The sequence below is a fragment of the Dermochelys coriacea genome, chromosome 1, assembly GCF_009764565.3.
Source record: "Dermochelys coriacea isolate rDerCor1 chromosome 1, rDerCor1.pri.v4, whole genome shotgun sequence".
Lineage (NCBI taxonomy): Eukaryota > Metazoa > Chordata > Testudines > Dermochelyidae > Dermochelys > Dermochelys coriacea.
Window position 1 is genome coordinate 118377367 of NC_050068.2, and position 72089 is coordinate 118449455.

General features: G+C 42.3%; 1 protein-coding gene across 2 annotated transcripts; it reads left to right on the forward strand.

The window, feature by feature from the left end:
- The first annotated feature begins 1097 nt into the window (after positions 1–1097).
- On the forward strand, positions 1098–46889 carry LONRF2 (LON peptidase N-terminal domain and ring finger 2). 2 transcript variants are annotated; one of them, XM_038378693.2, is made up of 13 exons: positions 1098–1903; positions 24916–25034; positions 26077–26199; positions 30250–30393; positions 31165–31387; positions 35065–35164; positions 35547–35661; positions 36432–36593; positions 37333–37454; positions 38382–38540; positions 41266–41428; positions 42930–43079; positions 43445–46889. In XM_038378693.2, exons 1-13 carry the CDS (start codon positions 1234–1236, stop codon positions 43601–43603), a joined length of 2409 nt encoding a protein of 802 aa, XP_038234621.1. In that variant the 5' UTR covers positions 1098–1233; the 3' UTR covers positions 43604–46889. The 2 variants fall into 2 exon arrangements, with proteins under 2 accessions (XP_038234621.1, XP_038234640.1); XM_038378712.2 differs by lacking the exon at positions 36432–36593 and having other exon boundaries at positions 1100–1903.
- The last annotated feature ends 25200 nt before the right edge of the window (positions 46890–72089 follow it).

Consider the following 72089-nt stretch of genomic DNA (forward strand, 5'->3'; position numbering starts at 1 on the left):
GAGTGTGCCCAGCCTGCTCTCTTCAACAAAATGGGAGCAATGGTGTTCAATCCTGTATTAACATCCTATCACAGTAGGGCAAGTAAAGATCCCAGGAAAGGGACTGATGAAACTTTCAAAGGATACCAAGCTTTTGGACACTAGTAGCCTAGAGCCAGTGAAGGTGTGGATAATGAGCCGTGCTAGTAGGTCAGGATGACTTTGCTGATAATGTTAATGGTGCAAGAGTTGCAGGAAATAGACAGAGCTGAAGACAGATCAGACCTATAACTGCTGGCCAGTAAAGAGGTGGGACCACAAGCAAAAAGGCTGTTGGTTGGGAATTTGTCTTAGGGAAATTGGCAAATACACCTTCTATTGTGCAGTTGTACTTGGAAAAGTCACTATGAAAAATGGCACTTTCTTATCTGATCTTGTTCCTCAGAATAATTTCTGCATGCACAATAGACTAAAATAAATCTTGTCTCCTTTTTACTCCTGTTAGCCCTGCAGAAATAGCTGGTTTCCCCAGTCAGACTCACGCAGCAACTGGTTTTCACTAAGCTCCCAGTGCATTATCTTTCACTGCTGCTGCGGCACCACCCATGGAGAACCCAGCAGCATGACTTTCAGATCCCAAACTGAGTTGGCAGGGGCCGGCAGGTAAAGAAAAAGCATCGTTTTACATATAAGCTGAGCGAACGGGAAGAGGCATGAGTGAAAAGCAACAGCCCAGGAACTTCAAGCTGCTCCTTTCACAAATTGTGTGTGTGTGTGTAAGAGCGTACTAGCGCCTGCTTCCTTAGGAACCAGAGCAAGTCGGGGGCTGATGTCCCTCCAGTTACTCAGGCCCGGAGGAGCCAGGACGGAGCCCTTTCCATCCAGGCAGAGGGGCTGGCAGCGGCAGGGCAGCGTCCCCCACCCCCTGCCGAGCACGGTCCTTTGCCCGGCACCGAGCAGGCTCCCAGCCCGCAGGGGGCTCCCCTCGCTCAGCCGGCCGGGGGAGGGGGCGTGCGCGGCGCGGCGCGATCTCCGGGCCGCCGCTCCCCACCGCGGCGGCTGGGCGGGAGGCGGCGGCGTTACATAATAAATTAGCCGGTGGAGGGGTGGGGGCAGGCGCCCGCGACAGGGGGAGGAAGCGAGCGAGGCAGGCAGCGAGCGAGCGAGCGCCACACCCCCCCCGGGCCGGAGCCTGCCGGGAAGGAGGCGCGGGCAGGCGGCATGGAGTAGGGGCCGGCGAGCGGAGCGGGCGGCATGGAGCCGGGGCCGAGCCCGGGGCCCTGCGCCGAGATGCTGCAGGTGGCCGAGGAGGCCTTTCGCGGCGGCAACTTCGAGCTGGCGGCCGAGATCTACGGCTCGCAGCTGGCCGAGCTGCCGCAGCCCGAGCGGGGCCTCTGCCTGCGCCGGGGGGACGCGCTGGCCCGCGCCGGCCGCATGGCCGAGGCCCTGGAGGCCTACAGCGCCGCCGCCCGGCTGGGCCGCCTGCGGCCCGAGGAGCTGCCGGAGCTGGCGGAGAGCCTGGCCCTCAGCCTCCGCGAGAAGGCGCTGCGCCTGCCGCCCTGGCCCGGCGGCGGCGGCGGCCCCGAGGGGGCGGGCGAGCCGCTGGGCGACCCCGCCTGCTGCCGCCCGCCCGAGCTGCTCGGCTGCCCCCGGTGCCGGCGGCTGCTCTGCGAGCCGGTGACCCTGCACTGCGGCCACACCCGCTGCCGGCGCTGCGCCGAGCCCGGCGACTGCTGCCACCGGCCCCGCCGCGCCGCCGCCGGCCCCGCCAGCGCCCGGGTCAACGTGGTGCTGGGCAACCTGCTGGAGAAGTGGCTGGAGGGGGAGAGCCGGGCGCGGCGGCTCCGCGCCGAGGGGGACGAGCTGCGGGACAGGCAGGAGCTGCCGGCCGCGCTGGAGAAATACAACCAGGCCCTGGAGACCGGTGAGTGTCCGCCCGGCCCCGGGCTCCCTGCGCCGGGCCCTCCGGCCGAGCCCTGCCCTCGGCCGGGCTGCAGCCGCCGCCGCCGCCGCCGCCGCCGTTCCCCCCGCCCCGCCCCAGCGCCCTTTGTCTCTGGGCGCTGCCTCCCGGGGCCGGCCGCGCTGCTCTGGGCTCAGTCCACGTGGGTCCGTGTGTTCAAGCGCCGCGTGCTGCTGACCGCTTCTAAGTTTAGCCTCTAGTTCGTGCCACCGCTGTCCTAAGCCACTTCCCTTGCAGTGCCCTCTGGCTCCCTTCCCGCAGGCCGGGCACAAAGCGGTGGATTCTGGGAGATCAGTGAAGCCCACCCGTGTACGCCGAGGAGAGGCTTTGGCTGGGCTAGGTGCACCCTGTCAATAAAAGGGGTTGCAATGACTCCTGGGAGACCCGCATGCACGGAAACCTGTTGCAACAGGTCCTTGATGCGGACACAAGGTGTCCGGGTTAAGGGGCTAGAATGGGTCTTTGGCTGTGTTAAATTATTTCGCACCCTTGTAGCACCACATGCTGCTGTTGTCACAGTTTATTTTGGGGGGGGGGGGGGTACCTGGGCAGCAGCCAAAGAAGGGGGTGGGTGCTTTCTGCTTTGCCAAATTCTGCCACACTGTAGACATATAGAGGAAACCAATCTGAAATCCTAGTCCTAGTAAATGAGTTGCACAATTTTTGATGAAAGAAAAGGAGTACCCGTGGCACCTTAGAGACTAACAAATTTATTAGAGCATAAGCTTTCGTGAGCTACAGCTCACTTCATCGGATGCCAATTTTTGATGCTACATCTGGCCTTGAGTTGTCCTGCCAGTTTCTATGGCTTTACCATCACATTTTCCTTTTAAAAATAAAACCACAACGAAACCTTTCTCCTGTTGGTGTGTAAAAGATCCATGCAAACGGTATATATGCAGAAACTCAAGGTGCTTTCAAATGAAGTGTAATAAGAGACTAACTTCTTTTTAGTTAGTCTAGATACAGTCTAGTCTATTTTAATACCGTAATTATTCACCTCTTAAAATTGACTGACTGTGTTCCTTAATAGTGTGTGTGGAGGGAGGGGATTCTCACCCCTTTGTAGTAACTAATAGTGAAAGTGAAGCAATATAATTCATTTGATATTTGTACTATTTGTTACTTTTTTTTTTTTTTTTTAACGTGGGACAGAGTAGTCAGTTTTGCAATTTGTGTCCAGTTAACTCTGGTTCTCATTGCTTACTCAACACTGCAGTTGATGGACTTGTAAACATAGATGGGGACTGTTTGTTCTTTGGGGTAAATAGTGGAATAGCAAAACAGAGATGGAAATATATCCAGTTCTGTGCTGTTGTTGAAATGTAGTAGTCATGGAATATTTCTGCTGGTCTTGACCTGTGAAAACTTTATTTTGAAAAGCTGTGTTGAAAAATGCCCTATTTTATATAGCTTAAGTAGTTTAACTTGCATAAGCAAAATTGAAACCGGGCACTCTTGAATCAAAATAAGTGTCCACACACAAATTATTTCACACTGAAATATCAAAAAGTGTGAATTACCAGTTTAATTATTTTGGCACAAGTTTGTGTAGACAAGCCCCTAGAGTATTTCTTCATTCTCTCTCTGAAATGGTTTTCTGAAACTTTATGCCTCAAAAGCTATAGTAAAACATATCCAATAAAGGTTTTTTTGGTCAAAAAAGGGGCTGGTATTTGGAATTTGCAGAGATATAAACACAAACCTGGCACTATATTTGGAAATGCACTGCCAAGTAACACTGTCACTAGTATGACAAATTTCAAATGAAGGATTAATCTGGCCTTGTAAAATTGTGCAAATAGCTTACTTACTGTGGTCTGCAGACCACTCCTTGATGATTTGTGGAGAGTTGGCAGGTCACAGTGTCCTAAGAGCAATTTTTTTTTTTTTTTATAAATCCATGTGCTTTTAAAAAACAAACCAAAAACTGCCTTTGAAAGAGCCAGTGTTTCGCAGGAACAGGAAAGGAAACGGGAGCCATCTTGATCTTTCTTGAGTGGTAACAGCTAATTTACACCCCATCATTTTATTTGTATAGTTGGAATTGTGCTTTCCAATGTGCATTACTTTGCATCTATCAACATTAAATTTCATCTGCCATTTTGTTGCCCAATCACCCAGTTTTGAGAGAGCTTTTTGTAGCTCTTTACAGTCTGCCTGGGTCTTAACTATCTTTAGTAATTTTGTAGTATCTGCAGATTTTGCCACCTCACTGTTTACTCCTATTTCCAAATCATTTATTTAGTATGTTGAATAAAACCGGTTCCAGAACAGACCCCTGGGGGACTCCACTATTTACCTCTCTCCGTTCTGAAAACTGACCATTTATACCTATCCTTTGTTTCCTATCTTTTAACCAGTTACCAATCCATGAGCGCACCTCCCCTCTTATCCCGTGGCAGCTTACTTTGCGTAAGAGCCTTTGGTGAGGGAGCTTGTCAAAGGCTTTCTGAAAATCTAAGCACACTATATCCACTGGATCCCCTTGGTCCACATGCTTATTGACCCCCCTCAAAGAATTCTAGTAGATTGGTGAGGCATGATTTCCCTTTACTAAAACCATGTTGACTCTTCCTCAACAAATTATGTTCATCTATATGCCTGACAATATTGTTCTTTACTATAGTTTCAATCAGTTTGCCCAGTACTGAAGTCGGGCTAATAGGCCTGTAATTGCTGGGATCATCTCTGGAGCCCTTTTTAAAAATTGGCATCACGTTAGCTATCCTCTAGTCATCTGGTACAAAAGCTGATTTAAATGATAGGTTACAGACTACAGTTAGTAGTTCTGCAGTTTCATATTTGAGTTTCTTCAGAACTCTTGGGTGAATACCATCTGGTCCTGGTGATATATTGCTGTTTAACTTATCAATTTGTTCCAAAACCTCCTCTAATGATACCTCAATTTGGGATAGTTCCTCAGATCTCTTTCCTAAAAAGAATGGTCCATCAATGGCTATTAACCAGGATGGGCAGGAATGGTGTCCCTAGCCTCTGTTTGCCAGAAGCTGGGAATGAGCCACCGGGGATGGATCACTTGATGATTAACTGTTCCGTTCATACCCTCTGGGGCACCTGGCACTGGCCACTGTGGGAAGACAGGGTACTGGGCTAGATGGATCCTTGGTCTGACCCAGTAGGGCCATTCTTAGGTTCTTATCTTCTGTGGCTGGAGCTGCCAGTGGTAGAGAAATGTCTAGGGGAGAAGGGAATCAATTGGTAGGGTAGCATGTAGAGGTAGGAGAAAAAGACCAGGGGAATGGAAGACCAAGCAATACAGTAGTAATGTGCAATGGAGAGAAGAGGAAAAATGAAAAACAAATTCCCCCCCCCCCCTTTTTTTAAAAAAAAAAGACAATACTGCTTCTTGTATCCTTGTCACAGACTAGGTGTTCTTCCAGAACTGTGCACAAGCGATGGCTGTTTCCATCACTACAGCGAGGTCCTCCTTTGTACAGGTCTCCCCAAGGAGTCTGCAAACGAGCAGATGATCCCTGGTCTGCACTTCACCATACTTGCATGTATTAGTGTTTAGAGTAGCCCTATTTGATCATGTTAGTTTTTTGATCTACCAGTTGGTGTACGTGGGTGGTTCAGACATCACCACATTAAACAGATTTTAACCCTTCCAGGAAGGTCCTCCTGGGGTTCCAAATCTATTTCAGTGCATCCGACTGCATGCAGTCTTTCATTCCATAACCTCAGTAGTACCTTGCCAGCTGTCGTATTCAAAGGCAAAACACTGGTCATAAAACTTTTGTGATTTAAGGCATTTGGTTAGTCCTGTGTGACCATATAATATATGCCATCTGCTGTGATCTTTCTCTTTGGCTTGCTACCTTCCTCTTGATATCACGTGGTGCAACGCCAGCCAGTAAGTACAGGCTATTCTTTGGTCTTGGCTTTAGACATCCTGTTTTTACATGACAGCTGTCATTTAGGACAGGATTTAGTTTTTTAGCGTGGATGGATTGTTCCCACACTGGACATACATACTCTGCTATGAAGTAGCACATAGCAACAGCAGTGGTTTGCAAAGTAGCTGGATTATCTCCCCGCTCTGAGGTGACCAACTTTCGAAGAATGTTGTTGCAGATGCTAACTTTCACCTTCTCTACATGTGCTTTGAAGGAAAGCATTTGGTCCAAGATCTTCCCCAGGTACACCGCGTTCAGGTGATTAGTCAGTGGTATTCCATTCTAGCTAGTGGTTAGTTTCCACTTTGATTCTCGATGGCATAAATGAAAAGCCATCACTTGTATCTTGGTTTGGGTTGGTGTGAAGCTGATTTTTGTTGTAGTAAATTGAGATGTTGCTCATAGTCTGTTCTAAACGGTTGCAAAGTTCTTCTCCTATGATGTGATGCGATGAATAGATCATCTACCTATTGGTACAGGAGTCTGGTAAAAGGCAGATATACTGGCCACTGGATGAACAGTTTTCTCTTCCCTGAGTGACCAGAGCAGGGGCTGCCCTAGAGCAATCAAGAACCTGCTAGAACCAATTAAGACAGGCAAGCTAAGACACCTGGAGCCAATTAAGAACATTCTAGAATCAATTATGGCAGGCGGACTAATCAGGACACCTGGTTTAAAAAGGACCTCCCATCAGTTAGGGGAGGGTGTGCAAGGAGCAGGGAGTGAGAGGATGTGCTCCTGGAGGACTTAGGAGTACAAGTGTGATCAGGCTTCAGGAGGAAGATCCTGTGGTGAGGGTAAAGAAGGTATTGGGAGGAGGCCCTGGGGAGGTAGCCTAGGGAGTTGTAACTGTCATGGAGCTGTTACAAGAGACACTGCAGACACAGGACCCTGGGCTGGAACGCAGAGTAGAGGGTGGGTCTGGGTTCCCCCCATATCCTTCAACTCCCTACTTGATATCGGAAGAGTTGACCTGGACTATGGGTTCCACCAGAGGGGAAGGTCCCTGGCCTATCTAGGTTGATCACCCACTAGGTTGGTCAGCAGAGACAGCGGGGATTGTTCTCCTCCCTTTCCCTATGCTGGCCAGTGATGATGATAGCTGAGTGAACGGCAGATTTGAGCCAGTAGCAAAAGTGGCCAAACTGAGGGCTGCCGTGAATCTGTGAGGCAAGCAAATCTGCCAATAAGCGCAGGACCCACCGAGGCAGAGGAAGAACTTTGTCACAAAATAGATAGAGATAAATAAAAATGTTGAAGGGGGTTGATGCTAGCACACTGTCCTGTGGGAGACAATTTTGTTGTCTCAAGCGGCTCCACTTCTTACAAAGTTCTCTGTAAAAATGTCTCTTCTCCAGAAGAGATCAGATGAGCTGAACTAGGTGGTGGTCGTGCATCATATCGTAGACTTTGGCAAGCAGGTTTTGTTGGCTGACTGTATCGTATGCAACTGAAAGGTCTACGAACACACCGCCTGTTGTCATTCCTCTCTTGATTCCCTCTTCTACATGCTGGGGGATGTTTAGTATTTGGCCAGTGCAGGACTTACCTAAATTTGGCAGTATTAGATCCTGTTAGATATGAAGTGAGAGGCAATTATAAAGGTGGTATAGAAGTGGTACTGGCCTGAAATTCTTTGGGTCAGAGGCATTCTTTCCTGGCTTCAGTAGAGCTATTACACAGGCTTGTTGCCATAATTTAGGTAATCTAAAGGTTGATGAACAGTTGTTAAAAAGGCATAATACCCATAACATGGTTGCAGGGCTAAAGTGCTTAATTTGCTCCATGGATATGTCGTCGAGTCCAGCTGCTTTTCAATTCTTCAAGTGACTTGTTCTGGCACTGAGTTAACTTATTGTGTACAGCAGGCTGAAATGATTTTCTTCCAGATCAGTTTACAATTAGTACAGATACTACAATTAGTGCTGTAAGCTGCTTGTTCAGAGCTTTCTGGTTGAGCAGAAGCCGGTGTGCCACCTGATTGACTGTGATTTTTGTGGTGGGTGCTCTACTTTCTTCGGGTTGTTATTCAGTTTGTGAAAGGTCAATGATGCTTTCCTATTACTGTGGGTCATGTCTATTCCTTCAGTCAATTCTTTCCATTTCTCTTGCCTTTCTTCTTGAAGCTTGTTAGTCAGGGCTGTCCCTGCCGTGATATCTTCTGAGGGAGGATCTCTTTGGAACACTTGTGGGTATTTTTTGTGTTTGGCTGCTAGTGTGGGAGTAAATCCTGGTATGTGCTCAGTTCTGCATCTGTGACTTATTGCACTGAAGACCATTACAATTGCTGTAGTTACTATAGAGGGCTCATGCAAATGGAAGAGGCAGTCTTTGATTCCTAGTGGTATGAAAAGTGTTTTGAGAGAGTCTGTTATGATTCACAGTGTGAAAGCTTGAGAATGAATACTGGTAAATGCAATAAAAATTGGTAGTTCTTATTTTTAGTCCCACTATTGATTTTGTACCTCGTGCATCAGACTTCAAAATGAAACGCTTATCTGCCTGTGGTTGATGACTCATTATGCAGCATTTCTAGAAAATCCTTTCAGACTGGTGGTGAAAAGGTCCCTCATGTAAAGTGTATACTGGAACTCCTGCTTCACTCTGTCATAGTTGCATGGGAGAAATTTGTTTGTGGTCAGATCTGTGAGCCTTTGGCCATGCACAGTTACACTTTTTCAACAAGAATTAATTGCTAGAAATAACTTAAAGTTTACATTTATTGTCTTAGGAAAAGTTGACATGGCTGTAAATAAAGCAAAGGGCTCCATGTCTTGCACTGTTAAATATGAAACCAGGTTTTGACCCACAAAGAGGAGCTACATATCTATTGTTTGATTATCTGAGTCTGCATACCATTCCATCCAAACAGGCGCATAATTTTATTTAGGCGAAAAATATACATGCAAGGCATTCTCTGTGGAACATCTTCCACAGGGAAATTAAACAAATTGTGGGTATCCTGCTTTTTCTTTCTGCTCCACCTTTACAATCACTTTGTAGGACAATCTTGAATAGTCTCAGAACAAAATAATTGATTTCAGTCTCTCTGCTGGGCAGTATGTGGACTCTGCTCACTTTGTTGTGGCAGCATAGTATAACTTCTTTTAAAATGAGTTAGTGAAATGAGGATCAAAAACTCAAAGGGAGTGGAGCTGGAGATGCAAAAATGAAATGTTTAGATGAGGTATAAGGGGGGGGAGGAGAAGGGATGGTACCAAACACAATCTCGATTAACGGGCAAAAGGAAGGTAAATTAAACCTGTTGCACCACACATTCACTGGCATACTGTCAGTTGGTATCTCCTACTGTACAAAAAAAAATAAACTAAAACAGTGATTCTCCATTGATGATGAAATATCTGATCTATCTTGAGTAAGATTGCTTCCCCCTCCACTGTGTCTTTGATCTAGGGAGGACACTTGTCTATGGAAAACATGTTCCCTTTCTTCTCCTGTTTTCAAAGTGGTGGACAAAGTATTAAGACGGGGAGGTCACTATTTGTACTTCTTCCAGGTGATACTGTTAGCGGCCAATATGGATTGGGCAGGAGAAGCTGGCTGTTAGTCTCCTTCTCCCTCTTAACTGTGGAGAAGTGACAGGCCGTTCTTCCCGCTTTAAAGTCTCATCCTAAAACAACATACAGCTCACCAAAATAATCTATGCTAAGGTAGAGGAGGGCAGAACAGACTGCTGGAGTGGAGCAGGACAAATAACAAACTTGATGTAGGATAGTATCAGAAGTGGATTTTTATGTGTAGAAATACTTTTGTGAAGTCTTGCTTTGATCCACTAGTTCCATCATTAATAAACTATTTAGTCCACTCTTGGGACCGATTACCTATCAAAGTTAATCAGGTGGTGTGTATATATGTTGGGACTTAAATAAGGTTGCTATCCGAGTTAAAGCAATCAGTATTGTATCTGATGTGATCTGATTTGGAGGCAGTTGCCTCACTGCAAAAGTGTAGCTGGATTTACTTAATAGTTATTTTGGACTTTCCTAACCCTTTTTTAAAAAGGGATGTATACCTAAACTGTTATAAGAAAGTTTTTAGTTGCATGTATTCTACTAGTTGAACTATAGAACCATAGGCTGGAATGTTGTGAATCTTCAGTGAGTTTCACAGCAGCAGATCTAAACTCCTGTAACTGAAGTGGCAAATAACCCTATTGATGTTTGTCTGACTTGCGTTTCTCAGAATTCAAGCTGATTTGAAGAGCCAATGTTCAATTTAGCTTTGCCTCATACTGATCTGCTACTTCATTCTGACTTGTTTCATTTGAAGCAATAGTGAGACTATCGCATAAACAAAGAATAGAGGAATGGAATGGCAGATGTATTGAGTAACATGACCAGAAAACTGTCAAATGTTAGCATGGACTACTAAAAGATAAGAAGAAAAAATGTGATCTGGGATATCAGCTTTTCCACTAGCTCCACTATTATGTGTCTCTCAGATGGAGAGTGAGAGACCAAGGTGCAGCAATGCCCAAGGCCCCTGCCATGGCATCCACACAAATCCATCCTCCTCTTACCCAGAGTCTGAGGTGAAAGTGCTCTGTTGATAGACTAGATTTAGGAATAATGCAGTATTTCTGTACATCTTCCAGAGACTTGGAAGTGTCTTTTGAACACAGGAAACTCTTCTCCTGTAATGAAATAATTTTATTTTGAAGCTGGGCTATTGTGTGTTTAAGGAACTGTGCAATTACTGGATGAAGTAGGTGGCAGTTACTCAGCAAGGAAGTTGACTGAATAGGGGTGTGCAATTGAAAGGTCCAAAACCCAGTTGTGATCTTAGACTGCATCCAACTTCCTTGCAGAGAATAAAAAGGAATTAAATATGGCATATAAGCTTTCTTTGTGTGCAGCTACTGGCAATATAGTCCAGCAGTTAAATATTTTGCTTGTCTTCCAGGTATATGTGTAGCCATCATATATAAATTTAAGGCAGCTAACAAACTAGAAATGTTTGAGTTGCACGTATGTATCTGGAATATGCTCTGTTCTAGAGATTATAACCTTGTCTTGATTATGTCTTGTTTCATATTGTCATTGTTCTTGTGGGGGCTGAGAGGGAATGTACTGTATGTTCCACATCACTGGCTGCTGGCTTTAAGTTTAGTTTTGTAGCTAATGGAATCCCGGGGCTGTGATCAACTCTAGGGTGAAAGCAGACTAATCACTGGCTGGGGAGAGGGGCAGGGGAGGGAAACTGTAAAGGGAATTGGTGTCTTCATCTGCCAGAAGTTCCTCTGAATCTCTTTTGATAGCAAACATTGAGCTATCAAGCCAAAAGAACAAATTATCATGCCTCTGAGCACCTCCTAAGTAACGCTAATAGACCCTTCTCAAGGTAACAAGACAGCAGTAGTTTGTGTCAGTAGTCCCACGATCTCCTTCTCCATGCTCAACTGGGCAACTGCAGTTTTTTAATGGTCTCCCAGGATGGAGCTTGTGTAAAATACTGCTGTTCAGACCTCCTCTCGCTAGGATTGTCAGCATATTCATCCTGTTGCACATACAACTCCTGAATAGATTGCACGTCTTGTAAAATAACACTGCAAAATTCTGCTCACAGGTAAGTGTGGCAAAGCTCCTGTTGAAGTTAGAGACCTTTTTGTTTACTTGGCGACAGCATATGGCCCTTAGACTTTGTACAATAATTGACGTTCTGGAACCCAGACTGTACATTTGCTTAATATCTGAACATGAGCAAGAACCTTGCCTAACATGAGGCCAACAGAGCTAGATGCTATCTGCATCTAAAGTGCACTGACTTGAGGATGTAATAGCAACCATTTCTAGTAAGGGCTTTAATTAAGTTAAGTGTCCTTTATTGTTAAGCAGCATTTTTCTCTCAAAAGGAAAACAATTTTAAAATCCTGTTTGTGTACCCTGTTAAACGCTGTCGGGTAGTGTACACAACACTTCTCTCACTTCCACACTTGCAGGTGACAAAGCTGGCCAAAAGCGATTCTTTAGATTGTCTGGTGCTTTCCAACCTGCTAGCCCTTAATGCCACAAATTGTCTGTAATAGATGTTGTAGCTTATGAATTGTCATGTTATCTCAGATGTGGCTGCATACTGCTAATGTTTTTCTTATTTCTTTCATCCTGTTTTCCCCAGCCTTCTGATTCTTCATTGTGCAGCGCCATGTGGAAGCAGAAAACAATAATAAAAAAAAAAAAAAAAAATTGTATTGAATGGTCCCTAATTTTAAAAGGAGACTTGCCAAAGAAATGTAGTCCCTCTTCACACTTTCAATACCAGGGCAGATAAACAATTATTTAAAAAAAAAAAATTAAATAAAACCTATCTGAAGGTTAGTTTTAATTAAGATACATTATAGCTCAAAGCTATCTGATCATGGAATAGGGATTATAAATTATAATTCTGTAGTACGAGACAATATTTTCATGTAATGTTTAAGAAAAGTTTTGTAAATGAGTTCCAATAACTCATGGATTACGGGCCCAGTCTTATGGAGTTCTCGGGGCTTCTGTATAGATTATTTAGGTTAATCTTTCTATCTACCCAATGGGACTCAGTGCTCAGTGTAGAAGATGCCATCAGAGATGCTTAGTTTTGCAGTTCTCAAACTGTGGATATGTGTCTCCAGAGATAGCATGCTTGTTAAAAAGAAAAATGTTTTTAAATAAATCTATAGAGGTGAGAAATAATGGACCTCAGCTCTATTGACTCTGTGTACACAAAGTTGCAGAGGGACAATCCCTTACCTCTCTCTAAAAGTGCAAAGTTTCAAAAAGTTCAATGAATAGAAGATTTGTTGGGGCAGAATAGAACTGTACAAGGAGAAGAAGTCTGGAGATAAATGGGAAAAGCGAGGGACATTTGCTTGTTTTGTTAAAATATTATGTTTGCTACAGAAGAAAAAATCCAGAATACTAGTTGTTGTTTTAGTTCAATAAAACAATTTAAGTGTCTGTCTGGTGGTGTTCTCCTAATACAGCATGGCAAGAAAATCCTCCAAATATTAATGATAGTTCACCTCCCAATGACTTTGTAAATATCTGCTTCAATTATCTTTGGTAAATGAAATAACCAAGCAATCATTCATTTTCTGATATAGCTGTAAAACTAATCTGAAAAGTTTTCAAAATCACTGGTTAAAAATGTATAGTGTGTACCTTCTAAAAATGAATCCTACATCTAACTCTGAATTTTGGAGAATATGTATTTTATGTAGAAATCCGTGATTAAATTGAGTTGTCTTGACTAGTGATTTTAAATCAAATCCACCCTGTTTAATACACTTGACCAGCTGACCCTTTAAATAAAAGGTGTTTGTAAAAGATGCAGTGCACCTGCCCTTTCAGTGAGGTGAGCATTCACAAGAACAATTCCTGTTATCCCAAATTGAATACTTCTTCTAGGAGGTTGAACACACTGTAGCTTGTGTAGACCGAGCTCCCTGCACACACCTGGAGCTCTTTGCATCCCTCCATTACCCCCACAAGCTCGCTGTGTGCCACATTCCCATCCCTCTCTATTGCAGGTGCTCCCTGCAAATCGCATACCTCTCCCTCAAGTCAGGTTCTCTGTTCCTCTCCATTATACCCTTGGTCTCTTATGCCAGGGTCTCTGCCCTCATTTTCCCTTCTTCCCTCACAGCAGGGCCTCTGCTTTCTCCTCTCCCCACCCAGGTCCTTTCTTTCCCCTCACCATCTCTTCTTCCCACCCCCAGCTATTGTTTTCCTCATCTCTACCATGTTGTCCCTTCATTCCCTCATGACTTCCTGCTCCACCCTTCCACTGCCATCTGGGTTCCCTCTTCTCCCCGATAAAAACCCTCCTGGAGGGCTCCCATTTCTGTAAGAGTCCAGACTACCGACAGTTACCCCATGCAGCAACTTAAACTGCTGTTTCTGATGTGATTAGGTAGCAGCAGTGGGCCCCCAGAGAGATAACTGGGCATGCAGCACTAGGAAGTCTAGACCCATCTGCCCCAATTTTTCCACTAACTCAAGCTTTTCTAGTATTCCAATCTGCATCAAATTCACTAGGCTTGGGCCCGTTGATGCTGGCAACATTCCCTAAAATTTTTGAATTGATGAGAGTGTGTTCACAAAGCTTGGGGGCAGGAGGCATTAGGGGAAAGTCTGCTCAGACCCCTCCAAGGATGGTGGAAGTGATGATGCTCTGCTCTGACTCCAGGTGTGGAATTTGCAGGAGGCTGATGCGGTGCCCCCAGTTGTCTGTGGGAGTAGCAGGAGGGGTGGTCACTCTCAAGAGCCATCTGTTTGGTGGAATAGTATTGGTGGGAGCCCTGCATAAGAATTTTCTCAACTAAAGTAAGTTAGAGACTAACAAATTTATTAGAGCATAAGCTTTCGTGAGCTAAGGCTCACTTCATTGGATGCATTCAACTAAAGTGTGAAGCAGGGAACCTGCAACTTACAATCTACTTGAGGTCTTTGGGGTGGGCATGTTTCTTTATTCTATGTTTGTACCTTGCCTACCATGATGGGGTCCTGGCCTATGATGAGGGCTCATATGTGCTATGGCAGTGGTTTTCAACCTATTTATCATTTTGGGCCACAGGTTAAGAACCCTCCACAGAGTAGAGTCAGGAGTGGAGCACTTGAGAGTTCCCATTAACTTCAAAGTAAACTTTTACAGTGGAGTTCAGTTATTGGAGCTGGTCTGGACTCAACCAGGTTTTATAGCTCACTGTCAAAACGTGAACTAGAACAGAATCAGTAAGTTTCATATCAGAAACAATTAACTTGAAAGGCTGAGACTTGGTCATAAAAGTTGCAGGGTTTTTTACAAACGAGAAATTATGGTTCTATTTGAAATATTTAGGTGCTTTTTCTTTGAGTTCACATATTTCTCCTCAAATTTGAAGCCACTTTTATAGAGATGGAGTATGAACAGGGGAACGCATTCATAGCTAATGTAGTCCTGGATTTTACCATGAGTCCCAAATTGGGAAACTGACTCTAGATGAGTATGACAAAGGTAAATTTGTTCAGCAGAGTAGTCCTAGAATTGAGCAATCCTACGTCCACTGACACTTATGTTAGCTGTATTGTATGCCATGTCCCAAGTTTCACATAATTGCACTCTCATCTATCTTCCTCGGAGTCTGCTCCCCTCCCTGCTTCAGAAAAAATATATGTAAACTCTGAGTAAGAGGCACTACAGTTACCTGTTTTGAAGCTGTCCACATCCCACCCTGCAGTAGAGGGCTGCAGGGGGGTTAGAGAAAGGATTCATGTTTGCTAAAGCTGGTTCTAAAAAGTGAAGAAACAACTGAATTCCTGTTCAGAAGTGGGGGCTTCTACATAATTTACCAGAACTCATTACTAGTTAAGGGAAGACCATGACATAAGTGTTTTATAGCATCACACACAGATCAGGACCCCCTTGAGCTAGGGGCTGTACAAAGGCAGAAAAGATTATTCCTGTCATGAAGAGCTTCCAGTCTAAGTACTGACTTACATAATAGCAAATAATAATGGCTGTCCCTTCTGCCCACCTTTCTGAAAGACCATGCATTTCAACAACCTTCTCTAGCCCAGAAGAACGAGGAGGGACTCTAGTAAGTTGGACTTCTTGAGCTGTTCACAAGGGTTATGGTAGTCTTCTCCCTTTTGGAGGTAATAGGGGAAGGAGGGTCAGGTTGCCCTAGTTTCCCTATGTGATCGAGAAGAGGACATGCCTATTACTTATTTGAATAGCTCTGAAGCACTTCCTGGTTTCTGTGCAGGAAGTGTCTGATTTGGCTTTGATCCAGTTGGAAAATATTTCTGAAAATGGAATGGTCATTAGCAAAAAATAAAACTAACTTGATTGTTGGGATAGAGGGTGTTTTATAGCCATTTAAAGAATTAATCATTGTAATGTTTAATTTGCAGAACACAATATAACCTTTGTCAGATTACACATTTTTAGACCTTCTGTGAGATTTCTCACAGAACAAAACACTCTTTTATGACTGTAAATGATGTGGGATTTTTTATCTATTTATTTATTTATTTATTTTAAACCAAATGAAGTGCGTGTCTCTCTAGCACATGTTTTAAATGAATAATACCCTTTCTGGAAAGGGTTTGAGCTAAAAAGAAAATCTCATGTCCCTCCTTAAGTGCCCTATATATCAAATTTGCTTAAAACATGACTCAGAAACCTGGTCCTTTTTAGCTGTTGCACTGCACAGAAAAAAGAAATGAAAGTGGGAGTTATGGTTACCTAGAGACTATCTCATTCTTATGAGGCAGGGATTCTTTACAGATGAATTCTAATTATAAAAATGAAAATTAATAGCATATTTCACCATTATCTGTGTGCATTACTTAGTATTTTATTGGTATAGCTTTTTACAGATGCATAAAGTACTCTTAATACAAAAGAGAATAAAGCAGTAATGCATTATTACTGAAGAACATGTTCAGTCAGCTGCAGAAAAAGGGAGAGGTTTTTAAAAGTATCTTTCCCCCCTACCCCCTGGGAGGAAAGAGGGAATAATCTTAGAACAAAGAAAGCAAGGCTTTGAAACGATAGGCTAAAGATACGTGTAATGATAACATTTTGATTTTTAAAGATTTGTATTGGACTAATCAAGTTAAGTGCTAGCTAGCTAATATAATTTTGACTTTACTGCTATTACCTTTGTGGGCACCCCTCTCCTCCTCCTCCTCCCCCCCCCCCCACACATACTTTTCCTGCCTCTCTTTAATTGATTTTTTAAGTCACTTATGTCTAGTCTTGCAACTAGACTGAGAGCTCTTTTTGGGGCAGGGATAGCTGCTATTTCTTTACAGTGCTCAGCATGATGAAGCCCCCAGTCCGGATTAAGGCCTCAGGATGTTAGAAATAAGGGATTCATTAGTAAACTTCAAATGGGGGAAGAGGTGGACAGAAATGGTATTAAAACATCCACTTCCTTCCGAGACATCACTGCTACCTTTCTCTGGGGAATGCAGCTCTACCACTGAAATTGCCTTGTCAACAACCACCTTCCTTAGGCAAGAGATTGCCAGATGTTCTGTCTGTGGAAGTCGATGAATAAGTAGCTTCCCTTGAAAGATACTGCCAAGCCTGCTTGTATTGTACTTTTTTGAGATAAAGTATGATCTTGGAAACTTCTCTACTCTTCAATCATGGCATGCTTTGTCCTTATTTTGTTTAGCAACATTAAAATTCCCTTGCCCTGTTTCATGAGAGCAAGAAAACATGGTGGTTCTTGTTTGCCCCATTTGCTTTCATAAGCATCCGTGATTGTCAACATTTACAAAACAGGGTTTGCTAACTTGCTCCCTCTATTGGCTACATAGCCAAAATAGAAAAGGAGTACTTGTGGCACCTTAGAGACTAACACATTTATTTGAGCATAAGCTTTCATGAGCTACAGCTCACTTCATCGGATGCATTCAGTTGAAACTGTCCACCTCTTCCCCCATTTGAAGTTTACTTTAATCCCTTATTTGTAACATCCTGAGGCCTTAATCCGGACTAGGGGCTTCATCATGCTGAGCACTGTAAAGAAATAGCAGCTATCCTGACCCTAAAGAGCTCTGTCTATTTTTAAGACTAGACGTAAGTGACTTTCCACTGAATGCATCCGATGAAGTGAGCTGTAGCTCACGAAAGCGTATGCTCAAATAAATTTGTTAGTCTCTAAGGTGCCACAAGTACTCCTCATTCTTTTTGCTGATACAGACTAACATGGCTGCTACTCTGAAACCTAGTAGTACCTAGAGGCCACAATGGGAATCAGGGTCCCATCATGGTAGGCACTGTACAAATGTACAAAGAAACCACCCTCCCTGCCCAGAAGTGTAAATTGAGAACTGAAAACATAGGGGGAAAGTGGGTTTCCACACAAACAGTTCCTAGAGTGAGCAATATACTTCCAACAAAAGTGCTGGGTGATTAGGAACTTGATAGGGGAGGGGCAAATCTAAGTCTGAACCAGAATGCTCTTGAATCGCTCTGATTCTGGCTTTCTTTTTATTTAAAGGGGGGGAAAAACACTGTTCAAAGTTCATTCTAAAATCTTTGAGGGTAAGACTGCAGACATATGTAAACTATGTAGCTGAGCTGATGCAGGACTACTTCCTTCCTCATTAGATTTATAGGTGTAACCTCAAGGTAAGGGGAGGAAACTAGTCAATACCTCTTGATAGGTCAGATTTTCTTCTGGGCAGAATTTAGAATCTCCCATACTGGTTCTTGGCTAATTATCTCAGTGATCAGCAAGATTTAATGGTGATGGCAGTGCAGTTTTTAAATATACATCATCTGCTACCTGGAAGACCTATTAATTGACGTAGAAAAAGCACGCTGAGTGTCCAAATTATATTGATTAGGAAGTATTTTTAACATAGGTTGTAAGTCTGAGTTGTATGGTTTTACTTACTTTCTGTGGAGTTCTAGTTGGAATTCTAAACTGTGACGAGAATGGTGATGCAACATGCATTTATCTTTTGGAGAGATTTTTAAAATAACCACTCCACTGGCTCATGGGTAAAATGTTTTGTATATTGTTGCCTTTTGCCAACCAACTGCTAAGTATGCTGAACCAGGTATGTGTAATTCTTCTTCGAGTGTGTGTCTGTGTTCTACTTTGTGTGTGTGTGTGTGTGTCCCCTTCCCATGCACTAGAGATCTCAATCTTTTGATCAGTAGTATTCTTTGGGCCAAATCTGTTCATTTGTGCCATCAAGCCTGCATGAATTATCAAGCAGATCTGAGATAAAAAGGATCAGGACCCCAGACGTTCTTATACAGTTCGAGGTTGTCTTTGACAGCTTGGAGTCCTCAGGCAAACAATAGGCAATTATGGAGACTTTGAAATAGACCTGTTTCCTAAGCTGAAATTTTGAACATGTGGGTTAATTATATTGTTTTGATTGGATGTGTAAAACTCATTTAGCATTGGGAGGAGGGCTTGAAGAAACTGCTTCTAATATATCGGGGAGAAATGGTAGCTAAGCAGGATTGAGAATTTTAGAAACTTTAAATATTTTTCCTTTCCAAGCAACACATGGCTTGGCTGACGCCTAATACCTGGAAAAACTATTTACTACAAGCATTATTGGCAGAATAACTTTAATCATTCTGAATATACACAATGTGTGTACAGCTCCTATCTTTTTAGTATTTGCAGTCAGTTGTCTGTATGCCAGGGCACTCTGAGGAATTCTGCATTCTGTGTCAATGTTCTAACCCACGTACAGTGTAACACTTTTTGGTGTGAATGCTGGCACATGTGTACTCAAAACTTGCTTTTTTTCTTACTTTTTATGTGCGTAAAAATCATTCTGATGAATGCCTGCATATTGAACTCAAAGGGGATGTGAGCAGAGCTGAAGCTAATTCATTAATAAACTCAGGTGGACGCTCTCATGGAATATTTCAACTGAACAACTTGATACTATTGTTCAAGCGTGAACAGGATGCCATCAGACCCCTGGGGCAGCAATTTTAGTGATCTCAAATGGTGTAGAAGTCAGGTTAAAAATAAACCAGAGAAATATCAAATGTTTAAGTTTAAATATGGCCATTTGGCCAACTGTAGAAAAAGAGGCTGGATAGTTGAGAGCTTTGAAAGAAAGACTCGTATGTTTGCTTGTGTTAAAGTGTGAGTGTGGTGTGGTTTTTTGTTTTTTGTTTTTTTTTTTTTAAACTTAGATTGAATCATTTACTGTTCAGCATCTTGGAACCCATTAATTCCACACTTGTTGAGCCGAATGTGTAACTTTGTGTTTAATTTTCCCTTATAAATGAGTGTACGAGGAGGTTGCAATCACTTGGAGTTAAGATACTTAGTGGATATGTAATAATCCACCTGGATTCTCTAAATTAGAGTTTAAACTCTAACTCTGAGGAGTGACTTTTTTGTTTTTGTTTCCCTCCTCCCTCCCCTACCCAAAACTGTTGTTCTACAACACTAAATTAAAGCTGATAAAGTGAGTTCAGTAGCAGCTTATACCATAATGACACTAAACTGGGAGGAGAGGTGCTGGAGGGTAAGGATAGGATACAGCGGGACCTAGACAAATTCGAGGATTGGGCCAAAAGAAATCTGATGAGGTTCAGTAAGGACAAGTGCAGAGTCCTGCACTAAGGACAGAAGAATCCCATGCACCGCTACAGACTAGGGACTGAATGCCTAGGCAGCAGTTCTGCAGAAAAGGACCTAGAGGTTACAATGGACGAGAAGCTGGATATGAGTCAACAGTGTGCCCTTGTTGCCAAGAAGGCCAATGGTGTATAAGTAGGGGCATTGCCAGCAGATTGAGGGATGTGATCATTCCCCTCTATTCGACACTGAGGCCTCATCTGGAGTGCTGTGTCCAGTTTTGGGCTCCACGCTACAAGAAGGATGTGAAAAAATTGGAAAACGGAGGGCAACAAAAAGGATTAGGGGGCTGGAGCACATGACTTATGAGGAGAGGCTGAGGGAACTGGGATTGTTTAGTCTGCGGAAGAGAAGAATGAGGGGGGGATTTGATAGCTGCTTTCAACTACCTGAAAGGGGGTTCCAAAGAGGATGGATCTAGACTGTTCTCGGTGGTAGCAGATGACAGAACGAGGAGTAATGGTCTCAAGTTGCAGTGGGAGAGGTTTAGGTTGGATATTAGGAAAAACTTTTTCACTAGGAGGGTGGTGAAGCACTGGAATGCATTACCTAGGGAGGTGGTGGAATCTCCTTCTTTTGACGTTTTTAAGGATGATTTAGTTGGGGATTGGTCCTGCTTTGAGCAGGGGGTTGGACTAGATGACCTCCTGAGGTCCCTTCCAACCCTGATGTTCTGTGATTCTATGATGATACATCTTCCTGGTGACAGTTAGTTCTGGATATGATCCAGCATGAATTACTTTAACCTGTCTGTTGTTCTTAAATTGTATAGTTAGTAAATTTAAACTCTCAATGTGGTATGCTGTGCAAGAATAACAGATTACAAATTTAAGTAGTTCAGTCTAAGATTTGTGCACAGATGAGCACACATACACAACTCCAATTGCTTAGTCTTGGGTCTTGCCACTTGACTAATCTTTCTGGAGAAAATTTTTTTTCTTCAATCTATATTCTTGGTAAATTTTGCTTTCGCAGTTCTGGAAAATCTTATTTCTGATCGACCTAACATTTTGTAGACCATTATTCATAAGATTGGCCATGCCTCACGTTTCAGAGTAAGAGAGGTAGGAATCCTGAAGTAGCTTGTCATACTTGTCACTGTCTTCCTTGATCTAACTCTCGACTTTTTTCAGAGTAGCAGCCGTGTTAGTCTGTATTCGCAAAAAGAAAAGGAGTACTTGTGGCACCTTAGAGACTAACAAATTTATTAGAGCATAAGCTTTCGTGAGCTACAGCTCACTGCATCGGATGCATCCGATGAAGTGAGCTGTAGCTCACGAAAGCTTATGCTCTAATAAATTTGTTAGTCTCTAAGGTGCCACAAGTACTCCTTTTCTTTTCTCGACTTTTGTACTACTTCTGGAGGAAAAAGACCAGCCCTTTCTCCTTTCATATATTTTCATGTCCTCGTGTTCTTGGCTATGTGGGAATTTGCTGCTGAATTCAACCTTCCCTGAACTGCTGTGTTCCAGAATTACTGCTTTCCTTTAATTAAAAGGGGAAAATGCTCTTGTGATTCTGAAGACAAGCTTATAACTGAACTGTGATGCAGTGTAGTCTACCTGAACCTATAGAGGGTTTGAAACAATAGCTCTGAATTCTTGACTGATACTGAAACTTAGAGATAACTTATGACATTAGTAGAAACATCAAGCTAACTTGCCTAACCCACAATCCCAAACTGCTTTCCACACCTCCCCAAACCCCAACTGCTTGTTCCATCACCAGAACCTCTAGCTTCATCGCTGACCGCTTCTGCGACATGATTACACTGCTAATACGGAAATCCGCTGCGTCTGAACACTGATTTAATATCACAATAAGACAGCAGCTGTTCCAGTTGTATTTTTATACTTAATCCTCAGTTTCTAGTGTACTGGTGTAGCGTGTGACAGAATTGTAGAAATTTGCTGCAGAACTTAAGTCCGGTTTGTCATGCAAGGAGGTGTACAGGCATTTTGAAAGTTCATATCTGGTATATTATGTGAGTTGTAAAAGTTTATCACCTGCACGCCTATATGCTATTTTTGTTGTACAGGGCAACATCTCTATCAAGAACATGCCCGTTGTTTCTGCTAAACTTAAATAATTTCTGCGTAACTATGCACTAAAGATGCTCTCAAAGAAATGAAACATGAGCACTGAACGGTCTCCGTGCTTGGGTTCAAGTACACTGCAGAGTATAGGAGCTTCATAAGTTGTCTTCCCTGTTTCTTCACACCCCATCTTTCTGCATTTGAAGCTGGGCAGCCATGGACACTAACCTCCTTACAATCTGTGTGTTTAGATGATCACAGACATTGAAATGTGCCTGGCCAATTACCTACAGTCTTAAATGGCTATGAAACTTTAAATGGGGAGCCAGGAAACATGCATAAAAGGATGAATTCAAACTGGAGCAGGTACAGAGAAGGGCTACTAGGATGATCTGAGGAATGGAAAACTTGTCTTATGAAAGGAGACTTAAGGAGCTTGGCTTTTTTAGCCTAACTAAAAGAAGGTTGAGGGGAGATATGATTGCTCTCTATAAATATATCGGAGGAATAAATACAGGAGAGGGAGAGGAATTATTTAAGCTCAGCACCAATGTGGACACAAGAACAAATGGTTATAAACTGGCCACCAGGAAGTTTAGACTTGAAATTAGACTAAGGTTTCTAACCATCAGAGGAGTGAAGTTTTGGAATAGCCTTCCAAGGGAAGCAGTGAGGGCAAAAGATCTATCTGGCTTTAAGATTCTACTCGATAAGTTTATGGAGGAGATGGTATGATGGGATAATGTGATTTTGGTAATTGATCTTTAAATATTCATGGTAAATAGGCCTAATCCCCTGAGATGGGATATTAGATGGATGGGATCTGAGTTACCCAGGAAAGAATTTTCTGTAGTATCTGGCTGGTGAATCTTGCCCATATGCTCAGGGTTTAGCTGATCGCCATATTTGGGGTTGGGGAGGAATTTTCCTCCAGGGTAGATTGGAAAAGGCCCTGGAAGTTTTTTGCCTTCCTCTGTAGCATGGGGCCCGGGTCACTTGAGGGAGGATTCTCTGCTCCTTTGAAGTCTTTAAACCACGATTTGAGGACTTCAATAGCTCAGACATAGGTGAGGTTTTTCGTAGGAGTGGGTGGGTGAGATTCTGTGCCTGCATTGTGCAGGAGGTCGGACTAGATGATCAGAATGGTCCCTTCTGACCTTTAGTATCTATGAATCTATAAAAGAAAGATAAGATACAAAAAGGGTAAGGAAGTGGGATAAGGGTTAAAACAAAGACAAGCCATATTGTGAATGGTTATGAAATGGAATGTTTTTAAAATTTGTGGTTGGGTAACTGGGGAGAACACAAGAAGGGAACTCTGCAGTGAAAATGCAAGGAGAGGAAAAAGTCCATATTGAGGAGACAATGGAGGTCATTCTAGGTATAAAGGGAAGGTGTTCAAAAAGGCATGAAAGGAAAAGTAACTGGGAGAGAGCGTATGGCACACAATGGAGTAAGGAAAGTGCTGTGCAGAGCTTTAGGGTGAGGGTGAAGAGTTCAAACATTCTGTGGAAGATACAGGTATGTGCTAGCTCAGAGCTGTAGGACTAAGCACTTCAAACCCTATATACCCAAGTCTTTAGGGAACTTGGAGGCGGGGGAGGGGAAGCCATGATGTTTAAGTGGCTTACAATCTATAGTGCATCAGGTTCATGAATGAATTGCCACCAAAGTATGCAAAGTTTAAGATGTCAGCTAGCTAAAAGACTTTTATCATAGACTCATATTTACTCTAAGTGGAGGTTACAGAGGATGGGAGGGACATAGCCTGGTGGTAAACAGGATCATAAAGTTTGGGGTGCCTTTACTCTATGCATTTTATACTTTTCAGTGAATGTGTACAGTGTTTGTTTAGATTTAAGTTTTTCCACATATTGCCCCAGAAGTGTGCTTGGCACTACTGACGTTAGGTCTCTTTCCCCAAGGAATGGGTAATCAAAGCATACAACAGAATTGTGAAAAGTCGGAGGATGTTGTTTGCTACGTATTCATAATTAGGCTTGGCAGGATTCAGTTTCAGTCAGTAAATGTTGGTAAACTTGGATTTCAGCTGAACCACTGAAATTGATGGGGTGGGGGGCGGAATCAATGGGTAATAGCCTGTGGGGTTCAGGTGGCACCAGCCCTGGGGCAGCACAGGGAGCCCTCTCCAGCAGAGCGAGCAGGTTCATGACAGTGGGGTTGCAGAGGGCTCCCTCTGCTGCCGCAGGGTTGGTGACACCTGATCCCTGTAGGGACAAGCTGCAGGGAAGACTTGCAGTCCTGGCCTGGCATCACAACCCCTTACCTTCCCCAGCCAGGACTGTGAGGAGGAGGAATCCCAGGCCCTGGAGGAGGCCACCCCACTGCAGAATGGCTGTTGGCCAGGAACAGAGCCATTTGGCAGCGGGGTGGTGGCCTTCAGGGCCAGGATTCATCCTGGGTGGGGGGGAAGAGAAGGTCTCTGCTCCTCTGGGCCAAGACCTCAGCCTCCCTGATGTCATGGGCCCGCTGTTGGTGCTGGGAACCCCCCAACCCGACCCCCCCCCCCCCAGCCCCTGTGAAAAATAGAAGTAATTAAAAATAGGAGAAAAAAATCTTAAATAAGAATCAGTATTGATTGTCATAATTAGAAAAAAAAATCAAATTCTGCCAGCCCTATTCATAAACTCTCTTAAGAGTCTGGCCCTGAACTTTATATATGTGAGAATAATTGATTAGTGCCACGCTGAGAAAGAAATATACATAGCTTACAGGAAGAAAAGAAGGAATTTTCTGTTTCTAGTAGTAAGCATACAAATAAAATACTTCATTGCAATAGCATTTTTTTGGGATAACTCAAGTTCAGGCTAGGATATTATGTTTTGCACGTGATTATTCTTCACTTCGTGGCGTTCTTAACCTTCTCTTTTTGTTTTCCAGCTCCTTGCAAATGTTCGTTAATAGCACAACGAGCAGAATTGTGGATAACCATGAAAAACTATCAACAAGCTCTCCATGATGCAGAGGCACTCTGCCAAAACAAACCCCTCTGGCCCAAGGTATGGTACACTCATGCTTCAAAAACAGAAATATATATCAGGTCTCTCTTTGTGGTGAGGACAGAACTTTTTCAGGTCGCTTTTGGAAGGCTATTTTGCAACCAACAGGGCTAGAAACTTGAATGAAAGCTTAAATTCTATATAAAACAATGAGGTTTGTGGTGGAACCTTAAATCTGTGCTAGTGCATGGAATTGCTTTGGCATGTACGTCCATTGGTCCTTCATGCTAAGGTCCACTGATCTGTTAAAATGGGTACGTTGGCATGCTTGGGGACAGAACCAGACCTGTCAGTCACTGGCAGTAGGGGAATGCTCCACCTCCTGAAATTCCCTCCAGTGGCTCAACCAGTCCTCCATGCTGCAGGGCTTTTCTGAGGAAAATGCTATGTTTATTTCAAATTTTTTAAACTAAAACTTGGTTCAACAATGTGTGTATCTAATTCTCAGACGTGACCCCTGGCTGCACTTTTTTGGGGGGAGGGAGAAGGCGGTTACACGCTGTGGAAAGAAATACAGGTTGTATGGTAAATTTGAAGCAGTCCATGAAGTACAACAGGGAAAAAAAAACTAATGCCTCTTTGCAAGTGATAGGTAGAACAAGAGCAGCATCAGAAGCCACCCACTCTTGCCTCAGATCTATCTGCAGGTCTCCCAACTATCCCTTTCTTGAGTTGAACCCCCTGACTGGTGCCAGACTCTCTCAGTCCAGAAGTAAAAGGGTTACCTATTGGTTTGCTCAAAGGCGATCACTTGACATTATCCAGAGGGTCTGTGGAGCTGTGCAAGAATTTCAGGAACAGCTGTGTTCCATTCCTGGTCTCTACAACCCATGGAAAGGCCACAACAGGAATGGAAGCATCCATCTTGTACGTTTAGATCAGAGCGTTGCAACCCACTCCCCATCCTATTTCTAACTTCTGCTCCATTTGAAAGAATGTTTATTGTGCAGTGTTGAGAAAATAAAAGCAGTGTTCATTGGTCTCGTGTTACAATCAGTCACTTTGGAAATGTCAGTTTCACACACCTTTTGTTTGCATGCAGGGTCGTTATGTGAAAGCACAAGTTCTTTCTGGATTGGGAAGGACTGAGGAAGCACTGAAGGAGTTTCTTTATTGTGTTGCCTTAAATCCTGAATGGAGCTTAATGAAGAAAGAAGCCCAAAAGGTACAGTAACTGCATCGTACCACTCTTTTTTTTTTTGGTATGCGGGTCTGTTGTACCCTACAGCTAAGGAAAATCTTTGGATTCAGATACATTCCATGTTGTTAAAAAAAAAAAAATAAATAAACCCACACGTTTTGGCACAATATCAAATAAAACTTTAATGCATCTAATTGCACAGTACTTTGCCATGGGAGAGACTTCTATCTCCTTGATCGCCTCCTTGTCTTGCTTGTAGGTGAATTTTACTAAACTGTTTGCCTTACCACTGTCCTGTGGAAGCAAGCTGCAGACGCTCATAGGCTTAGTGAAGTGAGGTTTAACTTCAACTTAATGGTGTCCGTCTAATAGAATAATTACTTCCAGAATTTCAGGAAACAGTCTAGGTTATCAGTGGGCCCAGGCCTAATTTTTGTTGGTGCAAATAAGAACACCGGAAAAGCATGATACGCAGAAAAAACAGGACTCCCAGACTCACCCATACCGCAGGCAGAGAAATCGGAAGCGGCAGCATAACTTGCTTTATTGGGAGAGAGTCTGTAGCCTGGACTCTTTTTTTTATAAGAGTTTTATACACTCTATTGTAGGGGTAGCAGGAACCTGAGGGGGTGGGAGTTGAGTGAGGAGGAGGGGCACAGATCCTGGCATGGGGGAACGGGGATAGTTGTATGGAGGGACCTGTGTGGGACGGAGGGACACAGCCTCTGCCATGAAGGAGAGGTGGGGGTGTTTCAGGGAGTCCCTAAAAGAGAGGGCATTGTGTGGGTGGTAGAGCCAGGGAGAATGAATGGATGCAACAGTCCTGGCGTGTTCAGTGAGTTCATTTGCAAATTGTGTGACCCCCTCCCGCTCCCCCCCCAGCTCTTCAAGTGTCCTCTGCATTTCCCACTCGTGGGAATGCCCCAACTGGTGAATCCTGAATGGCAGAACTCTAACTAGCAGTAGTCATTGGAGCACTCATTCGCCTCTCCTGCTGTCCCTCAAACGTCAGTGAACATGAATTGGGGTGCAGATATAAAAGGGGTGTGGCATTCCAGCCATCTCAGTTCTTTCCAGCTGGGGCCTGCTGAATGGAAGTGCTCCTGGATTTGCACCTTGCTAGCTAGTTAATAATTTTATAGTTAGAATTAGTTAATTTTAGCATTAGTTTATGTTGTAAATCTTTTGGTTTCAGGATTCTTTGCCAAACAAAAAAAAATAAAAAGCCCAGTTTTAAAAGATATCATGCCCAGCAGTGTATCTAGCATTCAATGCACTTCACCTTCAGAATGCTCGAATTTTACAAATGAGCTAAAAAGGAGAGACAGAACAGACTTAAGGCAGTTTAAGGATAAGGAAGGCTAATCATCCAGAACAAAGAGAGTACAAGATTTGAACAAGTCTCCTAGACTAATGTCCACTCTAAGCAAGTCTGGGGGAAAGGACAAAACCTCCACCTTGCTACCTGGTACTAAAGGAGCCAATGAGTTAAAACTACTGTGGTGTTGGACTCTGTTTCTAGAGCCAATCCATGACAAAAGGACACAGCTGTCACGGTGAGCATGAGCTCTGGGTTCTCAATGTTGTCAGTCTCTTTGCAAAGAGCCGATCCTCAAGAGAGAGACCGTTTGGCCAGAGGGCCTTCCAGGAACCAATCCTGGGTACAAGAGCTCAGGAACCGATGAGGAGGGTAGACTAGGATGATGCAATAGCCTGTACTGACATGGCACCTCAACAAATAGTAGTTGTGGCACAGATTCATCTCTGAAATCCTGCTCTGGTTCCATTATCTGCTTAATTGAGTTATCAGACACTGTGTTGTAACAGATGCAATTAAATACTTGCCTGGGGAAGAGTTGAAGACCGGATCTCTCCTCTGCTATCACCGTTTAAGACCCCCTTCTAGGCCTGTAGAAAAGGGTTGGTTGGTTTGTGTGTGTGCGTGTTTGCGCGCGCTCCCCCACCCTCTCATGCTCTCCTTTATTCAGCCAAGGAGAGTGCTGTCTTCAGTTGCATCTGAAATGAGAAAGGGCTTGGTTCAGAGAAGATATGAATTGGAGGGCCAATGTTTTTTCCCACCAGAACCGAGTGTGGGCCTTTGGCCAGACTGGCAAATTCCCCCTGGGGTTCTGTGCTCTTACTGGACATCTTCTTAACCTTATCAAGATGTTTCTATGGATAAAAATAGACCTTTGCCAGTTTGGTACCAAGGAAACATTCAATTATCAGATCCGAAAGGTACAGATCCGAGAGTGGGTCTAAGTCCTGATAGTTGTCCTACAGAGGTAAGAGATCTCTTACCAGAAGAGGAAGAATTAGTGGAGATACAAGAATAGGATCCAGACTCTGAAAGGATACCTTCTCCAGAGGAGAATGTCAGACACTTCAGCATCATCACCATCAGAGGGCGAAGTGGTGCTCTGTGAATTGGTGGATTGCATGTGAGACATCAAAAAGTTTTAGTTTCTGTATATTATCTCTAACTTCTATAATTCCTCCTCTTTCTCTTCAGGATCGATTCAAAGCTCTGTATTTAAGACACATTTTCATATTTCAGTAAGACCATATCACTGGAAAATCTTAATTTCATGGTAGGAGAGGATCTACTATGTTTCAGTACATAATCATCTTTGGCTCATCTAGAGGTCCAAGGCTGTTTATGAAATGCCTATCTGTAATGGCAGCATAACTGAGAAAATGGGATTTATATATATCCTTACCTAGACAGCTGGATAGTTAGTGTCCATTGAGGGAAGAAATCCTGTTACATGCGGATCAAATATGTTTGGCAAAAAGTAAATATGGGATTATGCATAAATTGGGAAAAGCTATTCCTAAATCCAACAACCCAAAAGATCCCTTTCATAGGGGCCATATCAGACTTAAATGTAACAAAGTGTTTCTTCCAGAAGAAAGGTTTATTAAAATAATGTTGTCTATACATCTTCTGCAGTCCCCGCAATGGTCAATGCTATTCTCTCCCCCAGTTACTGGGTCTCTTAGCATCAGTCATGTCAGTGACCCACACACTCGTCTTCAGATGAGGCCTGCAGCACTGGCTAGGAAAAATTACAAACTTGTCTTACACAATGTTTATTGCACATTGGTAATTCTACCATAGAAGTTAACACTGATGTGGTGGATGTGCTCTAAATGTAATGAAGGTTATACCTTTCAGTCTGTCTTGCTGTCAGTAATGCCTACCTCTGATGCGTCTATGGTGGGTTGGGTGGTGCCCATTTAAACAAAAATCTACTGTTCAGAGCTCACTGGTCACCAATGGAAAAGAATCTACATATCAGTATCTTAAAACTGAGAGCAGTCAGGTTGGCTCTCAAGTCACTTCTGTCTCAGGTCAAACACAGGGTATGCCAGATCATGACACACAATAGGACAATGTTTGTATTATCTGAAGAAATGAAGGGAGGCTCATTCCCTACAATTGTGCATAGAGGCAAGGTGTCTGGGATTGGTCTAGAACAAGATGATCACCCAATAACAATTCGTGTATTGGGGGAACAAAATACCCATGTAGATCACCTGAGCAGGTCGACCACTCAAATGCATAACTAGAACCTAGATTTGATGCAAATTTGGTATGGCAGTTCTGCAGTCCTTATTCAATTAGGATTCCATGGTCCCACCGTCCTTCATCAGAGTACTATCGTCTTGTGTGTGGGAATATGCTGAGGGCACTTGAAGAAGAAATGAAGGTTATTTACCTGTAACCAGCATAGTCGCACTCCCTGCTTGTTTTTCCCCACTGCCTCGGAGTCCACCTTACAAAGGGCTTGGCACATGGGGAAGAAACTGAGGCAGCTGGATTGCCATGTCCCTTTTACACCCTCTCCCTGGAACATTCAGTGTTCACTGTGGGGGAGGTTTGAGGAAGGCATGTGAGTGCTCCAAGAGCTACTGCTAGCTAGAGTTCTAACCATGCAGGCTACATCTGTAACTATGCAGAGTACATCTTGAAGAACCCTGGTTACATGTAAGTAACCTTCATTTAGACTACACATATGTTTGTTTCTGTAACTCCAGCTCAAATAATTCTTTTTTTTCCTCATTTACTAGATAATGTGTGAGATGTTTTTCCCAGCCTTCGAAAATGTGCATGACAGCCTCACTGCACCTTTCTCTAGTCGGACAAGGTTGAAACCTGCATTTTTAAGCAGCTTAAATACTGTTGAAGATGGTTCTGCTGCTGGGTGCTCTGAGGTAAAGAATAAAATACTCAAAATATATTAACACCAAAAGTAATTTTGAAGCATCTTGTAATATCGGATCTACCTGACTTGAATTGTTGCATATGTTTCTATACAAGCTTAGTTATTACTAATGCATCTTTTCCCCCCTCAGATTTTAGTGAGGGAATCTCGCTCTAGTGCAATATCATAAAAAGGTGGAAGGAAGTATGAATTTTATTTAGATCCCTCATTTCTGAGGGTATGTCTACACAATACAGAAAAACCCGTGGCTGGCCCAGGCTTGCGGGACTTGGGCTGTGGGGCTGTTTCATTGCTGTGTAGACTTCTGAGCTCGGGTCCAAACCTGGGAATAGTCCTACAGTCCGAGCCTGAGTTGAATGGCACGGGCCAGCCTGGGGTTTTTCTTGTCTATGTAGACATATCCTGAGACTACCTAATATAATTAGATTGGGGTACCACTGTCTAAGAGAGCCAGATAGCGGTTTTCGTATGGTGTGATGCTTTAAATAACCTTTTATTTTTGTTAGTCTGTGTGCGCTTTGAGAATGCACAATTACAATATGTCAGGAGAGGTGGTTAGAAAAGAATGAGAATTGTAATGAGAGAAATAGCCCTCTATTTCTGAGGCAATTGGAGCAAGTATCTCTTATTAGTATTGGCTCAGATCAGTTACCAGGTTGCCCCCATGACATTACTATCTTATCATTTCTATGGATAGAATTAGTGCAGAAAACGAGGAAACAAAATCTGTCTGACTTTCATGCAGCTTGTCTCTTTTCAGGATACTGTATTCAAATTAACAAAAGCCCTGTCCCAAGAGTCCGATGTTCTTCGAAGCACTAATTCTTCTGTCTCTCACAATGTACTGGATTTGCATTTTGAAGACCATAAGTCATTGGGAACAATCCTCTCCAGCTTACCTGTTGCACGTTTAAAAAGAAAGCTATCCAGTGACTTGAGGGATTTACAAAGCTTGGATGTCCCAAATAAGATTCCTAAAAAAGGTCTGTCCTGTTGTGGGGGTTTTTTGTTTGTTTGGGGAGGTGCCGGGGGGTGTTGGGTTATGGCACTATATTTTAAAATAGATAGGAAAATAACACTGCTTTGTTACTGTTTGTAGGTAAAACTCAGAGAGAGGGAGAGAGAGAAAGGTACTCAGGCCTGGTCTACACTAGAAATTTACTTCAGTATAGCTATTTCTCTTGGGGTGTGAAAAATCCACACCCTAAGAGACATAGCAATATTGACCTAGCCCCCAGTGTAGACTGTGCTAGGTTGATGGAAGAATTCTTTCATCAACCTAGCTACCGCCTCTCAGGCAGGTGGATTACCTATGTGGATAGAAGAATCCCTCCTATCAATGTAGGTAGGGTCTACACTGAAGCAGTGCAGCTGTGTTGCTGTTGCATTTTAAGTGTAGACATACCCTCAGTGTCACAGCTAAATATAAGCTAGAATGAATGGTTTAGGGCAAGTCTTCGCTTAAGACACTGCATCGGCACAGCTCTCTCATATACGTAGTTAATCCACCTCCTCGAGAGGCCATAGCTATGTCGGCAGGAAAAGCGCTCCCGCTGCTATAGCGTTGTCTACACAAGGAGTTAAGTCACTATAACTTGGTCATTCAGGGCGATGGATTTTTCACTCCCCGAGCAACATAGTTTTACCGATTTATAGGTCTGTGGTGTAGACCAGACCTTAGTACAAGTAGCTAACACACATTCTAAGAGACCATTCAATTTGAAGTGGCCCATTAACGCCCTGGAAGTCATAGGACAAAAATGGGGAGATAGTGGGTTACAAATTGTTGTAATAAACTAGAAATCCTGTCTCTCTTTTAATAAGACCATAATTTTTAGTGCCTAGCAAAGTTATGAATTTAAGCTTCCAGGTTCATCTATGGAAGGTGTTATGCAGGTTTCCTTTGAGGATGGGTTCTGATAGGTCAGATATAGAGTGATTGCTTTGTGAAAAGTTTCAGAGTAGCAGCCGTGTTAGTCTGTATTCGCAAAAAGAGAAGGAGTACTTGTGGCACCTTAGAGACTAACAAATTTATTAGAGCATAAGCTTTCGTGAACTACACTCACTTCATCGGATGCATCCGATGAAGTGAGCTGTAGCTCACGAAAGCTTATGCTCTAATAAATTTGTTAGTCTCTAAGGTGCCACAAGTACTTCTTTTCTTTTTGTGAAAAGTGTTCACCCAGAGGTGATATGCTGGGGGGGGTTTTGGGTCCTTTTTGGTGAGAGTTCACTCAAGATCATAGTGGAAAGCTTGCTTCTGGTGATGAGCATGGTGAGGTGGGGGAGTTCAGGAAAGATTTCTTTCAGGATGTGGTTCTCATTGTCTGTGGGTTGCAATTGTTTGATCCCCATATGGGTTCTAGTGTGGGGTGGTAAGTGACAAGTAGGCGTGTGTGGTCAGAGGGCTACATGGTTACAACACAACTTCAGACAACTCGTCATTCTTGTTTGTTGTGATGTGCAGAGTTGAAACCCTTGTCTAAACATCAATAATATTGTTTCAGAGAAGTCTTGATTCATCTAAGGAATACATACTTCTCTTCTCTTCTCCAAATGTTGCTTTTCTGATGCTTCATCCATTAATAGCTTAACTATTGTACTGCTGGTGAAAGGATTGCTGTAGTAGTTAGGCCTCTGCGGTATAGCTAAACCAGTGTCTCTTTACATGAAATAGATGCACAGTAAGCTCAACGAAGGGAGCTAATTTGCATCAAAATCAGTCACATTTTTCCGTGAAAACAAAGAATCCATTTAAAAGAGAAGTAACCCTATCCATTCTGCCATTTGATACATCTGATATTGCATAGATATTTCAAACTTTTTTAACAAAGATCTCGGGTTTAGCAGTGTGAAGGAATGCTAGAAGGCAGTAATGTACTGTATAACAAAATAATTAATTAATGTTTTTTTTTTAAATCTCCACTGTATTACCATTCATTGTTTCACCAAATTTTGAAGGTTAGAAATCTGACTTCTGCCTTGAAATTTACACACAACGTATCGCTGTCTGATTTCCACCTCTCCGCTCAAAACACATTTCTTCCAGGTAATAGAAATGGTCCACCTCCCTGCTGTGATAGGAAAACTCCTACAGAGTGGCCTGTGAACTGCAAACCCACCCAATCATTGGGGTGGGAAATCTAACCTTCCCCTATCTCCACAGTAAGGGATTTAGAGCCATTTCACACTTTAACTATCAATTTAAGGTTTACACAAGATGTGATGCCATGTTACTGTCTGCTGAATAGCCCGTTTAGGGTCCTGCTATTGGTCAGGGACCCCACACTCAAGACATAGGTTAAAGATAAACATTTTCCATGAAAACCACTAATGTATCATCCACAAGACCTCAATGCCCTCCACCCTTCCCCTGTACTTGATACAGGCCAGAAGGTTGTGTACAGGTTGTCCTATAACAAATCGTAGTCTTGTAACTTGCATGCAAGGGGGAAAACTTAATTTTTCATGTGACATCTAGTTAGACTCCTCCACCAGAGGGTTTGGAGGCAGAGTTACCAATGGTATTAGAACTCTTGCTTAGTATTTCTAGACTTTCTGCTGCTTAGGCTTTTTGAACTACAGTGTTAAAACCATCAGACAAAGATGCTGATCCTGCAGTGAGTTGTGCACAGACGAAAGGAATCTGCCTACAGAGATCTTATTGCAGGATCAGACCTTGTAAGCGACAGTAACCGTTATGGAACTTGTACTGCTACAGAACTTCTAGGTCCAAACTCGTAGAAATCTTGTCTACCGGGAGACAAGACTTGTCCACATGGTTTTGAGGCATTTGTAAGTTTCTCAAGACCCAAGAATTTAGGAGTCTGCAGATTTGGGGGATTTAGGCTGAATCCTGTGAATTTAATAAGGTCTCTTAGTCCAGCTGATCTGGCTTCAGCACTTAAAGGCTCAGCCTGCTTGGTTTAGTCAGAGCTTAAAGCACAGCCCAGAGCATTAAGTTTAAAATTCTTTAAAATCAGGAATTCAGCTATACAGAACTTGCCAACAAAGCAGACTATGCTAGAAGTTCCTTTATGCTCTTCACTCTTTTATAAACAGTGCTTGCCCTTGAGAATGCAACAGCAAAGTTCTCAGATTCAAATGTGTTGGCAAATTAACCTCCGGCCTTCCCCAAAAAAACTTTAAATGCAATAGTCCTGATTTCAGAGGGAGAAGGGGGTGTTAAAAAACGAACCTGGAGTTCTTAAATTAAGCTTGTTTTGGAGGTGGGGGGGTTGGGTTGGGTTTTTGTGGCTTTTTTGTGGTGGGTTTTTTGTTTGTTTGAAACACGAAAAACTCTTGAAAAATTAAAACCTATTTCAAACTCTGAAAACCCTTCTAGCATTCCTTCACACTGCTAAACCCAAGATCTTTGTTAAAAAAGAGTTTTTTGTCTTGTCTCAAACTTTGGCTCTCCAACAGAAGAAACTTTTACCCTGTTAGAAAAGTTACCGTCTGGCAGGAAGTCCATGTGTAATATTTTAGGTGGAGAGGAGTTTTTTTGGGGGGGGAGATTGTGTTCATAGAGAACAGATACAAAAACTGGGTTCATCGTAGAAAATTAGCATGGGGTCACTACTCTGATTCCATAATATGTGTACTTACATAGTGCCAGCTTTACCTGAATGTTTGACATAGAGCTGTCCTTCTCCCTTAGATGGAGATACTGTACTTGAAAACTCAGCCACCCCTTCATTACGTGAGATACCAACAGTCGTTGTGGATGCATCTGACTTCGAGTGTTCCCTCTGCATGAGGTATGACTGCATAGAGCTGAGAGTCTTCCTAAACTTTAGACCAAATGTATTTGCTTTGAGGAAAGGGTACTGGAAGCTATTCTAACATGAACTAAAGGTTTTGTTTCATCTTTGCAAAAATGTAATAAATGTTAACATCAGTGGAGATGCTGAAATTATTTTTGCAACATGTCAATGTAATGGATTTACTTTAAAAATGAAATCCCTTTTACATCCTAGGATAGAGACTAGATAATAAAAATGTCTCACAAGATTGACATGCAGGGCAGGAAATAGCTTTTAAAATGATAGGCTTAGTGACACATTACTATCTGTATTGTTTTGTGTGTGGGATGGAAATTCTAAAGAACTAATTTTATTTTGTCCCAACTGTCTGGTTTAGGTTATTCTATGAGCCTGTTACCACTCCCTGTGGACATACATTTTGTCTCAAATGCCTTGAGCGTTGCCTTGACCATAACCCATATTGCCCGCTCTGCAAAGAAAAGCTCTCTGAAGTAAGTTTGTATTTGTGAAGGGTTTTTTTAGAAGCTTTTATTAAGATTTTGGCATATTGTGCAAAATCTCTTTGCATACATACAGCTGAACAATATAGGGCCAACATAGTAGTCTTCTTGTGCTCTGCACAGACATAGTCTGAATACTAACACTAGTATTTATTAAGCTGTATTAATAATCTGGAGCAGGCCGGAGGGAAGGGAAGTACTGACCAAAATTGTTCGTACAGTATTACTTTCTCACATTGAAATGAGGCATTTTAGTTTTTGCATGAACAATCTCTAACAAAGACTATGAAAATGCTGAAGAGGCCGTACTGTCATTGCAGTATCTCTACTGATACTGGGTTGGTGAACAAAGCACGCTTCTGGCCATTCTGGTGTAGAGAATGTATGCTCAGCTGCAGGAAATCTGATTCCCAAATATTTAGAGTCCTCAGGTGGCAATAACTTGGCAGCTTGAGTCAAAAGGTATTATCTCCTTTACACTAATTAAAGAGGACTAGAGGTGGGCAAAAGTTTTTTTGCTTGTTTGTTTGTTTTTGATGCGAGCAGCGGGGTGTGGGAACGGGAACAGAAAATATTTTGCAGAAAAATGCTGATTTGCATAGATCAAAACATTTCACAAACATTTCCTGTGTGCTTCAGTTAGTTGTTTCAGTCAAAATTGGGGAGGGCAGGAGGGTTAAGGATCAAAAGAAATTCAGAAATGTCGAATCAGCTTTTTTCCACCATTTCCGAAACCTAAATATTTTGTTTTTGTTTGTTAGATTCACAAAACTGGAGGTGGTGGTGAACCACTTACATCCTTTAGCCCAGTTAAAGCACATACCCCTTCCTCTTCTCTCCTGCTGAAGCTGTTACACTTTGGATACATGATTAAATATTCATTGGAGCAGGGACTGGAACCTGAGTGTTGCCTGCCCTTCCAGGTGAGTGCCTTAACCACCAGGCGATAGTCATTCTCATTCGCTCACTCTCTCTCTCTGGTCCGGTGAATACTTAAACGCTTTATACAGAGTGGAATAGGTTCAACAGGAGAGACTGAGAATACTCTCTAACCCTGGTGGTTGGGACACTCACCTGGGAATGGCAGAGACCCCGGCTTCAAGTCCCTGTTCTAGAGTGGGGATTTGAACCTGGGTTTTCCACATCCTGGGTCAGTGCTTTCTTTAACAGCTAGGTAATAAGTGACTATCACTATCCAAAATGTTTTTTCTTTAGATGACCTGATACAAGTTTTTCCCAACTCTTTTTTTTTTTTTAATATGCTGAACCAAACCTGAAATATTCTGGAATTTTCGAGTCAAACTGAATTGTTTTCAACTCTTTAGAACTGCCAGTGAATTGCAGGTCAGTTATTCTCACAGCTCTGAAGAGTACACTTTTTTTTTTTATTGTTATGTTGTAAAGCCTATGATAAATGTGTCCTTCTGGAAGTTTATTGGCACTGAAGCGGATAGCGTGTCCACTCTTGTATCTCAGAGATAATCTCAATTTTTTGAAAGAGTGAGAAAAGAAGGGGGGTTATAACAACTTTACATCAGGAAGCTGCTGCATTAATTGTTTTGTCACTGTTTGCGACCATCTTGCGCTATCTTGCTCTTGGAATGGAGGCTGGACATAAATGATTAAATATTAGTACTTAAACTTTAACTCTCTTCTCTATAGTTTTTGGCAAGCAGAACTTATAAAAAGACTGTCCTTACAGAAGAACTAATAGTTCGTTATTTGCCAGAAGAATTATCAGAAAGAAAGAAAATTTATGAAGAAGAAATGAAGGAATTATCAAAGTAAGTTGTTTTTCTGTTGTATCTAAATATTGTAAATTTTTATTTTGATCTAGATTACTGAAGAAACCTTTTATTTATGAAAGTAGGTTTCAAATGCTCATTTAATCTGTTCCAGTGTTGGCATGTTCGTAGTAGATAGTCATCAAGGAAAAATAGGCTTGGATGTGAGAGGTGCACAATATCCGTGGAAAATATTAATTTTATTTGGCAATAAATTTAGCGGATTTATTTCTGTGAATAAAAAAACCCGTAATTTAAAACTAATTAAAACATCTTCCCCAAAAGTAGGAAGTGGGGGATTGGGAGTAAAAGAAGCATAAAATGTAAGCAGGTATGCTTCTGCACATCCTTATAAGTAGATGTATTGGCTGCTTTATCCATGATTACTTGTACTTGCCATATAGCTGAATTTAAGAAATCACAACAGAAAAATGAAAATATGTTACAAAACTAGAGGCTGAAAGTTAACTCTGTCCTTGAGTCCCCATTTCCACTGAATTCCTACAAACACTCCACGTCACTTCGGAATACAAGGATTGCTTTCCAGCCATGTTTAAAGTATATGTAGTATGCAGTAACATATCTTTTTGAAAATTACAGATAAAAGCTGTAAAAGACTCAGTGATGTGCAAATTAGATGCTTTTTTCCATGCACATGCTTGGGAATGCGATTGCATTTTCCAAACTTTCTCTGTTAAAAACCAAAGAATGGAGGTATTGGTACCTAGAGTGCATTAATAGCAGGGAGAGCCCTTGGTGCTCTGGTGCCTGTGAAAGCAACAAATTTTTGTTGGCCAAGACCTTATTTTACGAGAAACAAGTCCGAGAAACCATTCTAGTCAAACCTCAACTATGAGGTTTTGTGCTGAATAAATACAGTATGTGTGAGGAGACTGACTGACTGTTCTCATATTTGTATTTTTGCAGTTTGAATGAAGATGTTCCCATCTTTGTGTGTACCATGGCCTTCCCTACCATTCCTTGCCCACTTCATGTCTTTGAACCTCGGTATCGGCTAATGATAAGAAGGTGCATGGAAACTGGTACCAAACAATTCGGCATGTGCTTAGCTGATGAACTAAAAGGGTATGGAATCTTGCTGAGAACATCCCTGTCGTAAGACTTTTGGAAGCCAGTGGAGAACCATAGTACTCTTGGTCTTCCACAACGAGTTGGATCCTTTTTAGGTTTCATGCTAGCAGATATAAATGTTACTAAGTGTTTTGTTGCCAGGTTTTTATATAATCTGTAAACTTCCCCTTTTTACTGAAGTTTCTGATATCTCAATGTTAGACCTAGAAAGTTGACTTATGCTCTAGCTATCCATCCAACCTCCTTTACGTGTTCCTGGAAAGTGTTTCATTGTGGATATGCTTTGGAATAGTTATGTTACATTTAACTAGAAAATAGTAACACATCAAAAGACTGGAGTGCATATGGCATCTATTTCCTATTACGTTATGTATGACTGGTTTGGGGTCAGTCGTACCACAGAGAGCCTATTATGACAGTTTCTGATCCACGGTTTGGTTCCTATTATAGGCTGTTGACTACTCTGTCTGTCTGCTCTGTAAGGGTACGTCTACACAGGGATGATAAACCCATGACTGGTCTGGGTCAGCTGACTCAGGCTGTGGGGAGTGGGCTCTGGGGCTGAAAAATCGCTCTGTAGATGTTCGGGACTGGGACCCTCAGAGAGTGGGGTCCCAGAGCTCAGGCTCCAGCCCCAGCCTGAAGTCTATACAGCAATTTTTAGCCCATGAGCTTGAGTCAGCTGACCTAGACCAGCCACAGCCATGCCATCGGTCTTTTATCCCTGTGTAGATGTACCCTGAACATCTTCCTGTCTCCTAAGCTTTGGGTTCAGATCAGACTTTTGTGAATACCCTGGGTTAATAAAGCTGGACCATACGGTAGGTGTTTGAAGTGGAAAATTAGGCTTTTTAAATGAGAATTACATGCTTGGTGGATGAGGATGCTGGATCTGAGCTTTGCATTTGTAGGAATTGAAGAATCCTAAAGAGGTCATGGATGTCCTATTTCCCTTGATGGCATGGTGTAGCTGTGAGTGTGTACAGTGGAATCTTACAGTGAAGTGCTGATTCCATTGAAAGAGGGAAGAAGTGGAGAATAACTGGATTCTCTGCTCTGTCCTTGGAGCATGCAGAACAGAGTTAGTTTCCAAAACCCTCCACCATTTGGGGGCTTGGCTTTATTGGTAATTCGGAAATAACAGTGTAAACCTCAACTTAAGCTGCTTCTCAAGTGTGGCTGTTCTTAGGGTTTCTCTGTAAAACCACCTCTGGCTTAATTCTTTCTGGCACAGACACTCCCATCACCTTGATATTAGGAGACAGTTCCTGTTCTGAATAGCTTACCTCCTGACTTGTACAGTGCCTGGCACAACATGGTCTCGATCTTGGTCGGTGTCCCTAGGTACTACAAATAATTTATTCACACTGGAGCTACTGGACCCACCTTCCATCATGACTCATCAGTAACTACCTGAATTTTAATGCAGGATTTTAGCTCCAGTTGCCCTCTTCTAAAAGAGTGCAGTGTGTAACCCAGTTACATGGAGTTTCTTTAGAACAGGAGAGGACTTTCCTGACAAAATACCTCTTCCTGGTTGCTCTTCCAGTTGCAGGTGGCACTGGGAGTTTGTGGATGGGGAGTGTCTGGTTGGTGTGTCTCTTGCAGCAGAGACCAGCTGTAGTAATATCAGCAGCTAAGGATTCCTCTCCCCTGTTCTCCCCCTGCTTTCCCCTGTAAGTACTAGTGGCAACTCCTTTCCCCTCTCCTCCTCCTCCTCCCCACCCAATCAGAAATAAGGAGAGAGGGGGAGGAGTAGTAATCCCCTCGGAGTGCATCACTTACTATCTACATGGTGGTTGATAACTCTAAGGTGATTAGTAGTATCAGAACTTGCTTACAGTGGTGTGTTAATTAACTTCAACGTCTTGTGCCAAGATTGTTTTTGCTAAAATGTCCCACCATTGTCTTCACTATTGGAGCTGAACCAGTGGTAGCAGCAATGGGAAAATTTATCAGAGGCCCAAGTGGAGTAAAAGCAATAAAAGACATTCACTTCACTTGCACAGCTTCAGCTTATTCTCTAGGCCAGTGTTTCCCAAACTTGTTCCGCCGCTTGTTCGGCCGGGCCGGTTTGTTTACCTGCCGTGTCCGCAGGTTTGGCCGATCGCGGCTCCCAGTGGCCGTGGTTCACTGCTCCTGGCCAATGGGAGCCCGCTGGAAGCGACGGCCAATAAGTCCCTTGGTTCGCGCCACTTTCAGCAGCTCTGATTGACCTGGAGCAGCGAACCGCGGCCACTGGGAGCCACGATCGGCCAAACCTGCGGATGCAGCAGGTAAACAAACTGGCCTGGCCCGCCAGGGGCTTTCCCTACACAAGCGGCTGAACAAGTTTGGGAAACACTGCTCTAGGTACTTCTCTGCCTTCCTCAGCAGTGTAATAGAGCTAATTCTTTATAAATAGTTGCAAAACCCTGCATAACTTGCCATCAGCACTCAGGAACTCACAGCATGAAATCTGCTCAATTTATTTAAAAACCTGCCCCTCCCTCCTTCCCCACACACAATTCTAATTTTAAAAAGCTGTTGCTTTAATCATGAAGTGTGTGTGTGACTGTTGCCAGAAGCATCGTTGGGTTGTAACTCTGTAATTTTCCTTTCGTTTTTCACCAATGTAACGCAGTGGTGAATCAGGTCCAGTATGTTTATAAATGTCCGAACTTCTATAAATACCTGTTAGTGTGACTTCCTAGTTTTCTGTGCCCTTTTACCATTTCAGGTTTGCCGATTATGGCTGCATGCTAGAGATCAGGGATGTAAAGTTTTTTCCTGATGGGCGTTCAGTTGTTGATACGGTTGGTGTTCGTCGATTTAAGGTCTTGAATCATGGTCAACGAGATGGGTATAACACCGCGAACATTGAATATCTTGAAGATAAAAAGGTAATCTCTTGTGCATTCAGGTTTCTTTGGGTTCGCTTAAATGTTCTGTCCTTGTCACATCTCAAGTTGAAGTTATTTATTTACATGGTCATAATGCACATTTTCTTTACTTCTGAAACCATGGAATAAATGATTTTTGCCCTTCTGACTACCTCACTAGCTCTCTTTGCAGTTTAATCCTCTCTGCCAGTGGTACTTCTGTTGTCCTCAAATCTCAGGGTAGCTTTCAAACCTTAGATACTTGAAAAGATGCAACCTACCATGTCATGTTTAGATTAGGGGCTAAAGTAGCAGGTGAAAATGACACTGGTTCAAGACCCTTCTAAAGACACACGTCTAAGTTTTATTCAAGTGCTTAGGATTCCGTGCTTTGCATTGATGCATAGTGTCTGTTCCTAGCTCCCACCGATGATCTCTGACCTCACCACACACTGAATAGAAAAGCTGTTTTTTGTTTTTGTTTTTTTAAAGGTAGAACTCATTTTAAAGAAGAGAACTTGGTACTAATACATTTTGTCACTCAAATGCTTGTGTATGCATGGCATCTAAGGAAATCTACCAATTAAAATAACTTTCTTTTCTAAAATCTGGCGAACACCTCATTTAGTGAATTTGTGGTGGAATTTACTGACCAAAACAAGAATGGCCTGCATAATGGTCTAGTGTTATGCTGGGTATCTCAAATGAGTGCCAGTAAAACTCTGATACCACTTCACAGTGCACTCATTGCAGAGTTCAGGCCAGTGGATAGCATTAGAAAAGTCCAGACAGGTCACATGGTTCTCAAACTGACTTTCACAGTTAACTGCAGTTAACTAGGAGGGTTCTCCCCATTTGTGCTGTGCGGGTCAATTGCCAACAAACACACAGAAAAAGAGACAATGGGGATTAAAATGTCTCTTCAAAGTTAAAGTGGTCAAATATCCCATGTTATTGCTCAGGGTCCCCACTGAGTGAAGGTGAAGTATATAGTCAGATCAAACATTTGTGTATATTGGCAGAAACCTTGTTAATACCATCCCTGGTACTGGGAAGTCAGTCTCACTTATCTACTTGTTCTGTTTCTCCCTGTCATCTTTCCACTACTCCCTTGACCTGAGTACCACTTCTACGTGAAAACAGCACTGTATTTGAAAACAGCACTACTTTGTAGAATTCCCTTAATGCAGAAGCCCTGGCAGAAGGGTTCCTCATCCTTATTAAGAGGAAATCCTAATCAACTGAAGACTCCAATAGCAATACTTCTGACTTGGTTGCTGAAAGGACCTAAAACCTCTGTAGGAGAAACTAAAAAACTGAACTGGCACGAGTTTGGGATGTATGAGACTTATGCCACTTCGTTAGCTGGAGACATCCACATTGAGTGGCATAACCATCCCTTAGTAAGGAGTAGTCATTGCTGTTAAGCATAATTGGGTTGAAATTGGCTCTCTGTGAGGCATTTAAATTGTATAGAATATGGAATAAATCTGATTTTTGTATCCTCCTTTTTCTTGATAAGGTGGAGGGAGCAGAGTATGAAGAACTTGTCCGTCTTCATGATTCAGTTTATGATCAAGCTGTTGCCTGGTTTACTTCCCTTAAAGACAACATGAAAGCACAAATTCTCAATCATTTTGGATCAATGCCAGGAAAGGAATCAGAGCCACAGGTAAATATTTCCTAAACATGCACTACCATCCTAGATCTATGGATCTCCTAGACAAATCTCTGATAGAAAGGTCTGTTGTGTCTCATACATATCAAGCTTATTAATGATTACCCAGTTCTGGTTCACTAGAATCAAGGTTGGAAAAACATTGCCAACTACTCCCTGTGGTTTTGGCTCCTGAAGATGTCATTGCTACTTAATTGCACAAAGAGGAAACATTTGAAGTTGGTGTAGCGCTCAAGAAACCCCCAATATATAGATGGGCATTAGTTGTATGTACTCCTAAAATAGAGGGAAAGTGGGAGGGAAGATTGCTAACGCTAACCTGTAATCCGTAAGCGTATATCTTTTTATTTCTCTTGCAGAGTAACCCCAGTGGTCCAGCCTGGTACTGGTGGCTATTGGCAGTGTTACCATTAGAAAACAGGGCTCAGCTGGCTATACTTGCTATGACTTCCTTTAAAGATCGTCTTATTGCCATCAGACGTGTATTAATATTTGTAACACGCAAGAGACCCAGATGACATGGACTTATGAACAGGCACTGACTGTATGTTAGTAGATACGTTTTTTTAAAAGCATCATGCAGAGATGAACTGTTCTTTCTGGTTGTCTGACATTCGCTATTCTGGATGTTCACCAAACTTTGCACTCTACTCTGTAATTAACAAGCACTCTGTGCCTGTTGTCCTGGTGAAATCTGAGCCCCTATGAAGTTGTGCTACAATTGCAATGTAGTTGGTAGTTGTGGATAACTACTTTGAAGTACTATTCATAATCAAGAGTTGATGTTTCTAGCCTGTGAGAGACTGAGTTTAAAGTATTAGAACATCACAAATGGCCTGTGTGCAGTTTGGATTTACACTTAGAAGGAAAAAGAGTTCTCTGCAATGGATCACAGACTGCAGATGGTTTTATTAGTTTTCCTGAGATGGTCAGCAGAAGGGAAACCAAACTATCCTGCAGATAAAGAATGCACAAAGTGCATAGCTGATAGGATGTTCTCTTAATGCGTTGGTGGAGTCTCTCTGCACTTCCATCTACTTGTTCAAGAAATATTGGTCTATAAAACAATTTTCAAGATTAAGGCTTTGGAGGTTGTCCAGGAGCATAGTATTTACATGGTCAAGGTTGTGTGTCGGGAAGAGTAGTAGCTACTGAACAGCAATTTGGTAACCTTAAGTAATCCCTTGTGTTGTGATTTGCATGTTGTAGTGGAATGAGTATATCAAATGTCAAAGGTGTACATTTATTTTTAGAAAATCAAAGTAATCCCAGTTGGTCTGACGTCACTAAACACAAACCAAACAAATTCCCTAAAACATGAAAGGCAGTTGTGAAGTAGCTATTTCACTCCGAATTCTGGGAAAGCATGTTGTGGTACTCGGCTGATGTGTGTTCTTAAAGTAAACTTGGCTAGGATAAGCATTGGGGAAGATTCCATTTCCCTTCTCATCTTCAAATGATGTGCCAAGCTGATGTTACATTGGAACAATTATTTGTTAGAACTTTGGGTTTAAAAGTTAGTGTTATGCTTTATATCATAAGTGCTGCACGTGGTTGGAACCTTGGTCTGTGATGACCTCATGAAGAGGTCCAAACTGAACACTAACAAAAGGCAAGTCTCAATGCAAGCTTAAGTCAAGTGTCCTCTTCATTTGTTTGTCTTGGTTTTTAATATATTGGTTTTGTTAATATCCTACTTTGATAGCTATTGAATATTTTGCTGGTTAGTAAAACTATTTCAGTGGCTATTTAGAAAATTAAGTAATCAACAGTGTTACTAATTTAATTGTGTAGCTTCCTATAAGAAGTAATTTTACCAACTTGAAAAGTTAGCCAGAATCTGTGCTCTCAAAGTATAGTGAGATGCTTTTAGAGACACTTGTTCATGTGCAACACTCTGGCATGATGAAAATGGTGTCTTATCTAAATGTTTAAAGTGCCTAGTTTTTAGTTTGCTTTGAATTTTTTTTTTTTTTTTTTTTGGTCCATGAAGATATATATCAAAAATTTGCACACGAGTCCTGGAAGAAAACTGCATAAACAAATGAATTAACACATATTGGCTGCTTTCTTGGATACTGTAATTACAACCTTTTATGGTCTGGGAAACTAAAGTATCTAGTGCAGTGGTTTTCAAACTTATTTTTCATTTATAAAATTTCAAATGGAGGTGCAGACCCCTTTGGAAATCTTAGACATAGTCTATGGACCTACAGGGGTTCACGTACTACAGGTTGAAAACCCGTGATCTAGTTAACTTTTCTTTCAGCAAATCGTTACCAGAAATGGTTTCTGTAATCTGCTCTGAATGTACTGTAATTTCCTCTACCTTGAACGCGCCTTTTCTAGTTAAATAGTGATTTGTAATTTATCTTTTGAATTGTGAAGTGCATAACTTACAACCAATGATTTTGTAATCTCCACAATAGCCTTGCTGCAAGTTCTGCTACTGTCATAAGAGTACTAAAAGTAAAAGGTATATGAGATTCTGAGAGGGTGGAGAAGGCGTCAGAGCCCCAAAGCTGCAAACAAAACCGCTTGAAGTCTTATGGAGCACTTCCCCCTCCATCCGTGCATTAATAACTCTCATTTTAAAAACATCCCAGTGTTTTTTCCAGTTAATCCACTTTATACTACCAGCACTTTAGGTAGTTCATCTTCAGTTTGGCAACCCAACTCATTTTAAGTTGGGGAAAATGAATTCTCTTTGTGAACTTTCACGTCGTTTTTTGTTCTGTATGCTACTCTTGCCATCATTGTCCTTGCTCTGTCTTTGTCTTACCCTACCCCTTTTCCATGACTCTTTCCATGTCCATGCATTGTTTTCATGTTTTGGCTGCAAAGGGACATTGACAGAATCATACAGTCCTAGGCCTTGCACCTGCAGAGTGTTACATATGTGCTTAACCTTACACAGATATACATCCTTTTAGAATTGAAATGTTAGTTGCTGTCTCCTTGATTCTAATTACTGACAACAATGTGAATTTCTCTGCAAAAAGCCAGTGATTTAAGATGTCTGTCCTTTAAGTACTTTTAATTGTGACACTACAAAACAAAGTGTTAACTTTAATACATCATAGAAAAACAATAATGAAGATGTAAGAGTGTTGTTTTTGTTTTTTAATTAGCTTTTTTGCATTAAATTACATTACTGTCTAAGGATGCCAGGATAACTAATGAAATGTCCTCGCTTGAGTGAAAGCTGAGTGACAGAATTTTTGGTAAGTTTTTTTTTTTTTTTTTTTTTTTTAAACTGTTTCTAGCACAATGGGGTCCTGGTCCATGACTGGGGCTCCTGGGTGTTAAATTAATAAAAATAATTAATATTTGTTTTTAAACACTTAAGTGACTGACATTTTGGATAAATATGAAATAGTCAGTATCTGTATGCAAATGTTAAACTAACAACCCAAACTCACTGTTTCTTCCAAAACATCAAATACTGGATCATACAGCAAAGCTAAAGAGAAACGCTATTCATGGGCACGTACAGAGTCTCTAGAAGTAGAGACTTTATTCTTACCAAGTTCTCCTGTCTTGGTTTGTACAGCAGCAAATAGTAAATAGATGGAGAAACCAGTTGCCTCTTCTCTGGATTAGAGGCAAATGTCCATATTGCAGCTATTTTATATCTTTACTTAGTTCTTGTCCCCATGGTACGGTATTGAAACCATGAGCTAAGCAGCTGGAAAAGACAGGTGTTTCACTGCCCTTTAACACACTACATTTTTCGTACTTGCTTCCTAGCCTGGGCAATGTGGTAGGAAAGTCTCCACTTCGGTGAGATCCTTTATACATCATTGATTTTTTTTCCCTTGTGGTTCATCTGTAAGACTTAAAATATTTTTTTAACTTCACCTTTCAAGAAGTCTGTAAATTGTTTGCCATCAAGGCCTTTGTTATCTACTGTATTTTAACATGTCCAGTCTGTGTTTCATTTCATAGATGGCTTTGGACTTCTAACATGCTGATGATCAGTTTCTTACTGCTTCCCTTTCTCATGCTCCAGTCCATTTTGAAACTGAAATATAAAGCTGTTGTTCAAAAAGCTGTACACTTGGTTCATATTACCTTTCACACTGGTGGAATTGGTATTTGGTAGCGCCTTACATTTACAGTTGTGAAATGATTGTATCAATAACAAAATCTCATCTGGGGCTTGAGACCAGATTAAAACAAGTATGTGTAATGTAGATAAACTTGAAACAATTTTTTACTGTTTTAAAGCTAGTTATGAAACTGTATGTACATATGTATAAATATAAATTAAACTTTGCCATTTTGTATTAAGTAAATTCAGGACAAGTCCATGTTCTAGCCACATTTGGTACTTGTTGCATAAGCAAAGCCAAACTTTTTTAAAAATAGCAATGTTCACTTCATGTATATTTGCAATATTCATGGGAAATGTACTTAATTTATGTGACATTTTGAATAAACATCACATTTAGCAGTGTCTGTCTCTTAACAAAAACTCATCATATGTGAAATGTTAAGGTTACTTGGAAGTTTTCTTAATTAGAATTTAAATTTAAGTGTGCATGTGTATCTATTGGATTTAGGGCTGTAGGCTCTTGTAATTAATTTCTGTTAGCACATCTTGTAATTTTAAATGCCTTAATTTCTGTAAATTTGTCTTGGGGCAGACCACTCAGACAACATGCGTGTGTTTTTCCCAAGAATGCTGCTTTAACATGATGTGGAGTAGGGGTTGAAATTTTTATTTAATTGGGGTCAACAAACTCTACTATTAAAGGCTGAACCTCTTTATAAGAGGTCCTGACGATTACAGATCACAAGTGAAAGAGGATGGTGGGAGAATGTATTACACTTCCTGTATCAAAAGGTACATTCGGGTTTCCTTTTCCTCTTCCTCTTTGCAGTCTTTTCTGGCACTTAAGCACCTCTTGAGATCTGCTTTACAGCTGTATGAGTCTATCACACTCTTCAGTAGCTATGACTAAGGCTGTTTTGGTCATGGGTATTTTTAGTAAAGTCACAGGCAGTAAACGAAAACTCACAAGCCGTGACCTGTGCATGACTTGTACTATATAGCCCTAACAAAAAGTTGGGTGGTCTGGGGAAAGGGCCAGCTCAGGGGTCCCATGGGTTGTGGGGGAGGAGAGGTAAGGGACTCCTGCTTCTGTTGGGGAGGGGGGCTGGCAGGCTCCCTGCATGGCTCCCTGGAAGAAGCAACATATCCCTGTGCTCCTAGGCAGAGGCATGGCCATGCCACTCTGTGTGCTTCCCACACCCCAAGCACTGGCTCTGCAGCTCCCATTGGCCGGGAACCATGGCCAATGGGAGCTGCGGGGGTGGTGCTTGCAGGCGGAGGCAGTGTGCAGAGCCACCTGACCATGCATCCACCTAGGAGCCGAGGAACATGTTGCCGCTTCCAGGGGGCTCCCCTCCCCACCCCAAGGTAAGCGTTGCCCGGAGCCCTCACCCCCTCCTGCACCCCAACCCCATGTCTCAGCCCGGAGCCCTCTCCCATACCCACTCCTGCTGCTGCTTGGGGGGGCACAGTGGCCCAAGACTGCCCCAGCTGCAGCTAGCCCAGGGGCTGCCTAAGCTGCTCAGGCCAGCCGCACCAGCTGCTGCAGAAATCACGGAGGTCCTGGAAAGTCATGGAATTCGTGATCTCCATGACAGACTCTCATCCTTAGCTATGCCCACTGTGAAGCTGTCTCCTTTCCAAAGAGAGGCTAACCCAGAAGCTTTCTAAGATGCAGGACTATCTACTAAGTATCAGAGGGGTAGCCACGTTAGCCTGTATCCACAAAAACAAGGAGTCCGGTGGCAAGGGGTCTCAGCAGGTTCGTGGCAGAGCCAAGAATAAACTCGGGCCTTCTGCTGCCAGCCCACCCGCCTTTAATTGTGTTGCCAGAATGTGGGGAGCTCACTGCAGAGAGCAAGGGGACAGCAGGTAGTGAATGGGAACAGAAGGCAAGATCCTGTGCCATGAAGTCAATGGGTTTTGATGTTTACTACAATGGGATTGAGCCAAAAGATACCTTATACAGAGCCTCGGGGAGGGCAAGAGTTGTGACATCTGGGAAAGGACGAGGTTCAGATATGTAGCCAGCTACGGAGAAGGAATTAGTGAGAGATTTATGAATGGGAAGAGGCTCGCTGATAAGGTGGGAGGATAGTAAAGAACATGAGACCAGAAGGAAAGGGGGAGTTAGAGATGATACATAAAATAAAAAGTGGGAAGCAATGGAGCAGGTATAAGGAAGGAGGCTACATAGTTACTGTCTCTCTCTCTTTTTCACAAGTTCCAGCATTGGGAACTCAGATTACTGATTTTTAAACCTAACCTGACTGGTTTACAATTAAATAAATTTCTGAATTAGTTTCCCCCCCTCAAATATTGAATTGGTTTATTGGCTCTTAACATTCATAGCTACCCACACCTATTCTTTGGTTGAAATAATCAGTAGATGTACCTTACAAAAATTTATTCTCTGCTCAGACTGGCTTTTGTTTTTCTGCCTAGGAGCTATGTTAAAATATAAATGCAATTTTGAGGGTTAGAGGAGGATATTGATAGATTGTAGAATATATTGGTAGCTCTTGCCATGGAGGGTAATGTCTGGTATGATAGTTGACCTAATAATGGAAATATTACTAGTTCTTTTTTTTTTATTTTAAATAAAATGGGCTGATTTCAGGCAGGTTTGTGCTCCCTTTTTATAGGTTTTCTGTGAGTACTTGAGCAATTGAGCTTCAGTTGTGGTAGTGCTCCTGTAGAGTGAAAGTAAAGATCACTTATTCAAGTAATTACATCTATATGCAAGTATATTAAAACAATGCTGCTTTAATACACTAAAAAAGATTTCCAAAATCTCTCTACTGTCCTGGCACAGAGGCAAATAAATGAGCCAGACAACGATCTGTGACTGCACCTTTCACAGCTAAGACCATACACAAAATTACTCTGTGTGAGTATAATGGCAGTGGGGAAAAAGCTGCACACAACCAGTAAATCTCTCACCGTAGCAAGAGTTTTTTCTTGCAGTCTTTTCTCTGCTAAGGCTGTTGTGTGGCCTAGAAAGGAAAAGCTAAGAGTTTTCTCCAATTTTCTCAATCTTCCACGATGCCTCCCTTGGACTGAAAACTGCAGTGGTGGTTAAACATTATCGTGCCTGTTGCCGTCACTCAGTCAGGAACAGAAATGATGCCATCTTACCAGTGGGCAATTGCGTCTGTCCAGCACAGCTTACACTTTTGAGCAGGAGTGCTGAATACTTACTGCTGCTCACTATGAACCCATGGAGTAAAAAACAAGTGAGTAAACTAGAATAACAAATGTGAGAAGATTGTAATCTATGCACAGTAAAAAGCGATTTGAGTAGATTAGTTGTGAATAACTTCTCTCAATGGCAGCGCTTTTACATTCATGGAACAATTTCTTGGTACAGTATTAACAGCTTGGGTGTGGTTTTTTATTAGACCTATTCTGTGTGCTGTGGATTGTATTATCTCTAAATCAAAATTCATTCTCTGAGAGGATGGTCTGGCATTTTGCTCTCTGAATGAGCTTGATAAACAAAACTTGAATACATTGTAGAAGGGAAATAACTTTCACATTTAAATGTGACTCATTCTTCATTTGTTCAGATGCATAGCAACATCTTCCTATTAGAGCTACGTTGGCTGAGCCCCCGATGAGAGCTGGGGCCCAAGATCCAATGCAGTGGAGATGGCTTTGTATGTCCTGAGAGAGCTTTGGATTTTGGAGGCACACTGTGTCTTCATTCCAGAGAGGAGCAACGTATCACCAGTGAAGAATGAGTTGCCGGAAACCAATAAAGGCAAGAAAATCTCAGACCACCTTCTCTCTAGGAGTTTTCCATGGGACTATGCAGCCTATTTCCAGGGGAAGAAATGCCATTTACTATTTACCTGATGCATCTGAGGTTTCTGAAAAGTCTAAATTAGCTAAAAGTGGCTAGCATGCACACAAAGTACCCAGCTTTTCATCTAAATTCTACTCAGGCTTTTTAGTATTTAGCATTAATCCACATTTGCAGATTAATGATGCTTTAAGAACTGCCACAAGCAGGCAAGCCATTGGTTTATACCATGTCAGTGAACTGTAGGAGTGTCTCTTCATGCAATGCGCGAGGTGGAATAGTTCAAGGAACAGGCATATTTGAGAGTGCAATTTACAAAAAAAAAAAAAAAAAAAAAATTGCCAACTGGCTGCCAGAGCTTTTGTGGGTTTTTGTTTTGCTTTTTGGTTTTTTTGGTACACTACCATTAAGGACACCTAAACCATTTTTTTTTAAAAGCTTAATATTAAAGTTCGTATTAAGCATATACAAGACCAGGCAGTGAGGTGCATAGATGACGCATGGGGGATATGTGAGGTCACATGCCCTCCAGATTTCTGCTTGGCCTGCTGGGGGGAGAGGCGGGGGAGAGGGTCTCCATTGTGCTGCTACAGCTGCCCCCTGGTAGCCAGGCCTGGGCGGAGAGCGGAAGGGGACAGACCAGCCACTTCTCACACCGGCCGCTCCGAGTTGCTGTTCTGTGCAGCATGGGGTCTGCTTGAGAGAGAGCCCAACTGAGGAGGTGGCACTGGGAGGCCGCTCCCGGCCTGGGCCTGGTTGCTGGGGACAGGGGCCGAGCGAGCCGGAGTCCACTCCCCACATTTCTGGTTCACGGGCCCCTGTCCCTGGCAGCTGGGCCCAAGCAGGGGGACGGCCTGCTGCCATTATCTCCCTGGCCGGGCTCTGTCTCTGTCTCTGGGGCAGCTCTTGCACTGCACAGAGCAGTGACCTGGAGCAGGCAGCTTCAGCTGATGTGAGAAGCACCTTCCTCCTGGTCCTGCCCGCTCCTGCCTGCCAGGGACAGGGGCCCACCGTGTCAGGGGACGCAACAGGAGAAGGACAGAGCCTCTCCCCCTCACATATAATTCTGATGGGGCAGAGAGTGTGTAGTGGCCCTGGGATGGGTGTGGAGGGTTCACGGGGCAGAAGAGATGTGGGGTGGTCATGTTTCTTCCTCCTCCCCACCCGCAGTATCAGGAGACGTGAGTCGTCTGTGCTGAGGCGTGATTCTGAACGATATCCGTATGAATTGCCATAGAGGTCTGTCTAGTCTAGTATCCTGTCTCTGACACTCTGCATAGTGTTGGAAAGCCTGACTACTGGTGCCAAGGGGTTAAATATTTCTTAATTCTAGCATGAATCATTTGTCCCTGCTTTGGGAGTCAGTCTGCTTGCCCTCACGTATTAGATTGGAGTGGTTCCTGGAACAGGAGCTCCCTGCTCACGTCTGACATGCACAGCTCAGGGAGAAATGAAGAAACAGCTACTGCAAATAAAAACACGTAGGGGCCCTTTGTTTGCAAAAAAAAAAGAAACAGGGACACAGGCTTACTCATTCAGGATTATCTCAGGACAGCTTGTTCCCTTGCACTTTTTTGGAGAGTAGGGGTGAAGTTCTAGGTACATTGTACCTATGAGTGTTAAAGGTCAGGTATGCTTAGGTACTATATTGACAAAAAATATAGAAAAGGAGAGAGGAAGAGGAGCAGGCAGTCCCTATACAAGTCAATGTGCAAGGTTTTACATTTGTCCTAGTTTGATCTCCCCATGTGAACTATGAGGTGTCTTTAAAAAGAGAACCATATGGGGAATAGAGCAGAATAAGTGGTGGGAAATGATCTATTTCTAGTCCCTGCTAGGGAGGTGGCTGCAGTACAGACACTGCTCAGACCAACCCCTGAGTTAATAGGCAGCAGGTTTAAAACAAAAGGAAGTATTTTTTCACACAATGCACAGTCAACCTGTGGAACTCCTTGCCAGAGGATGTTGTGAAGACCAACTCTATTAAAAGGGTTCAAAAAAGAACTAGATAAATTCATGGAGGATAGGTGCATCAATGGCTAATAGCCAGGATGGGCAGGGATGGTGTCCCTAGCCTCTGTTTGCCAGAAGCTGGGAATGGGTGAGAGGGGATGGATCACTTGATGATTACCTGTTCTGGTCATTCCTTCTGGGGCACCTGGCATTGGCCACTGTCGGAAGACAGGATACTGGGCTAGATAGACATTTGGTCTAACCCATTATGGCTGTTCTTAATTCCTTTACTCTTTTAGATCATAATGGAAAGGTGGTAGCTGAGAATTATGAGCTCTCAACCTCTGGAGGTAGGAAATGCATTTATACCAGTAGAGAACTATTTACTGTAGTGACCAATAGCAGCCTTTCCCTCAGTCACTACAGTGATGCATAAGCATTTTATGTGCCATTTTGTCCAAAGAAACTTTGGAAAGGTCTCTGACACACCCACTCCCCCTTCATCACAACCTCCCTAGTTCAAGCTTGGCTCCATGCCCATTCCCACGTACCCACTCCTTCAGCTCTCTTTCCCCATGGCTTCAAAATCTTTACTGCTGCCAACTCCAGATTCTTGCCAATTACCCCCTTCTTGGAGTCAAATTCCCTACTGGTCCTACAGATACTGTACTGTTGGTGTGTGCCAGTGAGAGAGATGTTTGTGGACATGGAAGAGAACTAACAGAGACTCTTAATATTTGTCTGACTTTTACGGAGTCCATTCTGATACCACGGTCATGAGTGCACTAGAAAAACCTAGATAGAAAGTTTGTCATAACTACAGCTGATCACTCTATTCTGTTGGATAACATTTTTCAGAGAAGAATAGTGTTTTATGGAAATGAGAATTTCCACAGAAAATTTTTCATGAAAATATTGTGGGTGGGTTTTTGGGGCTCTCCTTTATCTTTCTCTTCCCCCCTCCTCCCCCCTCCCCTTCTGTAGGCAAAAGATGGAAAAGGAGAGACGGGGGGAGGGAAACAATTTTTTCCCCCAAATGTTTTAGCAAAAAAAATTTTCCTACCAGCTCAAATCATAATTAACAGCTGTCCTGCTCGAATGGAGTCACTTTCACTCCTTTCAAGAGAAGGAAGGGGCAGAGATGAAAGAATTAAAATCTTTGGATTCACAGTGGTGTGAAGTGTTTTGAGGAGAATCGGTGAAGCTTCTGTATTGTCTCAATGACATGCATCTAATTTTACTCAAACTTAACCATCTTATACACGTAAGTAGTGTCTGAATGAGCTCTCCCCTGTCATCTAGTGACGAGCTGGGGGAGAAGACCTCAGGAATAGACCATGTTTGCACAGACATGCTACTCTGCCTAGGTGGATAGTGTGATGGAGTTGTTTTTCTGAAATGATCACTTTTGGCTAGTATTGGGTTACAAATCACTATCTAGACGACATCAGCAATATCAGGAGAGATGAGCTGGAGTGTCGATGAGAAGCGCAGTCAGGAAAGTAACTGAAATACTTCCCTGATGGATTCACAAAAAGAAAAGGCGTATTTGTGGCACCTCGGAGACTAACAAATTTATTTGAGTATAAGCTTTCGTGAGCTACAGCTCACTTCCTCAGATGCATTCAGTGGAATGAAGTGAGCTGTAGCTCACGAAGGCTTATGCTCAAATTTGTTAGTCTCTAAGGTGCCACAAGTACTCCTTTTCTTTTTGCGAATACAGACTAACACGGCTGCTACTCTGTTCCCTGATGGATTGTATTTTCTAATGGACAACCTACCTTAATTTCTCAAATACTGAGGGAAAATCTACACTCATTCCTATATTTGCTTTCTACTACCAACTCTATGTAACTTTGCATGAGTGATGTACCTAAGTATCTGGATTCTAATATCTAAACTGTATCATTAAATTTATCTAAATTATTGCTGATTATGCACAATATGTATCTTATGACTTTTTTAAAACAAACTTCGTAAATAATCTAAATACTATACCCAGACACCTCTCTTCTTAACCTGTGTATTATATAATCTTTTAACATTACCCCTGCATTCAATTTTATTAAAGCTAATGAAATGTTCTCCTTATTATAAGAGTAAGCACAGTTCTGCTACCCTCTAGCTTGCCCTGATTGGTTGGGTCACCCTAAACGGAACTGCACTCGCTAAGCAGGAGTGGGGATACCAAATCCCAGTGAAGGAGAGAGAGAATGGGGAGAGATGTTCCTCACGGATGGTGCGGACTCTGCCTAAGAAATCCTAAACACCATTTGACTCTCCCTCCACTGTTTAAAGACAAAACTGATTAGGCTCAAGTGAGAGTTCTTGTTTTGTTGAAGCTGAAATCACTGATAACCAAGTGCTGAGCCTTAGACATGGTGTGGGACAGTGTTGCAGTGAAAGATGCTGCACAACCTGTATTAACAGCGAGGTTCCCCACTACTTACTGAAATCACTGAGAGCTGGTTAAGTGGTGGAACCTCAGAACCTGAGGTTGCAGCAGAGAGACAGTGGGGGATGGTGGCAGCGGCCGCAGCCAAAGGCACCGGTGGTAGCAGAGTGAACACAGCATGTGTGAACCAGTCGCAATGGTGCGGTAGCTGAGGTGTTGCTCAACACTCCCTTCGTCCCCCTCCACCCCAGCATAGGAGGTGAATTCACATGAACACACCTCTGAACTCTGGGTCTTCACTGACCAAGAACAGCAACTGGGAGTGGGGTGCAGTGGAGGGAGAGGGGGAGTGGCGTCCTAGAGGAACGTTTGTTGCTTTACACACCACAAACAGAGAGTGAGGCAAAGGTTGCTGCCCTGCATACTATGGGGTGGGCGGTGTTTTGCTCACAGTCATATGCTTTTGATTTTTGGCTGTGGTGTTTTCCCCAATTAATTCTGGGGTCCTTCACCCTTTCTGTTAAATCTTTCCTTTGCTATACACAGACTCAGTGCTTGGAAAAGAGGAAGTATTGCCTCTTAGAGGTGTCTGGGGTAGTGTTTAATTTTCCCAGAGTACTGGTTGGGTTTTGAGCTGGTTCTGTTTTGTGTTGTTAAAAAGAACCCCTAGATATTGAACTCTGCCCTTGTTTCTGCTGATTCCACCGGGCAGAAGGGTTATGTACAAAACCACCTTAATAATTCACTCCAGAGCCAAAAATCCAGTTTTGCTAACTTGTAGGTAATGTCAAGATTCTGTACATCAGTCATTCATTTGTAGATAAACAGGAGTACTAACATTTATTCATTCTACTAAGCCTTTGGGTTACGGTGGGTCACCTATCACCTCTTGCTTAATGTTATTTAACATCTCAATGTGCCTGTCTAACCAGAAGATCAGGATAATCTGTGTACAGCTGTTAATACACTCCCCTTCCTTCACCTCAGCTTTTAACTAAAGTGCTGGCCAGATTTCAATCATTTGAGAAAGCACTACACCAAGCCAAACCCAGGCCTAACTCTGGATTTAGATTTAAAAGGCTCCCAATCGTTATCAAAATGAACCACACAATTGCTTTGTAGACAAATTATATTTAATACAAACCAAGCATTTTAAATAGTGTTTAAAATACCCAAAAAACTTTGTGAGCAAAAGCCTGTAGGCAGAAGGGAAGCCAGTGTCTGTCCTACACTGGTTTATTTAGAGGATTCTCTTTACTGTCTGTAAATAACACCTACATCAATTTAGAGGGGCTTTTGTTTTGTTTTTTGGACACATTCTTCTCTGATCCTCAGGGATTTTAGTTCTGTGTCACCTAAAGTGAATTTTTTAGAATTTGACTGAAAACTGCAGTGTGCATCAACCCATATCCAAATACTTTGCAGCAAATAGAGTGTGGTCTGTGAGTACTTCTAACTAGCCACACTCAGTTAAACTTATTCCTGTGTCTTATTTTTTGGGTGGATAGGATACCTTGCCTGTGGACAAAATGTAATAGATTTGAGACATCAGCCTGTGAAACAATGTATTCCTCTCAATGTCTATAGGATTCTAACCATTGTGACTACTGGTTAGCTGAGCAGTGCTAGCAAGAGTGAGTTGTACTGCTCTGTCTTCACTGCCTAAGGTTCGGAGGGAGGGGGTTATAGCAAGATAATAAATGATAGTTATCTGACTGCAAAATCATAATACAGATGGGGCACTATAATTTTTACTTTGAGGTACCTACGTGAGGTCAACATGGCTGACCTCACCTAGTTTTCCTTGCAGTAAAACTACAGTATCTTGTCTCCATTAGGCTTTTATAGCAGCTTCGCTAATTTATGTTCACTGCTAAAAAAAAAAAAAAAAAAAAAGGTGCGTTTAAGATAAAGACCAGGTCTAGATTGTCCACCAGTGATCTTGGCACCAGGTCATCTAACCCTCCTCAGAGCAGCTCTAATCTACACAGTGTGTAAAATGATTCTCTGGATGCTGGTCTCTGCTAGCACTCTCAATGTCAGCACTGCTGGTGCTTCGGCATGCGTTAACTATGATAGGAGACTTTTCAAAGGGTTAACTGGTGTAGAATAGGCTGCACAGTGCTCTGCATTTTTTTAAATAAGCTTGTGTGAATCACACAAGGGAAGGACATCTCACTGAGGACCAACTGCCTCAGCGGCCCCGAGGCCTGCAGGAGGCACGCTGGCCTGGGGGCGGGTCCTCAGTAGGCTGTTTAGGGAGGCACAGCTTCCCCCTTTCCTATGATACCCGCCACCAATGAGCGAATTATAACCTTTTCCTAGACATTTTACATGCCACATTTTACGCAAGATTTGTTTCAAATATATAACAGTGGTTGCAACAAGGTTTTACATGGTCATATTTTAATCAGATAACATCACACTATCCCATTGGATAGGAAAGATAGGAAGTATGGTAAGAGACCACCCTGGCTTAACCAGGAGATCTTCAATGATCTGAAACTCAAAAAATAGTCCTACCAGAAAGTAGGTCAAATTACAAAGGATGAATATAAACAAATACCACAAGTATGTAGGGACAAAATTAGGAAGCCCAAGGCACAAAATGAGATTAAATTAACTAGAAACATAAAGGGTAACAAGGAAACATTCTACAAATACATTAGAAGCAAGAGGAAGACCAAGGTAAGGGTAGGCCCAGTATTCAATGAGGAGGGAAAAACAATAACAGAAAATGTGGAAACAGCAGAAGTGCTAAATGATTTTTTTTTTTTTTTGTTTCGGTTTTTACCAAAAAGGTTAGTACTGATTTGGTGTCTAACATCATGAATGCCAATGAAAATGAGGTAGGATCAGAGGCTAAAAAAGGGAAAGAATAAGTTAAAAATAACTTAGACAAATTTTAGATATCTTCAAGTTACCAGGGCCTGATGAAATACATCCTAGAATACTCAAGGAGCTGACTGAGGAGATATCTGAGCCATTAACAATTATCTTAGAGAAGTCATGGAAGATGGGAGAGATTCCAGAGGACTGGAAAAGGGCAAATATAGTGCCAATCTATAAAAAAGGAAGTAAGGGCAACCTGGGGAATTATAGACCCGTCAGCTTAACTTCAGTACCTGGAAAAATAATGGAGCAAATAATTAAACAATCAATTTGCAAACACCTAGAAGATAATAAGGTAATAAGTAAAAGTCAGCATGGATTTGTCAAGAACAAATCATGTCAAACCAACCTAATAGCTTTCTTTGACAGGGTAACAAGCCTTGTGGATAGAGGGGAAGTGGTAGGTATGGTATATCTTGACTTCAGTAATGCTTTTGATACTGCCTCGCATGACCTTCTCCTAAACAAACTAGGGAAATACAACCTAGCTGGAGCTATTATAAGGTGGGTGTATAAATGGTTGGAAAACCATTCCTAGAGAGTAGTTATCAGTGGTTCACAGTCATGCTGCAAGGGCATAATGAGTGGGGTCCTGAAGGAATCAGTCCTTGGTCTGGTTCTATTCAATATCTTCATCTATCATTTAGATAATGGCATAGAGAGTACACTTATAAAGTTTTTGGACAATACCAAGCTGAGAGAGGTTGCAAGTAGCTTTGGAGGATAAGATTAAAATTCACAATGATTTGGACAAACTGGAGAAATGGTCTAAAATAAATAAGATGAAATTCAATAAGGACAAATGTGAAGTATTTCACTTTGGAAGGAACAATCAGTTTCACACATAGAAAATCTGAAATGACTCCCTAGGAAGGGGTATGGCAAAAAGGAATCTGGAGCCATAGTGGATCACAAGCTAAATAAGAGTGAACAATGTAACTCTGTTGCAAAAAAAAAGGCAAACATTACTCTGGGTATTAGCAGGAGTGTTGTAAGCAAGACACGAGAAGTAATTCTTCCTCTCTACTCTGTGCTGATTAGGCCTCAACTGGAGTATTGTGTCCAGTTCTGGGTGCCACATTTCAGGAAAGATGTGGACAAATTGGAGAAAGTCCAGAGAAAAGCCACAGAAATTATTAAAGGTCTAGAAAACATGACCTATGAGGGAAGATTGAAAAAAAATTGGTTTGTTTAGTCTGGAAAAGAGAAGACTGAGAGAGGACATAACTTGTGTTTTCAAGTACATAAAAAATTGTTACAAGGAGGAGGGAGAAAAATTGTTGTTCTTAACCTCTGAGAATAGGATAAGAAGCAATGGGCTTAAATTGCAGCAGGGATGGTTTAGGTTGGAAATTAGGAAAAACTTCCTAACTGTCAGGGTGGTTAAGCACTGGAATAAATTGCCTAGGAAGGTTGTGGGAATCTCCATCATTGGAGATTTTTAGGAGCAGATTAGACAAACACCTGTCAGGATGGTCTCAAAAATACATAGTCCTGCCATGAGTGCAGGAGACTGGACTAGATGACCTCTCGAGGTCCCTTCCAGTCCTATGATTCCATTCTATGACCCTGGGGATCTCTTCTTCTGCTTTGTTGCTCCTGCCCTCTGAGGGTCCAAATAGCAAAAGAGATGAGAAATTTTCTTGTTCACGATCTTTATTTCCTTCTTCCAGAATTCAAGCCCTTTTGACAGGTTGACAGTTACAGGGCGAACATTTTTTCACCATTTTAAAGCAAAAACTTAGTATTACCTTATAGTATGGGATACAGATCTTATAAGTAGGATTAATACATGTAGTGTCTTACAAGCATTTCATAAAGTCTAAATACATTGTGATAAGCCCAATACCCATCTTAACCCTACTACCACACAGGTAAGCTGTACTGGTTTCCTTTGTCAGTCCTGGGTTGAGGGCTAAAGCCTTGACAAGAGCTGGCACTTGCTTTGCCAATGTCACAATCACCTTTTCTTTAAAAAAAATAAAAATAAAAGTATTTAAATATCTGAAGGCCAGGGACTCGAATGGCTCAGGGAAATTAATAATAGCCTTACTATTATTAATAATTTTGTATTTCATGAGTGCCAAGAAGACACAATCGGAGGCTGCAAAGCTAGAGACACTATCTCTGACAATGCTTGAAACCCCCAGCTGCAAAAGAGGCATTACCAGAACACTTGATGCCATAATGCTGTACTTTGAAACCTGGGAGATTTGAAACCCCTGAAGGTCTTGAAATTGTATTAAGTGTTGAATGTAAAAAGGTAATCACTGTGATGGAAAACCAAGCAAAATGAACAGTGTTTAGCCACGTGAAACAGTAATGTAATATGCTCTCTTACATGTAGTATAATGCTCCAATTCTACAATCTGCAATACAATGCGCACAAAAACAAGTACAAGCAAGCTGTTTGTTTCTCTTGATCAGAAACAGTTTATCTGCTGTTACTGAATATGCATTTATATATACGTGCTGTTCTCACTGTAGTTACTCAGCAGTGAAAAATCTATTACCAATCAATTCAATTCCATGAAGTATTGGAGTAAGCCACAGTGAATAGTCAACATCACTGGGTTATTATAGTGCATTAGTTGTTTCTCTTTGTTTTTTTTAAATAAGGGTGGCATCACTCTGCTTTATTTTGCAAAGTTATTAGTCTTAATGGAAAAAGCACAGAACTGAATATCAAAAAGAAGAGTACAGTGCCACAAGTTCCAGCTCCTTGTGTCTAACATGCACTAGTCCAAGCCCTACAGGTTGTTGAACTGAGGTACGGATCTCACATTGTTCACCTCCAGCTACTAACTAGAATTGGTGAAATACTGCCAAAAGAGTGCTCATGAACACAGATTCAAATTCCAAATGGCTGTTTAGTTCAGCCCAGGGTACGCACCTTTTTATTTGCCATTCAGGAATAGCCATAAGTACGGCTCTGGGTCTGTCATGGAGGTTGCGGAAGTGACAGATTCCGTGACTTTTCATAACCTCTGTGACTTCTGTAGCTGCCAGTGTGGCTGACTCCAGGGCTGCCCAAGCAGCTGGCTCCAGGGCCAGCTGCTCAGGTGGCCCTGGGACCAGCCAAACCAGCTGCTGCTGGAGCCACTCTGAAGCCAGCTGCTCAGGCGACCGCACAGCCAGTCGCACTGCTGGCTGCTGGAGCTGCCCTGGTGCAAGCCGCATCGGCTGCTGCTTGGGCGGCCCCAGGCAGCTGGCCCCAGGGTCTGCCCAAGCAGTGGCCAATGCCACTGATCCCAGGGAGTGCCCAAGCAGTGGTCCTGGGGTTGGCAGGAGCAGTTGCTGATTAGCGGCTCCCAGAAGCTGGTGCTGCTAGCACTGCCCCGCCCCCAGCAGTGGCCCCCGCCCCTCCCAAGCAGTGGCCCTCTGCACCCCCTCCTCTCCCAGCGTGCCCCAGTGCAGGGCCCCTGCAGCCCTGATTTAGTCAGGGGTATTTATAGTACAAGTCATGGATAGGTCACAGGCCATGAATTTTTGTTTATTGCCCATATGACCTGTCCATTACTTTTATTAAAAATACCCATGACTAAATTGTAGCCTTAGTCATAAGCAGGTTGCTGTTCACACAACTATCTGTTTTTCTTATGGCTACTCATATTTGTATATGAAAAAGGTGTGTGAGGTGGTATTCTGGTTTTGTTTTTGGGGGGTTTTTTTAGGTTTTTTGTTGTTGTTTTTAAATCAGGGACCACTAACATTATCCCATGACTTTGGTGACCAACTGCATACCACAAACACCAACTATTTAAAGTAGAGTTTGCAAACAACCTGAGGGTTTAATTATGTGGCTATACTATTCAGTAAATATAATTATGACTAATATACTTGCAGAAATCGGAACAGGTCACAAACAGAAAAAAAGCCTGACTTCCTCAAATTGATTTGAAATTAATAATTTGGTTGCCTGTACTAATAAGAAACAGGTGAGTATTTATCAGCTATAGATGCAGAACAATCATGGACTATGATATGTCTACTCCTGATACAGAAAATAATTAACTTAAATTCTTAGTAGTAAAAGAAAATGTACAATAGTTTTGTTCTGAATGGACCTGTTCACATGTGGCAGCTTGACTGTAGATTAGTCAAAAGAAACAATACACACTGCTGTGTCCATAGCTGTTCATGCGAAAGCACTTGGAAAGTCCATCCCAGGCTAACAAGGAATTTAACATGTATTACATGGGTGATGCTTATTTTAGAGCTCTGTTGGACTGAGGATAGGTCCCTAAAGAAGCCTTAAGATGATAATTTGTTGCCCAAATGACGAGGCTTTCACTCTTTTATTTGAGAAAATGAGTGTTTATGCTTCAGGTCGGAGAGAACCATGGCAAAACATTCTGGCTTTCTGACATTTACTCATGAAATAAATATTGATGTTAGAAGTCAGTGACCACAGCTTATTTTCTGTAACAAATCTGCTGAGCATTGCCATTTCTTCCAGTTTTCTCATAGTTCTGCTTAGAGTTAACACCCTAATATACCTTAATATGTGCATCTTTGCTGTCAAAAGGGACACTGATCATCTCAAACAGGGATATGTCAAAAATAGTATTAGATTTAGGCTTTGCAAAATTCCATTTTTGGCTAAGTTTGAGGATTCTTATCGATTTTTTTTTTATTTTTAAGTATTTTCTTTGATTTTTTACTTTATCACAGTTGCAGGAAATTAATTGGGGTTGGGGTTAGAGCCCAGCATGGCCAAAGGGTCCAAGACACCTGGGGGCAAGGCTGTGATTCTATCCCAGTGGACCAGACACCCACCATGCCAGCCAGAGCCACAAGCAAACCCATGACTCTGCAGTCTAGAGGAAGGCCACCTTCACTGCTGCATGGCTCCTGCCCAGGGATGGTCCCTATGCTTTCGGCCGCTGAGTGGGGCTGTGGCAGCAGAGCTTGTGAGGGCTCTCTGCATGGATTCCTGCAGGCATGAGGTGAGGGGGAGGTTGCAGTCCTGGCAGGATGGATCAGAGACTCCTGGCCAGGGCCATGAGGAAGAGGAGGACAAATCCCCAGCTGCAGGGAAGTCCACCCCATTGCTGAGCGGCTCCTGCCCGGGGACATCTCCTGCACTCCACACCTGGGAGGGACAGAGTGGGGCCATGACAGTGGGGCTGCCGAGGGCTCCCTGCATGGCCATGTGCCCCATTACACTGGCTCCCTGCGGGCACTACGTTTGAGGTAGGCTGCACTTGCTGACTCTTATAGATGGATTTTTTCCCATTGATTTCTGTGTCAGGCGAAATTGATATTTACCCACACCTAGCAATTTAAACCAAATCCTGCCAAGCCTATCGATGATGATAATTTGAGGTTAGCTGGAGTAATAAACATCTCCTGGTCTGAAGAAATGCTGAAGTCAAAGACCCAGGAATTTCTTAGCCCAGCTACACTTATTACTGACTGTGACGCTGTATGGAATATGGGAGACGCTTTATGATCTTGATAACACCAATATTGTAACATTGCAAGGAATCTAACCAGATATGCTGGGTAAAGTATCTGTGAAAATGTTATGATTTGCCAAGTATGATCATCTTGTTTATATGTTTGTATCACCTTTGTATTGTGGGTTCTAGATATGTATGGTATATATGTATTTCCAAACTTGTGCTGTGTTTCTGGGTGACACCCTGGACAGACTGGCATCAGCACTGCCTACCCTGTTCAATGGCCCATCAAGGGTCATCAGCTGTACAACGAACCCATTGAAAAAGCCAGGGACTACACTTTATGAGTCAGCAAGACATGTTGGGGCATGCCCATGGATAGGGGACTTCAGGGCTTTTCCATGCCATGTGCTGTGAGCTTGTGTTTGGGACACCAGGAAGTACAGGCCATATGGCAACGGATATAAAAATGCAGCTGCCTCTTCTCCATTTTGTCTTCATTTCTGCTTGTTACCTCTGGAGTAACTTTTCTACAAACTGAAGCGCTGAACAAAGGAATGAATGACCCACCCAAGTTGTGTGTGTAGGCTGGACCGAGGAGCACACATATACCTGTGCTTGCACTAGATGTAAGATCTTGAACAGAAATAACTGTGCAGCAGAGTCAGCATTACTTCAGGGTGCTGTGAGGGTCTCTAAGGGCTGGATTCACAAGGGGGACGTAGGCACCTACCTGCCCTTTTAGGTGCTTAAATCCAGCATTTAGGCAAAACAGACTGCTCAGCTGCTGCAGGACATGTGCAAAGCTGACTAAGTCTTGGCACTACTGAGCTACTTGGTGCCTAGCTCGCTCCTAAGGCTGGGCGAGATTCACAAACTAGGCGTTCCTCTGAGCACATTGTCATGCTGCTGCCCCCACCTTAAACCCATTACTCCTATGGTTACAGCACTCACTTGGGAAGTGGGAGGCAGGTGCAAATCTCCACTTGGTCTGATTTGGATCAGATACTTAAACTCAGCTCTCCCACCTCCCTGGAGAGTACCCCAGGAACTGGCCTCTGGGGTATTCTGGGGTGGGAGCTCTCTTCTGTGGAAGCTGTGTCACCTTGTATAAAAAATTAAATGTCAGGCTAGAGAGCACATGCAAATGACTGACTCTATACCCTGGTGTTTGGGACATGCAAGAGAGCTGGGTTGAAGTCCCTCCAAATCAGGCAGTGTGCGGGTTTGAACCTTTGTGTCCCGCATTCTAGGCGAGAGCTCTCATTTTTTCAGGTGCCTGCCCCTGTATTGTAGCAGGAGCCTGGGCACCTAACCTGGGGTTGTGAATTCCACCAGGTGGCAGGGCATTAAAATGTTAGGCACTGCAATGCCCAAGTCCCCCTTGTGAATCTAGCCCTAAGTGCCTTCCACTATTACATCTTTCTTTCCGCTTCTAATATCTCTGCATATCTAAATGAGGGACCTAAGCATAAACTTTAAGAAGCAAGCAGGTAGACCAGCTTAATTTACAAGTTTGCTGGTTCTCTTATGAACAGTGATGGGCATTTTAGAAATGCCTAAGAAAGATAAAGAGGTACAAACAGGCACAAAATAATTCAGGTTTCCGAGTAGCGGCCGCGTTAGTCTGTATCCGCAAAAAGAAAAGGAGGACTTCTGGCACCTTAGAGACGAACAAATTTATTTGAGCATAAGCTTTCGTGAGCTACAGCTCACTTCATCACTTCAATGCATCCAATGAAGTGAGCTGTAGCTCACGAAAGCTTATGCTCAAATAAATTTGTTCGTCTCTAAGGTGCCACAAGTCCTCCTGTTCTTTCTGCAGATACAGACTAACACTGCTGCTATTCTGAAACCTGTCATTATGCAAGGCACTGAATTTAGCCATATGGAGGAATGCATCTGATGAAGTGAGCTGTAGCTCATGAAAACTTATGCTCAAATAAATTTCTTAGTTTCTAAAATAATTCAGATCATTCTAAAACATTTAGAATCTGCCACAAGAGGTCACTATAACCATTAGCAATGGATAAATGTCTTATATCAGGGTTTCGAACACCTGTATCATATATAAGGATGATTCCTTCCTTAAGAATATGTTGACAGAGTAGAAACTTAGGCCATACTCAATGACTTACTTCCCACATGCTATACACACACACCATCTGCTTATAAGGTGACCGTATGGATGTAGCATTCTTTCCTTAAAATTCACCATAAGAATCCTACCTATAAAAGATACAGAAGTAGATCTCTACTTTTTCTCCTCAAGGAACGACCTTTACAAAGTCAGGCCTTGTCTACACTACAGAGTTTTGTCAATAAAATTATGTCGAGGCTCAGAAAGTGCTATAATAACATCACTTTTGGATGTTCACACTACATTCCCTTGGTCGGCAGAGCACCTAGCATCAACAGTAAGAGCAGTGCACTGTGGGTAGTTCTCCCATTACATGGCACTGTCTAAATGGGGGATTAGGTCAGTATAACTACATCACTCGGGGTGTGCATTTTTCACACCGCTGAGCGACATAGTTTTACCGATATAGGTCTGTAATGTAGACCTGGCCTGAGTTAGTTTCCCAGATCTGAAGAAGAGTTCTGTGTAAGATCTAAAGCTTGTCTCTTTCACCAATAGAAGTTGGTAAAAGGCATTACCTTACCCACTTTGTCTCTAATATCCTGGAACTGACACAGCTACACCAACACTGCACACATCTAAGTGCATGGGTCAGTAATATCAAAAGAGTGACAATGTACAGGATCATAATTAGTTGAGAGATGAAAAGAACACCTATTAGGATATCAAGTTCATCTCAGTGGAAAATCAAGTCCCCTGACAGAGGATATATCAGATATTATACTGATACTGCTCCTTCCGATACTATGTAAGGGGAGAAGAAAGGAGAGGCTTAAACTAGAGGTTAATGGAGTCCAAGAATGACAAACCCTCTACATCCTTAGAGACACTCCACTGTAAATTCTACATTACCAAAAGTGAGGCCTACTTCATGCTCTAATGTTTGAGGGCTCTTCACTTTCCACCTGCTAAACAAATTCTCAAGAAATTCATATCTAAAAGATCATCTTCTCACCCATTTAAACATTAATTTAAAGTGGAAAAGGGGAGGACAGTCTTTCTAAGGCCTTGCAGACAGCAATCAATATTAGCAATACTGTCTGCTTGAAGTTAATCCCAACCCTTGACTCCCAAATTAACACAAACCCAGTTTTCGTGTTGCTCTTTCATTGTTCATATCTCTTGTTTTTGTGGAGAGTGGCTGCCTCCTTTCAACAACTGGCTGCTTCATCTGAGTGTGGACCTATAAAGGTCAGGGATGTGATTTCAGGACGTGGCAGAGCAAATGAAGCAGTGTTTTGACTTTGGCTTTCTGCCCAAATGACAGTGTAACGGCTGTGTTAATGGAAATCCTGCAGTTAGGATGAATATAGCCCCTTTCTAGGGGCAGATTGTAGCTGGGCAAAAGTAATCCTACAACACAGTTTTGGTACATACTGTAAGCTAAAAGACAGACATAAAGAGAGCCTGCTTTTCTTTAAAGTCAATTTAGTGCTCATGGAAAATGCTTAAGGTGAAGTCTTTTATCCCACTATAGAAATACTAAGGGGTAAGTTTGTTCAAGTGCATTGCTAATCAGCACAGTCACTAATAGGGCTCATCTACACAGGCAAATTGACCGTACTAGCAATCCCAGAATAGCTCCCTGTGTAGATGCTTTTCCACATTAAGAGTCACTTTAAGCACAAAACACAGTAATTATTCTGATATGGAGACTTTTATTTCGGAATAGAATGTCTAGGTAGGGAGCTATTCTGGAATACCTGTTGTAGCATAGCTTATTTTGTAACAGCTATTTCATAGAATTTCCCCCTGTAGACAAGCTCTAAAAATCCAGGGAATCACCAGTTAATCCAACATTCACACCAATCTCAATTTAATTTAGGTGTGCAATTATACAACTATTTTGTTCAGTTACATCAATTGCATGGACAAATCAAATAGTTGCATGTGGAGGAGCTTGAAAAGGCAAATGCAAACCTCCGATAGTTATCAACGAAAGATCTACTATGGATTAAGGGTGGAATATGCCCTAACTTGTAGATTCAGCTCCCACATCCTCATTAAAAATGTAATTTAGCCTTTGCCACGGAATGAGTTTGACACTCTGGATCTAGAATGTGATTCTAATTGTGAGAGAGGAGAGCCAATGGATCAGAGCCTCAACTGGTGTCAAGCATTAAAGTCAATGGAATTCTACCAGCAGGGAGGATCTGGCCAAAATATCTTTTGGCCAAATCCTCTTCATCTGACTCACACAGAGAGGCCCGTTGACATCAATGGGACTACTTGAATGTGTCTGACAAGCAGGTTTTAATCCTAGGTCAGGGGTCCCCAACGTGGTGCCCATGAGTGCCATGGCACCCAATGGGGCATTTTTGTGCGCCCACAGGATACCGCACCGCTGACATGCCACCGCCAAAGAACTGCCCACCAAAATGCCACCGAGAAGCATTGCTGTTTCTTGGCAGCATTTTGGCGGCAGCGCTTCTTAACGGGCAGCGCTATTTCGGCAGCGAGGTGTGTGGCGCCCGCCACAGTCTTCTGGGAATAGCAATATGCTATTCCCACAAGAAAGGTTGGGGACTACTGTCCTAGGTTATCAAGCCACAATGCTTTTTGGAAATTTTCTAACAGCTCTTATCTATGAGCATGTCTATTCTGAAGTCCTAATACATTTTTAAACAAACTTGTCTCATCTTTTATTCCTCTTTGCAGTTCTAATTGCCCCATTTTTTTTAAAAAAAGGTGTGTTTAAATTGGAAAAGGTACAGAAAAGGGCAACAAAAATGATTAAGGGTATGGAACAGCTTCCATATGAGGAAAAATTAATAAGACTGAGACTTTTCAGCTTGGAAAAAAGACAACTAAAGGGGGATATGATAGAAATCTATAAAATCATGAATGGGGAGGAGAAAGTGAATAAGGAAGTGTTATTTACTCCTTCACATAACACAAGAACCAGGGGTCACCTAATGAAATTAATAGGCAGCAGGTTTAAAATAATCAAAAGGAAGTATTTCTTCACATAACATATAGTCAACCTGTGGAACTCATTGCCAGGGATGTTAACCCCAAACTATAATGGGGTTCCAAAAATAACTAGATAAATTAATGGAGGATAGGTCCATCAATGGTTATTAGCCAAGATGGTCAGGAATGCAACCTTGTGCTCTCAGTGTCCCTAGCCACTGTTGCCAGGAGCTGGGAATGGATGACAGAAGATGGATCACTCGATGATTACCTGTTCTATTCATTCCCTGTAAAGCACCTGGCATTGGCAACTGTCAGAAGACAGGATATTGGGCTAGGTGGACCATTGGTTTGACCCAGTTTGGCCATTCTTAGCCTTTTATGTTCTTTGTCCTTTTGACACACCCCTTTTCTCTCAACAATTTGTGTCCATTTATTTTTTGTGAAATAGTGATATCCTGATCCCATGGACACATTAATTATTGAGCTGTAAACTGAGCTTTTGTTAGTCTACAAGTTTTTTCCTCTTCCACATACTCACTACTAGTAGACAGTAATGTAACAACTTTAACCAGAACAATCTAGGAATAGACAAGCAAAGAGTGTAAGAGAGACAGGGGAATTCTATTTGCATAAATGTCAGTATGGGGGTGGTGCTTAATGCCGCTAACTCAAGCTTTTCTGTGACAAGTGGGGGAGATGATCCAAAGCCACTGTTTTTTAAAAAAAAATATGAAAAGAGGCATTGTGACAAAAGAAAATGGAGCAAAAGTGGATCTTCCTGGACCATGAGTCTCTTAAACTGCTGATGTGAACTAATCTGAAAAAAACTGCATAGTTCACCTTTCACACTTTTGAGAGGTTCCTCCAATCTGATATGAAAATCTCCTCCAAAACTAGGGCCCAGATTTTCAAAGGTATTTAGATGCCTATTTCCCTGAAATAATTGATTTAGGTGCCTAAATATATTTGAGGATTTGGGCCCAGGTGCCTAAATGTGCCCATACTGTGCATGTTGCAAACACCTTAGATTGGATTAGATAGAGCTAAAAGGTGGAGGGAAACTTTAGTGAATTATTTTTATTTCAAATATAGTTATTGAAAAAGAAATTGGGAGGGGACATTAAGTCAGTAGGATACACTCAGATACATCTTCCATTACAGTGCACTTGCTATATGGTTCAATTCACGATCACAGAGTAGGAAGAGCACATATACAGTATTGATCACTGGCTGGATTACGTTTAATGATGATGGTTCAAGTAATTAGGTAGGAAGTCTAGTGTGAGTTGCTTCAGAAACTTGCAGTTTGTGCATTTCTTTAAAAAAGTATTGAGGAGTAAAGCAATGAGAGTTAGCAGGTTTGTCTATTGGACATCACAGAGACATAGATGCTACCTGCATGAGACAGGGGGACATATTTTATTGGAAAAATCATTGCAATTCAGGGCTTCCCAACATGGCTTTTGAATACATTAAACAGAACTCAGAGTAGCCATCGTGTCAGTCTGTATTTGCAAAAAGAAAAGGAGTACTTGTGGCACCTTAGAGACTAACAAATTTATTTGAGCATAAGCTTTCGTGAGTAGCTCACGAAGGCTTATGCTCAAATAAATTTGTTAGTCTCTAAGGTGCCACAAGTACTCCTTTTCTTTTTATTAAACAGAACTGTGTTCAAATTCAAGCTGCAGCTGGTCACAAATAGAGACTAGTACTAAGTGCATGCACCCACACATACAAAAAAGTGAGAGCTATTGAAGGACACTGTAGCAACAAGAAAGAAAACTTTATTTCATTCATCCCCTGTAAATCTGTGCAATGTTAGGAAAGTGTTTCTAATTACCACAATAGTTTTACACAGATACATAGGAAAGTCAGCAGGAAACAGCTATCCTTTTCATCTCTTGGTAGGACTGACACAGATAAGAAAACAAGGGCCATGTAGGTAATTAATATGATGCTACTTAATTAATGTAGTTACAGGGTTTATTTGATATAACAAGAAGGTTTAGCTCTCACATAAAACATTAATGAGGTTGCAGGATGTAGGTGTAACTGAGTTACCTGATTTATTTTTTATATTATTTAGCTTTTACAGCATCGTCCATAATTATCAATGAAGAAGATAAGGCAGAAAAAAAATAAACATACTGAACGAATCAGAGAAAATAGTTTGTGTACCCGACAGAATGTTGTGTATAGTCAGTTTCACTGATTCCGTTATATGAAAAAGCTACTTTTCTCTGTTGGAGGTTGCAAGAAACATGTCATAGATGTTTGCTGTAACGGCTGGCTATCAGTCCCCAGATATTCTTCCCAAGGTGCTTTCTTAACATGGTGTGTCTCAAAGGCAGACCAAATCTGTGTCCTTTCATGTACACTTTCTTGAAAGCAAAGTTCTCATGAGGTAACATAAAAAAGAGATTTATTTAATGAAGAAACAGGATGTAGGTGGCTCTCAAGCAAGCCTGTCTTTGATCTATGTTGCGGTGATTTGGGGAATCTATGTATGTCTGAATTCTTGCTGGTATTATGAAGTTAGTCTGGAGTTTTTGCTATGAAAATAGCTGTATCCTGAATGTCCCTCTGTCTCTGTATATCCACCTTTGTTGATAAGCTTTTAAGTATGTACCTCCCAGACCTGAGATAATGGTGGGTCCTCAGTACAAGACTCAACAAGATTCTTGGGACAATAGGTTTGCTTGAGCTGGGAGAAGATACCCCTATTTTTGTATGAAGGGAGAGGGACCTGAAGAGAGTGGAAATGCTATAAGCTGGACAAAGAGACACAAAAGACAAAGTAGAAAGTGATAAAAGGATTCACTAAGGGAAGACTCAGAGAGTTATGGAGGATGTTTTGGGCAGGAATAAGCAAGGGAATGGATAAGCCAACACCAGAATAGGTGAGCTGGGGGGAGAAGGGTCGAAGTTTCAGAATCCAGGCCTTACACAGCATCGGAAGGACTCTGGATTGCCCTAGGCAACCCTGAAACCAGCCCAAAGAATGTTCTGGAGTGATGAGGTCATTGAGCTAGGGAAATATTATTTTTGTGTACATCTGTATATTTCTCATACTAGTAAAGAAAGATCAATAGTGTGTTAGAATCCCAGGCAAAGTGATAGTGCGTTTCACAAGTTACATCTACCATGTGTCCCCATGGTGAGGTAAACCAGGAAGCTTACATCTTTGGGTGAAGGTCTTGGAGATGGTGTGTGTAAGCTCTGGGAGGAGTTTCAGAGTTCTAGGGCAGGTGTGGACCGCATGGTCACAACTCTCAAGAGTGGGTGCCAGGTAGAGGATCTGCTCCCCAAAGTGTGCTTAGAGACCCCAAGACAGGGACAGTGCCTGGGCTGTATTCAGACACTGGAGGCTTATGACACCCAGGGATTCAATGGCTGGATTCCCTCGGAGCACACTGGTGAGTAGCCAAGAAGAGAGGATGC

Excerpts from the sequence above, each read along its gene's own strand:
- LONRF2 (XM_038378693.2), top strand. The coding sequence starts at position 1,234 with ATGGAGCCGGGGCCGAGCCCGGGGCCCTGCGCCGAGATGCTGCAGGTG. Across the intron at positions 1,904-24,915 it reads CAACCAGGCCCTGGAGACCG|CTCCTTGCAAATGTTCGTTA; the intron begins GTGAGTGTCCGC and ends TTTGTTTTCCAG. Across the intron at positions 41,429-42,929 it reads AATATCTTGAAGATAAAAAG|GTGGAGGGAGCAGAGTATGA; the intron begins GTAATCTCTTGT and ends TTTCTTGATAAG.